At 40.5% G+C, this 72,089-nt stretch overlaps 1 long non-coding RNA gene across 1 annotated transcript; it reads left to right on the top strand.

Moving 5' to 3' along the window:
* The first annotated feature begins 37,796 nt into the window (after positions 1–37,796).
* On the top strand, positions 37,797–41,320 carry LOC138909007 (uncharacterized). Its single transcript, XR_011415501.1, has 2 exons — positions 37,797–37,938; positions 41,010–41,320. It is a non-coding gene; the product is annotated as an uncharacterized lncRNA (long non-coding RNA).
* Positions 41,321–72,089: the final 30,769 nt, after the last annotated feature.

Raw genomic sequence — 72,089 nt, 5'->3', positions numbered from 1 at the left:
AAATAGATAGTATAAAATGAAATACAAATAAAAAATGGGAAGTAAAGAAAGAAAGTAATATGGAACAAGATGATAGCATGATCCAAACGCGGGTAAATCAACAGTAGCAATAGCATGAAAGAAACAACTAAAGTGATACAAAGATCATGTACGGACTACAACTACTAAAATGATAACGAATGGAGCAACAAGAAATATTCCTTCCACGACACTTTGCAACATAAAATAACAACAAGAAACAAAATGAGGTACCGCCTCGTGTATAATGAAATCAAACCGAGGTACCGCCTCGTATAATCAAGAATAACAACCAAGGTACAGTTTCGTATTCACATTTCGCAATTTCAATCACAATCCTTCCTTATGCCGACACGCGAGCCTTACATATGAAAATAAGTTTTTGAAAATAGTTTTCCCGAAATAGCTACACGCACTTTAGCCCACCTTATGACGCCCCCTGGCTTCACGTAGTTCCCCTACAAGCAATCACGCACATAAGTCCCGCCTTATACCGCCGCATGCATATCAACTCAAGCCTTATACCACCACATGCGCATCAATATCATATCACAATAACAACTCGCACCACAAGTGCCCACATATCACAACTTGCCAACAACAACAATATCAATGTTTTCACAACAATAGTCCATGGCTCCACTACAACGTATACAAGAATATCAACAACAATAATGGATGGAAAATGCTCAATAGGATAGATGTTTCAACAATAACCAACATCGCCTCAACGTATTAACAACTTTCACAACCTTAACACCAATTAACTAAACAATAAGAAAATAACGTATAACCACGATATTAGATAAGACTAACTCACAATAAAGGAAATAATCTTCAATAATGAGTATCAAATAATGGAAGTCAACAAATAAAGGGGGCAACATGAACAATTAATTTGATAATGATAATTAATAATGAAGAGATAACATGTGACAATAAAGGGGATGACAAGTTCAACTAAAGCATGGAAGCAATTTAACAAGTAGGATGTAGATCGGATACTAAACAAGTTAACTAAGGCATTTAAGGATGATTTGACTATGAGAATTTAGAATGTAATAAGGCATCACAATTAAAGCATATAAATAGTCTAAGTAACCTAAACCGGTCAAATACTATGTACAACCCGTGTACCCACTCGTCACCTTGCGTACACGGATTTCACTTAGCACAATTGAATCAAACAATACCAATCCTAAGGGGTAGTTGTCTCACACGAAGTTAGGCAAGACACTTACCTCAGTTAGGCCAATTCAACACTCGGAGATAGCTTTTCCCTTAAATTTCACCTCCACACGGCTCAAATCTAACAAAAATCGACTTAATATCATCAAACAATGCTAGGGAGTTCAATTGCAATAGATAAAGTTCAGATTCTTACACTTTTTCCAAAAAGTCAACAAAATTCAATCTGGGACCCATCCGATCAAAACCCGGGTCTAATGGTAGATACCGTCTACCCATGACCCCACGAGTTCATATATGTGGTCAGTTTCAAAATCCGAGTCCAAATCGACTCTCAAAACTCAATTTCTTATTTTTCAAAAACTTGACAAAGTTTCATAAATTTCTACTTCGATTCACATGATTTTGATGTTCAAATCTAAGATAAGTTGATGGAATATGATTAGAATTAGATTAGGATCACTTACCCAAGGATTGTAGGTGAAAATCCCCTCTCCAAATCGTCTCCTACCGAGTCTAGGGTTCAAAAATGAGAGAATGAACTCTAAAATCCCGTCCCTCAGCTATTTGTCCAGTCGCAGATTTCGCATTTGCGACCTGGGGTTCGCAATTGTGAACCCCGCAAATGCGAAGAATCACTCGAAAATGCGAAGTCCTCTCATCTCTCCTGTCATCGTAATTGCGACAAGTTCCTACGAATTGAACTCTAAAATGCATGATTTTCAAAGAGATTTTGAAGAACTTCTATATTTTCAACTAAGCATATGAATCCTATCAAATCAACTCCGAATGATGCCAAATTTTGCAGACAAGTTCTAAATGCCATAACGAACCTATTCTAAGTCCCAAAATCAATTTCTGAGCTCAATAGCTAAAAGTCAACCTACATTCAAAGTTTTCAACTTAAAATTGCCAAATTTATTCAAATTAACCTACAGACTTCCAAAATCAAATTCCGGGCATACGCCCAAGTCTGAATCATGATATGAAGATATCAGAGTCATAAGTCGTTTTCACAAAAGTCAAAGTTTGGTCAACATTTTCAAATTTAAACTTCTATGTCTAGAATCAAGGGTCCAAATCAACCTGAAAGCTTCCCGGAACAAAACTAATCAACCCCGCAAGTCATAAATACATGAACACACAAGTATGAAGCAATAAAAGGGGTAACGAGGTGCAATTACACAAAATAACCAATCAGGTCGTTACATTCTCCCCCTCTTAAAACAAACATTTGTCCTCAAATGTGCATAAGGACATACTTGAGGTGGTGAATAGATGAGGATAGCGACTCCACATGTCGTGCTCGGTCTCCCAGGTCGCCTCCTCAACCGGATGACCCCTCCATTCAACCTTCACTGAAGAAATATCCTCTGACCTCAACTTTCGGACCTTCCGGTCCAAGATGGCCACCGGTTCCTCAACATAAGAGAAACCCTTTTCCAATTGGACTGAGCTGAAGTCTAACACATGGGACGGATCACCGTGATACTTCTGAAGCATAGAAACATGGAATACTGGATGAACTGCAGCTAGACTAGGTGGAAGTGCAAGCTTGTATGCCACATCTCCGATCCTCTCAAGAATATCAAAAGGTCCGATATACCTAGGGCTCAACTTGCCATTCTTCCCAAACCTCATAACATTCTTCATAGGCGAAATTCAGAGCAAGACTCACTCCCCAACCATGAATGCAACATCACGAACCCTCTATTTTGCATAACTCTTCTGTCTAGATTGGTCTGTACGAAGACGATCTTGAATCAATTTGACCTTTTCCAAAACATTCTGAACCAAGTTTGTATCCCAATAGCCTAGCCTCACCCGGCTCAAACCAACCCACCGGAGACCGACACTACCTCCCATACAAGGCCTCATATGGAGCCATCTGAATGCTCTACTGGTAGCTATTGTTGTAGGCAAACTCCGCAAGCGGAAAGAACTGATCCCAAGTACCCCCAAAACTCCATCACACACTCACGAAGCATATCCTCCAATATCTGAATAGTGCGCTTGGACTGTCCATCCATCTGAGGGTGAAATACTGTACTCAACTCCACCTGTGTGCCTATTTCACGTTGTACGGCCATTCATAACCACGATGTAAACTACGTACCCCGGTCAGAGATGATGGATACCGGCATGCCATGAAGTCTGATGATCTCGCGAATATAGACCTGAACCAGCTGCTCTAAAGAGTAAGTAGTCACCACTAGAATGAAATGAGCCGACTTGGTCAACCTATCCATAATCTCCCATATTGCATCAAACTTCCTCTGAGTCCGCGAGAGCCCAACAACAAAATCCATAGTAACCCGCTCCCATTTCCACTCAGGAATCTCTAGCCTTTGAAGCAATCCACCCAGCCGTTGATGCTCTTACTTCACCTACTGACAATTTAGGCACTGAGCTTCACACTCTATAATGTCTTTCTTCATCCACCTCCACCAATAGTGTTGCCTCAAGTCCTGATACATCTTAGCGGTACCCGGATGAATGGAGCACCGTGAACTGTGAGCCTCCTGAAGAATCAACTCATACAACCCATATACATTGGGCACACATAGCCTACCCTGCATCTGTAACACACCTTCATCCTCGAAAGTGGCCTCCTTATCATCACCATGCTGAACCATGTCCTTGAGGACAAGAAAATGGGGGTCGTCATACTGACGCTTTCTGATATGATCATATAAGGAAGACCGAGAAACCACATAAGCCAAAACTCGACTCAGCTCCAAAACATCCAATCTAACAAACAGGTTGGCTAAGGACTGAACCTCCAATGCTAATGGCCTCTCTGCTACCGGTAGATATGCTAAACTACCCAAGCTCTCCGCCTTTCGACTCAAGGCATTGGCCAGCACCTTTGCCTTCCCGAGATGATATAGAATGGTGATATCATTTTCCTTAAGTAAATCTAACCACCTACGCTGCCGCAAGTTAAGATCCTACTATTTGAATAGATGCTGTAAACTCCGGTAGTCGGTAAAAACCTCACAAAGAACACCGTACAAATAATGTTGCGAAATCTTTAATGCATGAACAATGGCTGCCAACTCCAAATCGGGGACTGGGAAATTCTTCTCATGAGTATTCAACTGTCGAGATGCATAGGCAATCACCCTACCATCTTGCATCTCTCCTCACACTCGGTCCATTTGAAAGGAGCACCCTTATGGATCAATCTGGTCATAGGTGAAGCAATAGACGAGAAACCCTATACAAAACGGCGATAATACCTGGTCAAACCAAGGAAACTTTGGATGTCAGTAGCTGAAGACGGTCTGGGACAACTCTACACCACCTTAATCTTCTTCGGATCTACCTTGATCCCCTCACTCGACACCACATGACCTAAAAATGCCATCGAATCGAGCTAGAATTCGCACTTTGAAAAATTTGCATATAAATTCTTCTCCCTCAAGGTCTGGAGCACAATCCTCAAATACGACTCATGATCTTCTCGACTACGTGAGTACACCAAGATGTCGTCAATAAACACAATGACGAATGATTCAAGATAAGGCTGGAATACACTGTTCATCAGGTGCATAAATGCTATTGGGGCATTGGTCAGCCCAAATGACATAACAAGGAACTCGTAGTGACCATACCGAGTCCTAAAGGCAGTCTTCGGAATATTCAGATCCCGAATCTTCAACTGATGATAACCTGACCGCAAATCAATCTCGGAGAACACTCTGGCACCCTGTAGCTGATCTAATAGGTCATTAATATGTGGTAATGTATACCTATTCTTCACTGTAACCTTGTTCAACCGACGATAATCAATACACATGCGCATAGATCCATCCTTCTTCTTCACAAACAAGTCCGGAGCACCCCACGATGACACACTAGTCTGAATGAATCCCTTATCAAGCAATTCCTGTAATTGCTCCTTTAACTCCTTCAGATCAGCTGGGGAAATACAATATGGTAGAATAGAAATGGGATGAGTGCCCAGCAACAAGTTAATACCGAAATCGATATCCCAACCGGGCGGCTTGCCCGGAAGATTTGTTGGAAATACATCTGGAAAGTCTCTCACCACCGGAACTGACTCAATGGTAGGAGTATCAGCACTGACATTCTACACAAAGGTTAGATAAGTATTACACCCATTCTCAATCATCCGCTGAGCCTTTAGAAATGATATAGCCCTGCTAGGAACATAATCTAATGCACCCCTCCACTCTAATCGTGGTAAACCTGGCATATCCAACGTCACAGTCTTAGCATGACAATCAAGAATAACATGATAGGGTGACAACCAGTCTATGCCCAAGATAACATCAAAGTCTACCATACTAAGTAACAACAGATCAACTATGGTCTCAAAACCATGAAGAACAACTAAACACGACCGATACACACGGTCAACAACAATGGAATCTCCCACAGGAGTGGACACATAGACAGGAGAACTCAAAGAACCACGGGATATACCCAGGAGCAAAGTAATATGATACATAGGAATAAGTGGATCTCAGATCAAATAAGACGGATGCATGTCTATGACAAACCGGGACAATACCTGTGATAACTAAGTCAGATACAAATGCCTCCATCCTAGCAAGAAGAGCATAATATTTGGCCTGGCCTTTCCCTCTAGAGCGACCTCTACCTGCCCGACCTCCACCTCTAGCTGGCTGAGTGGATGGAGTGGTAACTGGGGCAGCAATCATGGCCTGAGAAGTCTGCGGACCTGACTGAATCCGTGGAGCCTGAGTAGTCTAGGAAGGTGCACCCCTACTGGGTCTAAAGCAGTTTCTGACCATGTGGCGAGTATCACCACACTCATAACAAGATCTCAATGGGCATGGCAGCTGGGAATGGCTCGGGCCAGGTTGGTTAGACTGACCGCTGAAGGCACCCCGCGCAGGAGGCGCACTAGAAAGTGGTTGAGAAAAGTGTGCAACCTGGGATCTCGATACAACTAGAGCACCACTAGCAGCTGTAAGTGCTGAATAAATCAGGCGGCTCATATAGCCCCAACCATGACGGGCTGAAGCTGTAGCATGACCACCACTAAATCCCCCTGTTCCACCAGACCTCTTGTCCTTCCTATCATCTCTATCACGGTCTCGCATACCCTCCAGTATCCGTGCAATCTCAATCACATGCTGATACAGAGTGTCTGACTCCAAATCCCTGGCCATGATGTATCTAATACTCTGGTTGAGCCCCTCGATAAATCGACGGATTTGCTCCATGACTGTGGAAACTAAGGCTGGTGCATGCCTGGACAAATTACTAAACCGGACAGCATACTCCGACACTGACATAGTACCCTGGCACAGTAGCTCAAACTCCGCGTGCCAAGAATCCTGAAGGGTCTGAGGAACAAACTCTTTTAAGAAAAACTCTTAAAACTGATCCCATGTAAGTGAAGCATCCTCGACCGAGCTACCCACTGATATGCTGCTCCCTTCAACTGGAACATAGTAAAAGCAACTCTACTCGTCTCCACAATTCCCATAGTGGTGAGAATACAGTGGCACTCCTCAAGAAAACCATGTGCATCCTCTGAAGCCAAACCACTGAAAGTAGGAGGGTGGTACTTCTTAAACCTCTCGAGCCTGAGCTGCTCCTCTTCAGATGCTACTGCCCTAACCATGGGCTGAACTAGAGCAACTGGTTGTACCGATATAACCTCTGGGACCTGATCAACCTGGACCCGTTGCTATAGGGTGCGGGCCGCGGGAGTTTGTGCTCCTCCCCCAACCTGAGATATGGCTGATGCAAGTGGAATCAAACACGCTTGAGCTAAGGTACTGAACATGCTCATGAATCGTGTGAGAGTCTCCTGAAGTGCAGGGGTGGCAATAGGCGCCTCGGGTGTCTGATCCCCAACTGGAGCAACTAGTGGCTCCTCTATTGCAGCTCGGGAAGATGCTCTGGTTTCACCCCGTGCCCGTCCTCGGCCTGTGCCCTGGCCCCGGCCTCTTGAGGCTCTAGCAGAGGGAGGGGGTATCTGATCGTCAGATCTTGCGGTGCGTGTCCTCACTATCTGTGAGAGAATAGAAAGTCAAAGATTTAGTTTTCGAAATCAACCAATTCGCACGAGAAGGAATCAAAGAAGTGAAGTTTTCTTAACAATTCCATAGCCTCTCGAAGATAAGTACAGACATCTCTGCACCGATCCGCAAGACTCTACTAAACATGCTTATAACTCGTAACACCTATGAACCTAGAGCTCTGATACCAACTTATCACGACCCCAATTTTCCCTCCGTAGGATGTCGTGATGGCACCTAATCTCTATGACTAGTTAAACCTAGCAATAATGAAAACTTAACAGATTTGAATTAACAAGTTACGGAAAATAACTGAACAATAGACGAAAACCTTTTGAAAACTGGGTCTCACACTACACACTCCAAAACCGGTGGAACCGATTCATAAGCTCTACAGAGTATAACAAGAGTAACTACTACATCACTGTCTGAAAGTAAGTACAACAATAAACGAGGATAAAGGAAGGTGACTTCGAGGCCTGCGAACGCCGAGCAGGCATACCTTGAAGTCTTTGATAAAGCATCTAGGAGAAATCTTTATCTACCGGCACGGGCAGACGTACCAGGATCTGCACAAAACGATGTGCAGAAGCGTAGTGTGAGTACACCACAATGGTAACCAGCAAGTATCAAGCCTAACCTCAGTAGAGTAGTGACGAGGGCAGGTCAAGATACCTACTAGGATATGAAATAGACAATATAAAATGAAATAAAGATATAAAATGGGAAGTAAGAATGCAACTAATACGGAACAAGATGATAGCATGATCCAAAACCGGGAAAATAAATAGTAGCAATAGCATGAAAGAAACAACTAAAGTGATACAAAGATCATGTACGGACTACAACTACTAGAATGATAACGAATGGAGCAACAAGAAATATTCCTTCCACGACACTTTGCAACATAAAATAGCAACAATAAATACAATGAGGTACAACCTCGTGTATAATGAAATCAAACCGAGTACCGCCTCGTATAATCAAGACTAACAACCGAGGTACCACTTCGGATTCATATATCGCAATTTCAATCACAATCCTTCCTTATGCCGACGCGTAAGCCTTACATTTGAAAATAGATTTTTGAAAATAGTTTTCCCGAAATTGCTACACGCACTTTAGCCCACCTTATGACGCCACCTGGCTTCACGTAGTTCCCCTACAAGCAATCACGCACATAAATCTCGCCTTATACCGCCACATGCACATCAACTCAAGCCTTACACCACCGCATGCATATCAATATCATATCACAATAACAAATCGCACCACAAGTGCCCACATATCACAACTTGCCAACAACAACAATATCAATGTTTCCACAACAATAGCCCATGGCTCCACTACAATGTATACAAGAATATCAACAACAATAATGGATGGAAAATGCTCAATAGGATAGATGTTTCAACAATAACCAACATCGCCTCAACGTATTAACAACTTTCACAACCTTAACACCAATTAACTAAACAATGAAAAAATTACGTATAACCACGATATTAGATAAGACTAACTCACAATAAAGGAAATAATCTTCAACAATGAGTATCAAATAACGGAAGTCAACAAATAAAGGGGGCAACATGAACAATTAATTTGATAATGATAATTAATAATGAAGAGATAACATGTGACAATAAAGGGGATGACAAGTTCAACTAAAGCATGGAAGCAATTTAACAAGTAGGATGTAGATCGGATACTAAACAAGTTAACTAAGGCTTTTAAGGATAGTATAACTCAATTAAGGATGATTTGACTATGAGAATTTAGAATGTAATAAGGCATCACAATTAAAGCATAGAATAGTCTAAGTAACCTAAACCGGTCAAATACTATGTACAACTCGTGTACCCACTCGTCACCTTGCGTACATGGATTTTACTTAGCACAATTGAATCAAACAATACCAATCCTAAGGGGTAGTTGTCCCACACGAATTTAGGCAAGAAAATTACCTCAATTAGGCCAGTTCAACACTCGAAAATAGTTTTCCCCTTAAAATTCGCCTCTACATGGCTCAAATCTAACCAAAATCGACTTAATATCATCAAAAACAATGCTAGAGAATTCAACTGCAATAGATAAAGTTAAGATTTTTACACTTTTCCCAAAAAGTCAACAAACATTAACCAGGGGCCCGCCCAGTCAAAACCACGGTCTAATGGTAGAGTCCGTCTACCCATGACCCCACGAGTAGTTAGTTTCAAAATCCGAGTCCAAATCGACTCTCAAAACTGAATTTCTTATTTTTCAAAAACTTGACAAAATTTCATAAATTTCTACTTTGATTCACATGATTTTGATGTTAAAATATAAAATAAGTTGATGGAATATGATAAGAATTATATTAGGATCACTTACCCAAGGTTTGTAGGTGAAAATACCCTCTCTAAATCGTCTCCTACCGAGTCTAGGGTTCACAAATGTGAGAATGAACTCAAAAATCCCATCCCTAAGCTATTTGTCTAGTTGCAGATGTCGCATTTGCGACCTGAGGTTGGTAATTGCGAACCCCGCAAATGCGAAGAATCACTCGCAAATGCGAAGTCCTTCCATCTCTGATGAATTGCGATGAATAGTTCGCAGTTGCAAACAATGGATCTTCGCAAATGCGAACTAGGTCCTTCCCAGCATACTTCGCAAATGCGAACACTGGGTTCGCAAATGCGAACCTAGTTGGCTTGTCTTAACTTCACAAATGCGAACTCAGTCCTTGCAATTGCGAGATCTGAGGCATATGCTTTAACCGACAACTTAAAAATTCCAACAACACTCCGCTAAGCGTCCGTAACTCATCCGAGCCCTCGAAGCTCCAAATCAAACATCAACACTAGTCTAAAACCATCATACAAACTCGCTCGCTTGATCAAAACACAAAAATAATATCTAAAACTACAAATTGAACTCTAAAACGCATGATTTTCAAAGAGATTTTGAAGAACTTCTATATTTTCAACTAAGCGTCCGAATCCTATCAAATCAATTCCGAACGATGCCAAATTTTGCAGACAAGTTCTAAATGCCATAACGGACCTATTCCAAGTCCCAAAATCAATTTTGATCTCAATAGCTAAAAGTCAACCTACGGTCGAACTTTTCAACTTAAAATTGCCAAATTTAAGCAAATCAACAAAAATCAACCTACGGACTTCCAAAATCAAATTCCAAGCATACGCCCAAGCCCTAAATCACGATGTGAAGCTCTCAGAGTCATAAAAACACAATTCCGGTGTCATTTTCACAAAAGTCAAAGTTTGGTCAACATTTTAAAATTTAAACTTTTAAGTCTAGAATCAGGGGCCCAATTGAGCCTGAAAGCTTCCCGGAACGAAACTAATCATCCCCGCAAGTCATAAATAAATGAACGCACAAGTGTGAAGAAATAAAAGGGATAACAGGGCGCAATTACACAAAATAACCGATCGGGTCGTTACATTCAGATTTGAATTGGGACGTTCTTAGAAAATTTTGGCTCTATTACCGAAAGTTGGCATTTTGAAGGTTTGGAGAGTTCATAAGTTTGATCGGGGTTGACTTTAATGTTATTTTATTTTGGTTGTCATTCCAAAATTTCTGTTACATTCATTTAATAGTTGGAACTTGTGTGTAAAGTATGATTGTGATCTGCATGTCTAAGTGTGATTCAGACGAGTTCAGCGGAGTAGGAATGTTTGAAACGTAAAAGAATGATTTTGATCTTCGATTTGTTGTTTTAATGTTATTTGCGCTGTTTCTAGCCTTTGGTAAGTTTAATTATTGGATTTAGACGTGTTGGTATGATTGGACGGTCCCTAGGGGTTCGAGTGTGTTTCAGGGCAGTTTCAGACCATTTCTACATCTTTTGGAGCAACTCAGTGTCTGGTGTTTTGTAGTGCTTCGTCATCGCGGATCTAGGCTCGCGATCACGGAGAAGGATCTTGGCCAGCTGGTATTTGTCCATCGCATTCGCAATTTAGGGTCGCATTTGCGGTGTAGCATTTTGGGATCTAGAGTTGTGTACTTCGCGTTCGCAAAGTGGCTATCACGTTTGCATGGTTGTGGTAAGCTTGGTCATCGCGTTCACGCACCAAAGATCGGATTCGCATAGTGTTGGAGCAGGCTGGGGGCTTGTTGGCTTTTGCATTTGGTAGATGGATCTCGCAATTCACGGGGTGTTGGCTTTCACGATCTCAGGGCTCAGACGCGATCGCGTAGACTATCATTTGGGGAAGCAACATTTGTGCTTCGCGAACTTGAAGCTTGTGCCGCATTCGCGAAGGATACTTATGGGCAGATGTCGATGGAATGCGAATCATATTTGTGATTCATAGTTGATAACAAAATTATCGTATTTCATGTTATGGTAGGATAAATACGGTGAACCATGTGGGATTGAGATTGAATGGACAAGGTTGCAGTTCAGTTTTGAAAGAAATATCATGTGTTCTAGACAACATAGAGGATTTCAAATGTTTAAGAGAATTCTAGCACTATCTTATATCATTTGAGTAGAGTATGTGTTGTGGAAGGCGCATTGTGTTTTGGCTTACGAAGGCTTGACTAGTGCTACAGAAATCGTGTGGGTGGTAACCATGGATGTTCAGATTTATACAACTTGGTGGGAAAAGTTTATGGGGGTATTTCTCATGACGCAATTGTGTATGCGTAATGTATCAGTCATTTTAGTGGAAGAGATAGAGATCATGTATGGAGATTTTTGTGTTCTTGAAAAGATTGGAACTTTGTGGAGGCGGATTATTCCGTTGGTTGCGGACTATCAAAGTATAGACAACTGATTGTATGTGCCATTGATGAGGTCACTATGGATTTTGGGAGGTTATCTACCTACTTTAGGATGATCTGAATAGGTTTGGGGTCCTATTGGTAGGCATAATGAGAATGATTATTCTATATTGGATAGGATTTGCTTACCCAGTGCAGCTTTTTCTATGGGTGTGTCATTGAGCCAAATGGATGTAATTCCTACCCTTGTCTATTTCATATGTTACTCTCTTATGCTATGATGGGTTATGAGATGACTTGATTAGTCACGCGCATGTTGTGGTCCTATTTAGGCTTTATGGCAATATAGGAGCGAGATGTCTCTTGAGATGTTGACTTGTTTATTAGTGCTTGCCTTTTCGTAACACTCTATATTATCAATCTTTCTACGGTTATGTCTATGCACAATATCTGCTTATTGTAGATACACATGTGTTTGGAGAGCATGAGGATTTTGGTTCAATGATTATTCCCGAGTGGAGCGGTATGATGTTGGATCGGATTGCACGCCACAACAGTATTATGTTTGGATATGATTCCTGGTGCATACTCCGTGTTATTTATTTCTACCTAGTGGAATGGATTCATAGCATTATGCTTATGTGATTGTATCTATCAAGCTTATTGGACAGCCCTCTCATTGTATTCTCTCTCCACTATTTGTTACATTTGAGTTGCTGCTTAATTGGTGCACGGATTGCATCACATACAATTTTTAGGTGGCATTTGGTGTGGCCTCTCAGTCAGGAATTTTGTACTGATTGAGACGAGGTTATTAGTCCTAGAACTAGTGCAATCAGATTTGGATAAGGTATGTTGGAGGAAGAATGTCATTAGCCAGCTTAAAGTTTGGTATTAGTTCTTGTTAGGCAAAAGAACTCCATGACTTGTTGATTTGGCGAGTGTTTATGAATTTATACATTTTCCATTCATCATTACCAGCATTGCGAAAGTTTGAAACAAGGTTCTATTTGATATGAGGTGTATTACAGATATTGGTTTGGTAATGAAAAGCTATTATGATCGAAAAATATTGTTATGGGCATATGAGCGAGGGGGTATGTACATTGTGTGATTATATCTTAGGAATATACTCGTGGTTTGATACAATTGTTGATATTGATATAGTATGTATATATAAGAATCGTATCAAAGAGGGAGCTCCAGATATTGGAATTTAGTTCTAAGGATTGTAAGCTAAGGTGGAAGGAAAAATCTTCAGTCGGATTGTGTTAATGGACTTATATAGGTTGAAGTGACATGGGATCACTCATGGATGTGTGTATGATGAGATTATGCAGTTATTTGACGGCTTTGGATTGACTCTTGGTATGTTCGAGGACGAACACATGTTTAAGTAGGGGAGAATGTAACGACCCGACCGGTCGTTTTGAGCTTTAGCTTCCTATTCGTCGGTTTGAGACTTTGAGTAGTTTCATATGATATATTATGACTTGCGTATGTGGTTGGTTTTGATGTTCGAGAGGTTCAGGATTAATTTAGAAGAGTGATTATCAAATTGGAAGCTTTAAGTTGAAAGAGTTGATCAAGGTTTTACTTTTGAGTAAACGGCCTCAGAATCTGGATTTGATCGTTTCAATGGGTTCTCTTGGTGAGATTGGACTTGAGCGTATGTTCGAATATAAATTTGGACGTTCTTAGAAGGTTTTGTCTCTATTTGTTGAAAGTTGGCAATTTGAAGGTTTAGAGAGTTCATACGTTTGATGGAGAGTTAACTTTAATATTATTAGGGTACGGTCAGTATTCCGGGACTTTGATTAGGTTTCATTTGATATATTGGAACTTGTACAACATTTAGTTTTGATTTGAAATGTCTAAGTTTGATTCGGATGAGTTTGGCGAAGTTGGAATTTTTGAAACTTAAAAGAATGATTTTAATCTTTGATTCGTGTTTTTGATGTTATTTGCGGTGCTTTGAGCCTTTGGATTAGTTTGATTATTGTATTTGGATTTGTTGGTATGATTAGTCGGGGTCTCGAGGGGCTCAGATGTGTTTCAAGGTGTTTTTAGACTATTTCTGTATGTTTTGGAGCAGCTGAGTTGCTGGTATTTTGCAGTGCTTCGCAATCACGGATCTAGGCTCGGAACGAGGAGAAGGATCTTGGCGAGCTGGTATTTGTGCATCGCGTTTGCTGCTCAGGGGTCGCGTCCACCGTGTGTGTTTTGGGAGCTGGATCTGTGTACTTTGCATTTACATGGTGGCTATCGTGTTCGCGTGGTTTTGGTAAGCTTGGTCATTGCGTTCATTACCAGAGATCGCATTCGCATAGTGTCGGAGCGGGCTGGGGACTTGTTGGCTTTTGCGTTAGTGAGATGGAGCTCGCGTTCGCAGTGTGTTGGTTTGTTGGCTTTCGCAATCACGGGGCTCAGACGCAATTGCGCATACTGTCTTTTGGGGAAGCAACATTTGTGCTTCGCGAACGCGAGGCTTGTATCACATTTGGTGAAGGGTACTTCTGGGCAGATTATTTAAGATGTCATTTCGGGACTTTTAACCCATTCTTTCATATATTGAGCCGTAGACTTTAAGATGGGCGATGTTTCATGGGGATTTTCATACAAGGCAACTAAATTATTTTTTATCTATTTATGACTATATTTCAAGAACCTACGTGGATTTTTTATGCCTAAAACAAGGAATTTTGAAAGGAAATTTGGGGTTTTTACCTACATTAAGAGAGTAAATTTTAGAGTTTTGACCATCGATTTTGAACCTGGATTTAGAAACTAATTATATATTTGGACTTGACAGATTATGTATCATCAAATTTTGGTATTGGTTTTGGAATTCGGGCACGCGAGCTCGAGTTAAATTTTATTGACTTTTTAAAAATTCATGAAAGATCGAAGCTTTATGGATTCGGATAACTTCCTATAGCATTTTTTGACTTTATTGAATGATGTCTGTTTTGGATTTGCATGATTGGAGGGCTAGAACGAGGTTTTGACATGATTTGTGGTTGAAGCTACCCCAGGAAGAGGTAAGTCTCTTGGCTAACCTTGTTAAGAGGGAAACCCCTAGGATTTGACTTGATTGCTATGTGTTTAAGGTATTGGGGGTGGTGTATATACAAGGTGGAGAGCGTACATGGACGTACCACGTTTATATCATGTCTGGGCTAGAATTGAGATACTTTATGCCTTGTTTTGATTATGTGCTCATCTTAATTCGTAATTTATTTGGCTTATATGACTATACTCACTCTCTTATCCATCCTAGAGATCATGCCTAGGTTTTTGATTATGTATGAATGCATGGGAGTGTATTCTTAATATATAGAATTGCTTGAATAATCCGTAATCATATAGAAATTCCATGAGCACATATCTGCATGATTATTATTAAGTCTTATGCATATTTTATCTATTAGCTCTTGGGCACATGCATATATATTATACTTAGATACTTGATTTGAACTGAAATTGTGGCCCGAAAGACAAGGTCATGCGATTGAAATACACTTATGGCTTAGGATATGATGAGCGTATATTTGATTATAAGTGAGTTATCAAGCTCTTTTTTACGTTTGGATAAGGATCATATCTCTCCAAAATCAGGTGATTATCCATGTTACTTTGGGCCCTGTGAGTATGGACGTTACATAGATTGTGTATCGGATAGATACATAGATTTTGTATCGGTTTCAGTGATACATAAATTTTGTATCGGATTTCCGTGATACATAGATTTTGCATCAGGTTTTAGTGATACATGAATTTTGTATTGGGGTACATGGATCTAGTATCGGTTAAGATAAGAGGCAGTGTCTTGAGCATGCATAGAAATCCTTGACTTATTTAGAAACATTCATTTAAATGCTAATTGTTGCTTGCCACCTATATATGCAAGTTGGGAGCCTCGACTCCGTTGATTGAACCATGCCATCTTTCAATATCATATCTGAGCAGCGTTATGATTATATTTGAATTGAAAAAGCATGCTCTATATATCGATTGTTGATATCTTTGATATTTTTTATTCATGAGATTATTTACTGTTTAAGTTCTAGGCTTTGTTATCTATATTTGTGTTGTAAGTATCATGAGGTTTATAGCCTCGACACTAATTCATCGAGGTTAGACTTGATACTTACTGGATACCAATTGAGGTGTACTCATACTATACTTCTGCACATCTTTTTGTGCAGATTCTCAGGTAGGTTCTAGCAGAACCTCTTGTTTAGCCTAGGCATTCGCTCAGAGACTTAGGGTGAGCTGCATCTCATGGATTCACATCGCAGTACCCAAGTCCCTGTCCTTATTTATCTCCTGTCTATTTTCTTTCTCTCAGACAATTTCAATTATGTATTCAAACTTGTACTTATTCAGTAGCTGCTTGTGTACTTGTGTCACCTAGTTCTTGGGGGTCGTACTGTTTTTCTCATGACCTAATTTCTCCTATAGGTCGTGATGGCGCCCAACGCCGCCGCTAGGCAAGCCAACGGTGAACTAGTCTTGTGTTTATTCTTTTAATAATTTCAAAGTAGTTGATTTTTATTTATTAAGTTGATGAGAAGTGAAAAATTATAGTAAAGTAAGGCATAAACTAATGAAAGAGCAAATACAATGAAATAAGTACTTAAAACCATAAAGTGTCTACTAGCATGTTTCCAAGATCCGGTGTCACAAGTGTATGAGCAACTAGTAGAATATACAAAACACCTATGCTACTGTCTGAAATAAGATAGACAAAAAAAATACAAAAGAGAGACTGCGGGTACTGCAGAACGGACTCAGAGAGCAGTTTACAACTATGCCTCAGGGTAACGGGGGTGCGCGCCTGAATGAATGCCAGATGTGCCTGCTTCAGATCCTGCACGATTAGTGCATAAGTGTAGTGTGAGTACATAAACAACATGTACCCAGTAAGTTTTCAGCCTAACCTCGAATAAGTAGTGATGAGGGGTTGACATTAACACTTACTATGGGATAACAATTAAAATACATAAATACTAAATAGGCATGGAATAGGTGAATAATAATAATAACACAATAGCAAGCAGTGAATAAATGATTCCTTAAGTAATAATCAATTTAAAAATCTCCAACTCACATATACTAACTCCAACAAATTTGGGGCAATAAATAAATTATAACCTCTCAAGTCATAAATATAATATCAAGTGTAATCGGGTTCCGAGCATTATCACGCACGATTTATGGCGAGGTCGTACGACCCGATCCAGAATAATGTGTACACTGCTGAGGGTCAAACGTCATGAACCATAGATGCATCTATTATACTGCTAAGTCGTTCGGCCCGCTCCACAAGAAGAGAGAATACTCTACGAACATCCGATTTAAAAGCCATCACAAGACTAATACACAAGGAAGCACAATTTTCATTGACGGTCAAGTAACCCACCAAATCTCAAAGTATGTGAAATGCGGTCTTTACGAATCCTTTATCAAGTTTCAATATAATTTAAGCACTTAAATTAACAAGTAGAGTGCAAACAATACAAGTATTTCATGATTGGGTCCTAAAACTGCCCGGATTTAAGCATGATTTGTAGCTACGCACGGACTCTCGTCACCTCGTGCGTACGTAGCCCTAATAATTAGAAGAAAATAGTAATTTAAAACACATATGGGGTAAATTCCCTCTTACAAGGTTAGGCAAGAAATTACCTCGTCCCAAAGCTCACTTTCCGGCCCACAAATTCACTCTAAAGCCTCAACTTGGTGCCGAACAATCCGAAGCTAACCAAATATTATATAAATTAATCAATGTACATTCAACTTCATAATTTAGCTATTAGAGTAATTACCTAAACCAAATTGGAAGATTCCTAAAATTCACCCCCAAGCCCACGTGCCCGGATTCCAGAAATATTTGAAGATAAATGTTACCCATAACCTCACGAACTCAAATATATAATTTCTACTCAATTCCATAATCATTTTTGTGGTTAAATCTCATTTTTATCAAAACCCTAGGTTCTTCATGAATACTACAAGTTTTCACAATCTTTCCGTATTTAATCTACCTAAAACCCATACAATTAGCTTGGAAATGGGTGGAAGTTACTTACCTTAGGATATTGATGGAAATCCCCCTCCAATGAGCTCTCAAAATCTCCCAAGACTAAGTGAAATTGTGAGGAAAAAGGTCCAAGTCCCGGATTAAAAACCCCACTGCCTCCAGCGATTTTGGCTTCTGCGGATCTTGGATCACACCTACGATGCCGCACCTGCGGAAAAACAATCGCAAGTTTGGTCCTAGCCCATGCTACCTCCCTTCGCTTCTGCGGATGGGTTTTCACTTCTGCGAACTCGCTTCTGCGGAAAGCCTGTCGCACCTGTGACCCACGCCTGGCTAGCCTTGCTTCACATCTACGGCCCCATCATCGCAGAAGCGAGTTCGCTTTTGCGGAACGTTTTCGCTTCTGCGGACCACTGGCCACTCACCCCAGGCCACTTCTGTGATCATAGGCTCGCTTCTGCGAGCTTGCACCTGCGGCCAAAATCACAGAGGTGCGAACGCACCAGAATAGGAGCATCAGCAGTCCCTCATGCAAAATTTTTGAGTCCGATTCCAATCCGTTTCGCATCCAGGGACCCCATCCAATCACACTAACACATCCAACAACATAATACGGACCCACTCGCACGATCGAAACTTCTAAATAACATCTAGAAATATGAATCGGACGCCCAAATGCATGAATCAAATTATGAAACTCAAAAACTTCTAAAAACACTTCTGCACATCTCGTTCCTCTCAAATCAACTCAAAATGATGCCAAATTGTGCGTGTAGGTCTTCAATCATCATACGGAACTATTCCTAGGCTCAGAATCCCAAACATACCTCGATATCACAAAAACTAACTTCAACCCAAACTTAAAGAACTTAAAAACCTTCAATGCGCCAACTTTCAACATTTAGTGCCGAAATACTCACGGGTCATCTGAAACCCGATCCGAACGCGTGCCCAAGTCCAAAATCGTCATACAAACCTATTAGAACCTTTGAATCCCGATTTCGGGGTCGTTTACTCAAAATGTTGACTCAAGTTAAACTTATCCATTTAAGCCATTAATAAGGAACTAAGTGTTCTGATTTTAACCCGAACCCTTCCAAACCCAAACTAACCATCCCCGCAAGTCATAAAATAGTAAAATCACATACGGGAAGTCTTAATTAGGGGAACGAGGATCTAGAAAGCAAAACAACTGGTCGGGTCGTTACATTTTCTACCTCATAAACAAACGTTTATCCTCGAACGAGTCTAGAATCATACCTGGAGTGCTGAATATGTGTGGATATATGCTCCTCATGTCCTCCTCGACCTCCCAAGTCGCTTCCTTGACTAGTTGAACCCTCCACTGGACCTTCACTGCAGCAATTTCCTTGGACCTCAACTGGAAAACCTGTGTGTCAATAATAGCAACTAGCTCCTCCTCATAACCCAAACTCTCATCTAGCTGAACCGTGTTGTAATCTAGCACGTGCGACCTATCGGTGTGATACCTCCGGAGCATAGACACATGGAAGATCCGATGAACTCCCGATAGATTGGGAGGCAAAGCAAGCTCATAAGCAACCTTCCCAACTCGCCACAACACCTCAAATGGGCCAATAAACCTTGGGCTCAGCTTCCTCTTCTTCCCGAACCTCATGATCCCCTTCATCAGCAAAACTTTCAAGAGAACCTTCTCGCCCACCATAAATGATAGATCATGCGCCTTCTGTTCCGTGTAACTCTTTTGTCTGGACAGTGCTGTGCGAAGTCGCTCCTAATTCACTTTTACCTTCTCCAAGGCATCCTTCACCAAATCAGTACCATATAACTTAGCCTCGTTTGGCTCAAACCATCCAATGGGTGAACGACATCTCTGACCATATAAAGCCTAAAATGGAGCCATCTCGATACTGGACTGATAACTATTATTGTAAGCAAACTCGGCCAAGGGCAAAAATCTATCCCACTGACCTCCGAAGTCAATGACACATGCTCTGAGCATATCCTCCAGAATCTGAATTGTCCGCTCCGACGTCTGCGGATGAAAAGTTATGTTGAGCTCTACTCGGGTACCCAACTTGCTCTAACTGCTCTCCAGAAGTGCGAAGTGAGTAGAGGGCCTCTATCTGATATGATTAAAACAGGCACACGATGCAACCAGACAATCTCCTAAATGTAAATCTGGGCCAATCTCTCGAAAGACTATGTAGTCACAACAGGAATAAAGTGTGCCGGCTTAGTCAACCTGTCGACAATGACCCAAATTGTATCACACTTTCTCAAAGTCCGCGGAAACCCAACTACGAAATCCATAGTAATGCGCTCTCATTTCCACTCAGGTATAACCATCTGCTAAAGTAGGCCACCTGGCCTCTGGTACTCATACTTGACCTGTTGGCAATTTAGACATCTCGCCACATACTCAACTATGTCCTACTTCATCCGCCGCCACCAATAATGCTGCCTCAGGTCGCGATACATCTTCGTAGCCCCTGGATGAATAGAATACCGAGAACTGTGCACCTTCTCTAGAACCATCTCCCTCAAACCATCAATATTAGGAACACATAGGCGACCCTGGAATCGCAGAACACCATCCTCATCGATAGTAACCTCTTTGGCACCACCCTGTAATATCATCTCTATGAGAACCAGCAATTGCGGATCATCGTACTGACAAGCCTTGATCTGCTCGAGTAAGGAAGACTGAGCCACCACGCACTCAAGAACTCGATTGGGCTCAGAAATATCCAACCTCACAAGTTTGTTAGCTAAGGACTGAATGTCCAAAGCCAATGGCCTCTCCTCTGCTAAAATGAATGCCAAACTGCCCATACTATTAGCCTTTCTGCTCAAGGCATCCGCAACCACATTTGCCTTGCCCGGATGATAAAGGATGGTAATATCATAGTCCTTTAGTAACTCAAGCCACCTATGCTGCCTCAAATTAGGATCTCTCTGTTTGAACAAATGCTGAAAGCTGCGATGATTGGTGTAAACCTCACAGGAAACCCCATAAAATGCCTCCAGATCTTAAGAGGATGAACTATCGCAGCCAATCCCAAATCATGTACGGGATAATTCTTCTCATGGGGCTTCGGCTGACGTAAAGCATATGCAAGAACTCGCCCCTCGTGCATCAATACACAATCCAGGCCAACGCGCGAAGCATCATAACATACCGTATAGATACCTAAACCGGAAGGCAACACTAACACCAGTACTATAGTCAATGAGGTCTTGAGCTTCTAAAAGCTTGCCTTGCAATCTTCGGACCATCAGAACGGAGCACCCTTCTCGGTCAATCTAGTCAAAGGTGCTGCAATAGATGAGAAGCCCCCCACAAACCTACGATAATAACTTGCTAACCCCAAGAAGCTCCGGATCTCGGTCGCTGTGGTGGGACAAGGCCAACTCTAAACTACCTCGATCTTCCTGGGATCTACCTTAATACCCTCGCCTGATATAACATGCCCCAAGAATGCCACAAAATCTAACCAAAACTCGTAACTTGGAGAACTTAGCATATAGCTTATGTTCCCGCAAGGTCTGAAGCACCACCCCCAAATGCTGCTCGTGCTCCTCCATGCTACGGGAGTAGATCAATATGTCATCAATGAAGAAAATGATAAACGAGTCAATATATGGCCTGAACACCCAGTTCATCAAATCCATAAATGCCGCCGGGGAGTTGGTTAAGACGAAGGACATCACTAGAAACTCATAGTTGCCATATCTAGTCCGGAAAGTCGTCTTCGAAACATCCGAATCATGAATCTTCAACTTATGATACCCCGATCTCAAGTCAATCTTAGAGAACACCCTAGCACCCTACAACTGGTCAAACAAATCATCAATACGCAGTAACAGGTATTTGTTCTTAATTGGTAACTTTGTTCAACTGGCGGTAATCAATGCACATCTGTATAGTCCAATCCTTCTTCTTCACGAACAACACCGGTGCACCCCAAGGCGACACACTCGGTCTGACGAACCCATTTGCTCGTAACTACTCAAGCTATTCTTTTAACTCCTTTAACTCTGTCGTAGCCATGCGGTATGGTGGAATGTAGATAGGTTGGGTACCTGGAGCCAAATCAATACAGAAATCGATATCATGATCTAGTGGCATACCTGGTAGATCAGAAGGAAACACATCGGAGAACTCCCGAAACACGAGCACTGAATTAATCGATGGAGTCTCTGCAACCGTATGCCAAACATAAGCTAGATAAGCCAAACAGTCCTTCTCGACCATGTGTTGAGCCTTCAAAAAAGAGATAACTCGACTAGATGCACTAACATAAGAACCCTTCCACTCCAATCTAGGCAACTCTAGCATCGCCAAGGTAACAGTCTTGGAATGGAAATTAAGGACGTCATGATATGGAGACAACCAGTCCATGCCCAGGATGACCTCAAAGTTAGTCATATCGAGCAACAGAAGATCCGGTCTAGTCTCATAACCACATAAATCACGATACATGGCCAATAGTTCCGATCCACAACAACTTAATCGCCTACTAGCGTGGACACATATACAAAAGTACCCAAGGACTCGCGGGGAACACCCAAGAAATGAGCAAACATAGATGAAACTTATGAATATGTAGACCCTGGATCAAATAGTACCGAAGCATCCCTACCGCAGACAGAAAGATCATGGCATCTAAGGATACTGCATCTAGTATGGCTGGAAAATCATAAAACCTAGCTGGAGCGCCACCTGACTGGACTCCACCTCTAGGATTGCCCCTACCCTCCATCTCTGGGTGGCCGGGCAGTTGGTGCTGTAATCATAGGCTGATGTTGTACTGCCTTGTCCCGGAGCCTGAGGTAGACTCTCCTCACATGACCAAGATCCCTGCACTTGAAATAACCCCTCGGTACAGAGAATGACTGACCCTGAGTCTGACTTTTGGGACCTGAACTCCCACTAGAGGAATCCTGAATGGCCGGTGGATGGTAGGAGCTCTCTGGGATGGCATTAAAATAGGGCCACACTAGAGCAACCCGAGAAGACGGCGGTGCTGAATATGAAGGCATGCTAGACTGACCCCTCACAAACTGACCTCTTCCCCCAGACGGAGCACCACTGAACCCTTCAGAGTATCGAAATCATTTGTCTCTTGGAATCTGCTCTTAGTCCCGCTGACAAACACCCTCAATCCTCCGAGCTATCTCCACAACCTACCCATAAGAAGTCCCCATATCAACCTCTCGAGCCACATTAGCCTGGATATCAGAGTGCAAACCCGCAACAAACCTCCGCACTCTCCCTGCATCGGTGGGGAGTATCTCGCCTCATAGTTAGTCACTGACATCTGACCCTGCTGGAGCTGGTCGAACTGACCCCGTAACTCTTCTCTCTGAGAGGGTGGAATATATCTATCTATAAAGAGACGTATGAACTGGTACCAAGTCAAGGGAGGAAAACTCGCCGATCTGTTGAGAAGATAGGGCTTCCACCATCTACGGGCCCACCCTATGGGACTCCAATATTCTCATGTTGTGCAGTCTGACTTAACAGTGATCAAAAACGTCCTGGGGGTCATCATGTTGCTCACCTCCAAAGGCAGGAGGATGTAGCCGGGTCTATCTATCCAATAGCTTCTGCGGCTCGCCGGCCGCAGATGGTCTAGGCTCTGGTATAGATGCTGCAACTGGCTGAGCTCTGCCCACGAGTAGTACACCCAGGGTCTGATATATGGTAGATGCATGCCTTGGAGCATGAGCGGTAGGGGTCAGTGCTCCCCCTCCCGCCTGAGATGTGGTTGGGTCAGCTGGAAATAAACCATCCTGCATCATAGAATCCATGAACCGCAACATACGGCCCATCACCTCTTGGAATCCTAGTGCAGACATGAAATCCACTGGGGCCGGCTCCGTTGCAGGCACCTTGCCCTGCTCGTCAATAAAAGGATCCTCTACTAGATCCACTGGTGGCACCACTGGAGCAACTCTAGGATGCCCTCGTCCTCTAACACGACCTGGAGCCCTCCCTTGGCCTCTGTTTCGGACTCTAGAACCAGGGAGAGCAGCTCCTCCACGGTCGGGTACATCTGTCGCGCGCGTTCTCACCATTTGTAAGAGAATAAGAGAAAGATACTTAGCACAACATCAACTGCCTGATAGGAGATGAAGAAAGAGTTGTTTCCTAATACCCTATAGCCTCTCAAAGATAAGTACAAACGTCTCCGCACCGATCCGCAAGACTCTATTAGGCCTGCTCATGACTTGTGAGGCCTACGTGAACCTAGTGCTCTGATACCACATTGTCACGACCCCATTTCTCCTATAGGTCGTGATGGCGCCCAACGTTGCAGCTAGGAAACCAACAATGAACTAGTCATGTGTTTATTCTTTTAATAATTTAAAAGTAGTTGATTTTTGTTTATTAAGTAGATGAGAAGTGGAAAATTATAGTAAAGTAAGGCGTAAACTAATAAAAGAGCAAATACGGTGAAATAAGTACTCAAAACCATAAAGTGTCTACTAGCATGTTTTCAAGACCCAGTGTCACAAGTGTATGAGCAACTAGTAGAATATATAAAACACCTATGCTACTGTCTGAAATAAGATAGACAGAAAGTAAATACAAAATAGAGACTGTGGGTGCTGTAGAACGGACTCAGAGAGCAGCTCACCACTATGCCTCAAGGTAACGGGGGTGTACGCCTGAATGAATGCCAGATGCACCTGCCTCAAATCTTAAACGATAAGTGCAGAAGTGTAGCGTGAGTACTATCATGACCCCAATTTTCCTCCATACGATGTCATGACGGCGCCTAGTCTCTTAGACTAGGTAAGCCTAACAAGCATGCAGAACAACTGAAATAATAATCTAAGAACTCAAAACATTAACAATTGTATAAAGTAAAAACTGCAACTCAAATTAACTACAACTCCCAAAACCAAGTGAGGTATAAGACGCAAGCTCTAGATAGAATATTGCAAATATCCTATACATCATTCTCTATCAAAACATAACGAAACAAGGAAATGATGGGATAAAAGGGGACTCTGAGGCCTGAAAACGCGGGCAGGTGTACCTTGTAGTCTCCAAGCAGCAACACAACTCTAATATCGAGGCTGATAGGATGTGCCTGGATCTGTACAAAATATGTGCAGAAGCGTAGTATGAGTACACCACAATGGTACCCAGTAAGTGCCAAGCCTAAACTCGGTAGAGTAGTGACGAGGCCAGGTCAGGGTCCTACTGGAAATAATAAGAAACAAGGCAGAACATATAATGATATAATAAAATGACAGGGAAGTGAAACAATAAGAATTTACGGAAGGTAACAACACGGAATCAAAGAAGACAAATACAACATGAAAGGAAGCAAGAATCTTACAAGTTAAGGAACAACAACAACAAATAATACAACAAATAGAGGAAATAAACATGGGCACTCCCGAGGTACCGCCTCGTAGTCCCAAAAGGAAATATCTCACAGTCTTTCCTTATATCACCGCGGAAGCCTTTATATTTTGTTTTGAAAAATCATTTTCCCGAAATAGCATCCCGTATTTTAGCCCACCTTATCACACCGCATGAATTCTAGTAGTTCCCCTACTAGTCGTACGTATCAAGCCCACCTTATCTCACCACATGCATTTCAACACCCAGGCCTCATACGACCCTATTTGTATCAACAATAACAACGGCACGGTAGAAACCTCATGCAATAATAACAATCGCACGACAGAAACCTCGTGCAATAATAACAACCGCACGGTAGAAACCTCGTGCAACAATAACAATAGTCACCTCAACAATAACCACGAAAACCAAACATAACAAATGAAATAATGATATTTCAAGGATAGTAATTTCAAGTAAGGACTTCCATAGTTAAATAATGTATACGAAATCAAGAAAGCAGGTAATTCAACTAAGCATGTACTACAAGTTGCAAATAATATATAAGACAAGTGGGCATGTGAAACTAGGCTAAACATGATGACTATAACGTGTTAAGTACTCAATTAAGGCATGAAAAGGAAACTATGTAGAAAAAACCAAAATTTTAATATTTGGCCCGTGTACGCACTCGTCACCTCGCATACACAGCCTTCACATATCACAAATTATCACCACAATACGAAGTCCTAAGGGGAATTTCTCCCACACAAGGTTAGACAAGTCACTTACCTCAAACCACACTCAATCAATCAATAAGAAGGCATTTCCCTCTATTTTCCGACTCTGAACGGCTCAAATCTAGCTAAAAGAAATTACATACTATAAATATAACTATAAGAAATTAATCAAAATAATGAAATTATGATTTTTGCAAAGAATTACAAAATCGCCCCAAAAGGTCGACCCGGGCCCACGTCTCGGAACCCGACCAAAATTATAAAATCCGAACACCCATTTGATATCGAGTCCAACCATACAAGAATTATTTAAATACGATCCCATTTGACCTTTCAAAACTCAAGAACTCGGTCTAAGAACTTTACACCTTTTTTCCCAAATGTTTCAACCCAAATCCTTAATTAAATGAAGAAATCGAAGATAGATCAGTGAAAATTAATCAAAAACGAGTTAGGAAATCTTACGCCAACAATCCTTCTGAAAATCTCCCAAAATATCACCTTAATCCGAACTCTCAAGTCCAAATGGTGAAAAACGACATAAACCCTCGATTTTGGATTTTTAATCTACTGCCCAGTTAAATCCTTCTTCGCGAACGCGGAAATTGCCTCGTGTTTGCGAAGAACAAAATACTTCAAGCCCAAATATCCTCTCATGCGAATGCGAGGGTCCACTCGCGAACGCGATGACCAGGTTTCTCAAGCTTCGCTTCTCGCGAATGCGTAGACCACGCGTGAGGTCCACCCCAGTCTGCCACTTTTCTTCACAAACGTGTGGGCTTCTTCGCGAACACGAAGAACAAGATCCCACCTACCTCCCAGGTACCCTTCGCGAACATGGTGATGGAAACCAGACATTAGCTTTAGCAGTTTGTACATGATCCGAAAAGTGCCGAACAAGGTCCTAATCACGCCCGAGGCCCCCGGGACCCCAACAAATTATACCAAAGAGTCCTAAAATATTGTACGAACTTAATCGAGCCTTCAAATCACATCAAACAATGCTAAAATCACGAAGTGCACATCGATTCAAGCCTACTGAACATTTGAACTTCTAACTTCCACATCTGATGCCGAACCTTATCAAAGCAAGTCCGATTGACCTCAAATTTTGCACACAAGTCATAATTGACATTACATACCTATTCCAACTTCCAGAATCGGAATCCGACCCCGATATCAAAAGTCCACTCCCGGTCAAACTTCCCGAAATTTCACCAATTTCCAACTTTCACCAATTAATGCCGAAACGACCTACGGACCTCCAAATCAACATTTGGACAAGCTCCTAAGACCCAAATCACCATACGGAGCCACTGGAACCATTGAAAATCTATTCCAGAGTTGTCTTCACACAAGTCAAACTATGGTCAACTCCTACGACTTAAACTTCTATTTTCACTCCTATTTCACTCTGAAACTCACCCGAACCCGACACCAAGCGCCCCGGCAAGTCACATAACCACAAAATGAATTAGAGGGAGAAATAAATAAGGTATCGAGGCTAATACTCCCAAAATGACTGGCCGGATCATTACAAGTACATAAACAACATGTACCTAGTATGTATCCAGTCTAACCTCGAAGAAGTAGTGAAGAGGAGTCGACATCGACACTTATTATGGGCCAACAATTAATATATAGAAATTCTAAATAGGCATAGAATATGTGAATAATAATAATAACACAATAGCAAGTAGTGAATAAATGATTCCTTAATTGATAATCAATTTAAAAATCTCCAACTGACACGTACTAACTCTAACAAATTTCGGGCTAATAAATAAATTATAACCTCTCAAGTCATAAATATAATATCAAGTGTAATCGGGCTCCGAGCATTATCACGCACGATTTATGCCGAGGTCGTACGGCCCGATCCAGAATAATGTGTACACTGCCGAGGGTCGAACGGCACGAACCATAGATGCATCTATTATACTGTCCATTCATTTGGCCTACTCCATAAGAAGAGAGAATATTCTACGAATATATGATTTAAAAGCTATCTCAAGACTAATACACAAGGAAGCACAATTTCTATTGATGGTCAAGTAACCAGCCAAAACTCAAATGTAACGACCTGACCAGTTGTTTTGAGCTCTAGCACATCGTTCGGAATTTTGAGGCCTTGAGTAGCTTCACTTTAGGTATTATGACTTGTACGTGTGGTCAGAATTGAACTTTGGGAAGTTCGGAGTTGATTTGGAATGAAAATTCTAATTTCAGAAGCTTTAAGTTAGAAGAATTGGCTAAGGTTTGACTTTTGAGTAAACGACCTCAGAATCGGGATTTGAAGGTTCCAATAGGTTTATATGATGATTTCGAACTTGGGCGTATATTTGGGTTGAGTATCGAGTGGTCTGGAAGCATTTCAGCGCTTATTATGGAAAGTTGGCATTTTTGAAAGTTTTAGAATTTCATAAGTGTGGTGTGATGTGGAGTTTTATGTTATCAATGTCCATTTGGAGTTCCAAGCTTTGAAATAGGTTTGTATCGTGATTTGTGACTTGGACGTCATTCCGGGATGTTTAAGTGTAATTCGGACGTATTTATCGAAATTTGAAGGTTGGTAAGTTGAAAGAAAGGTTTTGGCCGACGATTCGTAGTTTTGATATTGTTTAACATGATTCAAGATTCCAACTAAGTCCGTATCATGTTGTGGGATGTGCTGGTATATTTGGATGGGGTCCCGGGGGCCTCGGGTTTGAATCAGATTGAAATTAGATCGAAATTTGAAATTGAGGCAAAGCTGGTGAATTCTGGTTGCTACAGGTTGTTCATCATTGTAGTTCATGTAAATATTATCATTCACCCTGTAAATTCTATTTCATACTATTTAACTAATGAAAATTTTGATTTCAAATTACTAAAATCAGTAAGTAAGTTGATAGATTACCGTTGGCTTTCCTGACGGCGGCATTAGGCGCCATCATGACCTTTAGCGGATTTTGGGTCATGACAGCTTGGTATCGGATCCTTAGGTTCACTTAGGTCTCATGAGTCATGAGAAAGTTTAGTAGAGTCTTGCGAATCGGTACGGAGACGTCTATACTTATCTTCGAGAGGCTACAGGGTTGTTAGGAGCACTTCCTTTCTTAATTTCTTCACCGTGCGGTTTGATTCCATTGAGGCTTGTGCCTTTATTTCCTTCCTACTCAATTTTATGCAACGTGGGGTGATTGTTGTCAATTGGGCTTTGAGGAGTTGTATTGGTACTGCAGACATGGTGCAGGATATTTTTCCCTGCGTGTTCGGGCAGGCAATTATCGTCGCCTTGAGAAAGGATATTCTTTTGTTCCAGCTCAGTATCTATATTCACTATGGTTTCGAGACTGAGCACAGATGGCTATGATGTTTATGTGTGGTTATCACACAATTCTGGTGTGATGGTAGGGTGCTTGTTTATGTGTCGAGGCAGTAAATGACTTGAAAGGAGGATTTCTCATTGCATGATTTAGAGGTTCAGCATTCAACTCCAGCAAAGGAAAGGCAATTAGACTATAGATGTTCAGGCTTTGGTTGATAGAGTAACGAGACTTGATATTTTCGAGAGCGGTGGAATTCTCATTAGCGATGTGGTGTCATCGTCCTTGTTGAACGCATTAAGGTTCGCCGGTATTATGGTCTTCTTGATTTGCCTTTGGGGCAGGGTGTTGTGAAATGGTGCCTGAGAAGCGGTTGTCAAAGATGGCGGTATGTAGCGGTTTCAGAATTGAATTGGTGTTTCTAGTGTTGATGGTTCGAGAAAGATGATCTTCTAGGAGGTTTAGAGTTGGTAGCAATTCATTTGTTCTGGTCCTACAAGTATGGATGTAATTTGAGGCAACATTTGTGTAGCGGAGTATGAGGAAGGACATGGCGGGAGGTTGTCTTGTGGTGGTTGGATTGCTAGTAGGTCAAGTTGGAAAAGCAGAGGTCGAGAATTTGCTTAAAGGAAATGATTTAACTGAAGCAAGAGTGGCAGATTAGAATATGGATTCTGTGGTAGGATAGTCGCGTGCCTTGAGAAAGTTTAGAGCGGTTTGGGAATCATGGTAGAAAGGTGACTAGGCCTACGGATTTTATTTGGGGTGGTGGCTACTGTATTGAGGAACATTGAATATGGCAGAAAGGAGTTTGCTTGAAATGAAGAGGGGTGTGAAAACTCGATTATCGTTGGGATGCAACATGACTTCGAGTTTGGAATGTGTTGTCGCACTTTTAGTTGATATCAATGGGGAATGAATAGACTTGTACAGCTGGTGGGCGAGCATGGGCTAAGGAGGGTTTACTGATTTTGTAGTAGTTGTACCCAGTGCAGCACCGTTGGAAGATGTCGGTATAGAATTCCACAGGTGGGTTATCTCTTGTGAACAGGTTAGCGGTTGTGTGATCTTGATGAGGTTTCTACGAAGAGTTATACTTACTACCAAATAGAAGGTCGAGTATGTGATCGTGGCCGATAATTAAGAATGTTTCATGAAAAGTTTAACAAAAGATTTTGAAAAATTTGGCGAGTTAATGGTGCGAGATCATGGTAATTGATAAGGAGGAATCATTGTGGGCTCTACATTATGTTATGGTAGCTTAAAGCTAAGTGGGGAGCCTACTGTCTACGATCGGATCTCGTGGTTGTCTGCTTGTGCAGTTTCTGGTTATCGATGTGTTGGTGGATTATTTATGACTAAGAAAAGAAAAATATCAGGGGTAATTCGAGCAAGGAACTTGATGAATGTGTGCTATACTTCGCCTTATCGATTCAGGTGCAGGTTTTGGGAAGACTCAGAGTTTATGCTTCTTGTGGGTGTAATATACAAGGAAAAGAATTCGGCCAGCTGCTTTTTTGAGAGGGTGTTCATGTGCTAGCAGAGCATTGGATTTTGGTTATATTCGGGACCAGGACAGAGTGGAGGACTCTCGACAATGATCCTAGTGGGTTCAAGAATTAAAGTGTAGTGCCTAAGGATTTCGGGTCCGTTGTGTGGTTAAGGACCCCGTTTACGCAGTGGATTGCGAACGGAACTTGGAATGTTCTATGTTATCATCGGGTATGCGGTGCAGTATTGGAGTAAAGGAAGAAATAGCTTCGAATTTGCGGAAGGTCTTGCGGAATGGGTATACCAGTTAAAGATGCTATTGTGCGCATAGGGAGAGTGTGAGGTGGCTCATGAGTATTGAGACGATGTGGTCTCGTGATGCGGTTACTCGGAATGATTGCGGATTTAGTTCATTACATTTTTGCGCGGTGCTATTATTATTTCTAAGGTGGGTCGAGAGTAAATTGGAAGAAGTTGGGTCTGATAGTAATGGTTGAATCAGCATGATTGTGGCAATGATCAGTTCCTTCAGCGCGTGAAGTTATACATGTGGTTTGTGGTTGTGCGCGTGGGCTTGAAAGACACCACAACTTGATTAATTTGGGAGGTATTTTATTCAAATGGCCTTGCGGTGTAAATGGATTCCGAAGGAGTCATGGTGGTTTAGATAGCGACTTGAGGTTTGTATTTTTCTGCGGTTTGGGAATTCAGTTGCGTATTGCATTGGCTCTTCTGAAATGAGCTGAGTGAAAGGTTTATAGCCAATGAAGTGTTTATTCTACTGGCAATTCAGGAGTTATGATGAATTCTTATATTCTCAAGTAGCGACAAGATATGTCCAGTGAGCGGCATAGGAATTTGAAATTTGAGGATCAAGGTTGCGGTTCGGTGTTGACAAGAATGTCACGAGCTCGGATGAGCAGGGGAGAATTCAGGTGTTCAGAGTAAGATGGCATTTTCTTTAGTGTCACTTGAGAACGGTGTCCTGTGTAAGAGGCTTTGTGTATTGATTTGCGAATTCTTGTTGGTGGTATGGAGGTACAGACTTTGCTACCTGGTGTGAAAGGTCGTGGGAGCGTACCCCACTGGGAGATTTGTATAAGTGTGACATGTTAGTCACTCGATTATTAAAGATTGAAACTAAGTACGGGGATTTTTGGTAATATCGTTGATGTGAGAGTTTATGCCTGGAAGGCTCTCTATTCCTTTGGTTGTGAATTGTGGGAGTTGTTCCGGATTGAGACAGCTTGATTATTCTCACATCTGTTGTGGTCCCGTGTAGCTTGTGGTATTAAGTGAGAAGGATGGCTCTCGAGATGCAGGTCATTTATTGCACCTTAGCCATGATTGAATTTTGTGGCGTTTGGCGCTATCCGTCTCCCCAGGGTAATATTTTCACACTTGGCGTGTTTGTGGTCGATATTCGTTATTTTGTAGGTATATGCATTGTGGCTTGATGGTAATTTCCTTATTTATTGTCATGTTTGGACCGGGTTGCACGCCGCAACGGTATCATGTTTGGATCGGGTTGCACGACGCAATGGTATCATGTGTGGATCGGGTTGCACGACGCAACGGTATCATGTGTGGATTGGGATGCAAGCCGAAATAGTGAGATGTTGAGTATGGTTCCCTATATCTATTCTTATGTATTTTGTTTCTCATTCTCTGAGAAGGGTTCATAGAGTTTGTTCGGCCGTCTTATTCGTTACGCAGGCTGGATAGTTCCTTTTCCAAAGTTTGTTTTTCCTTATGTATTGCATTCGGGTTTGTAGCTTGTTGGTGCATTGTTGGCATCATATGAGATTTTTTGCAGTGTTTGAGATGGCTTATTGCCTGAGCAGCTTGTACTGGGTGTGACGAGGTTATTGGGATCAGTGCAATCGGAGTTATGAATGGTATATTAAGGAGTAAATATTGTTATTCTGTTCAGAATGAGGTAAGGGTCCTTGCCAGGAGAGGAGACTCCATGATTTGTTGATTCTCCAAGTGATTATTAGTTTCTACACATCTCTGCCATCGTGGTAGTATTTCGAGAGTTGAAAAAGGACTCATATGCATCATGAGGCATATTACAGGCATCAGATTCGTGAAATTCCAGCTATTGTGGTCGGAGGATGTCATTATGGGCAACCGACTTATGTGGTGCATGGTGTGATTTCAGCATAGGTGCATAATCATGTCTTGGTACAGTGTGTGGTGATTGATACGGTGTTCGTATGTTAGAATTGGGTCTTGTAGAGAAATACAGAGGCTGGAATTTGGTTCTAAGGCTTATTGACTAAATAGAATGGGAGGATCTTCAGTCTGACTCGAGCTAATATGGTCAACTAGGTTGTGGTGGCACGGGTAGGTGCACGAGGTGTTAAAATATAATTTTGGACAACTCCGGAAGAATTCGTAGCACGTTCGAGGACGAACGTATATTTATGTAGGGGAGAATGTAACGACCCGACCGATCATTTTGAGCTCTAGCATGTCGTTCGATGGTTTGAGGCCTTGAGTAGCTTCACTTAAAGTATTATGACTTGTATGTGTGGTCGGAATTGAACTTCGGGAAGTTCGGAGTTGATTGCGAAAGAAAATTCTAATTTCGAAAGCTTTAAGTTGGAAGAATTGGCTAGGGTTTGACTTTTGAGTAAACGACCTTTGAGTCGAGATTTGAAGGTTCCAATAGGTTCGTATGGTGATTTCGGACTTGGGCGTATGTTTGGGTTGAGTATCGGGTAGTCTAGAAGCATTTCGACACTTATTATGGAAAATTAGCATTTTTGAAAGTTTTAGAATTTCATATGTTTGGTGTGAAGTGGATTTTTATGTTATAGATGTCCGTTTGGAGTTTCGAGCCTTGGAATAGGTCCATATCGTGATTTGTGACTTGCACGTAAAGTTTGGCATCATTCCGGGATGTTTAAGTGTAATTCGGATGCGTTCAACAAAATTTGAAGGTTAGAAAGTTAAAAGAAAGGTTTTGGCTGACGTTTCATAGTTTCGATGTTGTTTAACGTGATTTGAGGCTCAGACTAAGTCTGTATCGTGTTGTGGGATGTGTTGGTATGTTTGGACGGGGTCCCGGGGGCCTCGGGTTTGAAACGGATCGAAATTTGTAATTGAGGCAAAGCTGGAGAATTCCGGTTACTGGTGCAACCGCTTCTGTGGAAGCTTCACTGCAGAAGTGACCTCGCAGAAGCGAGGCAGTGAACCGCAGAAGCGGATAGGAGTGAGCTGGGCAGAGATTGCAGGTGCGAAGAAATTCCCACACCTATGTGATCGCAGATGCGACCACTGAAGCATAGAAGCAGATTTTGCTGGGGAAGGTTGGGACCGCAGATGTGGTCGGATTCTGCAGAAGTGGAACCGCAACTGCTGATGAGGCATCGCAGACGCGAGGGCGCAGAAGCGCTGGAGGATTCTCAGATGTGGTAGGCGACCTGGCCTGGGTTTTCACAGATGCGAGATTGAAGTTGCATAAGCGACTGTTGTAGAAGCGACCAGTGGACCGCAGATGTGAAAAGGTCGCTGGGTAGTGTTGTTTTAAGAACAGAATTTGGCTATTTTTCTTGCATTCTCTCTTGGTTTGGGCGATTGTTGGAGAGCTTCAAGTGAAGGTTTTCGTCATCTACGGTTAGGTAAGTTATTCCCACCTATTGTAAGTTAAATACATGGATTCTATAAGGATTTAAACATGGAAATTAGTAGAAATTATGGGATAGCTCGAGTTTATTGTTAAGAGGAGGATTGTACCACGTATTATACTTGTTATTTCGTGTATTTTCTCTGCCTCACATCTGTTTACTTCTACTGTATCTATCTTATTGGGCCACTAGTAAGTGTCGATGTCGACCCCTCGTCCCTACTTCTCTGGGGTTAGGCTAAATACTTACTGGGTACGTGTTGATTTACATACTCATGCTACACTTGCCGCACTTATTGTGCAGGTACATATATGTCTGGTGGTCTTTTGGGCGCAGAGGCACGGCTATTGCGGGGACTTTATCGTGAGTTGCATTTCATGTTACGATCCGCAGCCTGCAGAGTCTCCATCAGAGTTATTTATATTTTCCTGTCTAATTTGTATTCCAGAAAGATATTGTATTTTATTATATTTCCTAGTTTATGCTCATGCACTTGTGACACTGGATTTTGGGGGTTCCTACAGGTTGTTCATCATTATAGTTCGTGTAAATATTATCATTCACCCTGTTAATTCTATTTCATACTATTTAACTAATGAAAATTTTGATTTCAAATTACTAAAATCAGTAAGTAAGTTGATAGATTATCGTTGGCTTGCCTGATGACGGTGTTAGGTGCCATCACTACCTTTAGTGGATTTTGGGTCGTGACATCAAAGTAAGTGAAATTCGGTCTTTACGAATTTTTTATCAAGTTTCAATATAATTTAAGCACTTAAATTAATAAGTAGAGTGCAAACAATACAAGTATTTCATGATTGGGTCCTAAAACTACCCGGACTTAAGCATGATTTGTAGCTACACACGGACTCTCGTCACCTCGTAAGTACGTAGCCTCCATAATTGGAAGCAAATAGTAATTTAATATATCTATGGGGTAAATTCCCTCTTACAAGGTTAGGCAAGAGACTTAACTCGTCCTAAAGCTCACTTTCTGGCCCCACAAATCCACTCTAAAGCCTCTACTTGGTGCCAAACAATCCAAAACTAATTAAATATTATATAAATTAATCAATTTACATTCACAAGTTCATAATTTAGCTATTAGAGTAATTAACCAACCCAAATTGGAAGATTCTTGAAATTCACCCCCGGGCCCACGTGCCCGGATTCCAGAAATATTCAAAGATAAATGTTACCCATAACCTCACGAACTCAAATATATAATTTCTACCCAATTCCATAATCATTTTTGTGGTTAAATCTCATTTTTATCAAAACCCTAGGTTCTTCATGAATCCTACAAGTTTTTACAATCTTTCCGTGTTTAATCTACCTAAAAACCGTACAAAATGGGTAAAAGTTACTTACCTTAGGATATTGATGGAAATCCCCCTCCAATGAGCTCTCAAAATCTCCCAAGACTAAGTGAAATTGTGAGAAAAAGGTCCAAGTCTCGGATTAAAAACCTTACTACCTCTAGCGATTTTCGTTTCTGTGGATCTTGGGTTGCACCTGCGACGCCGCACCTGCCGAAAAACAACCTCAGGTGCGGTACTAGCCCAGGCTGCCTCCCTTCGCTTCTACGGAAAGCCTGTTGCACCTGCGACCCACGCCTGGCTGACCTTGCTTCGCATCTGCGGCCCCATCATCGTAGAAGTGAGTTCGCTTCTGCGGAACTTCTCCGCTTCTAAGGACAACTGGCCACTCACCCCAGGCTCCTTTTGTGATCACAAGCTCTCTTCTGCTAGCTTGTACCTGCGGCCAAAATCACGCAGGTGAGATTGCACCAGAACTAGAGCACCAACAGTCCCCCATGAAAAATTTTCGAGTCTGATTCCAATCTGTTTCGCACCTGGGGCCGCCGGGACCCCATCCAATCACACTCACACCTCCAAAAACATAATACGGACCCACTCGCGCGATCAAAACTCTGAAATAACATCTAGAAATACAAATCGGATGCCCAAATGCATGAATCAAATTATGAAACTCAAAAACTTCTAAAAACACTTCCGCACGTCCGATTCCTATCAAAGCAACTCGGAATGACGCCAAATTTTGCGTGCAAGTCTTAAATCATCATACGGAACTATTCCCAGGCTCGGAATCCAAAACGGACCTCGATATCACCAAAACCTACTACAAACTAAACTTAAGGAACTTAAAAACCTTCAATGAGCCAACTTTCAACATTAAGCGGTAAAATGCTCACGAATCATCTGAAACCCGATCTGAACACGTGCCCAAGTCCAAAATCATCATACGAACCTATTGGAACCTTCGAATCCTGATTCCGATGTTGTTTACTCAAAATGTTGACTCAAGTCAAACTTATCCATTTAAGCCATTATTAAGGAACTAAGTGTTCCGATTTCAACCCGAACCCTTCTAAACCCGAACTAACCATCCCCGCAAGTCATAAAACAGTAAAATCACATATGGAGAGTCTTAATTATGGGAACAGGGATCTAGAAAGTAAAACGACCGGTCGTGTCATTACAGTTTTGGTCATGTTCGGACCATGTTGTGATTGTATCAGATATTATACTGTTATGAGATTATCTTTGTCTTGATTTATGATATAACTCTGTTAATTAAAGGAATCAGGGCTATATTCTGTTGATTGTGAGTTAACTTGTATAACAAGTACGGCTAGGCGCCATCACGCGCTAAGGTGGGATTTTGGGTCGTGACAGATTTATTAATTATTTATTAGCCTAAATATTGCTAATAACACTAAGTAAAAGTGTATTAGTAATATCCTTAAGAAAGGACGTTGATTGATTAGTTTATAAATTGATAATTACCTAAATATAAGTGTATTAGTGGTACTCTTAAGTAATGTTAGTGATTGATAAGCCTATAAATTAATAATTACACTACGTAGAAGTGTATTAGTGATAATTAGCTTATAAATTGACAATTATACTAAGTATATATGGATTAGTTGATGATTTGTTCTAAATTGATAATCACACTAACTAGATGTGTGTGTCATAGAAATATTCCTAAGATATGTTAGTGATTGACCATTAGCTTGTGAATTCTTATAGATTCATTTTCTTTGTTTTTTAAAATTTATCATTAGGCTCCATTGGTATTGAAATAAATGAAAACTTAAATTATTTATCAAGATTGTCTCTCAGTAATAATTTAATTTTATTATTTAAAATAATATTTATTAACCAAGAGACTTTCCGATGGAATCTCTTGATCCATTTAAAATAAGATTTATTTACCCAAAGACTTTCGGATAGGGTCTCTCGGTCCGTTTATGTTATGTCGGGCAGAAGCCCTAATTTAGTTATTTTCTCTCTCTTTTAATCCTCTCTTAGACCTAACTTACCTCTACGCTGCCGACTCCTCCAACCAGCCACCACCGATGTCCAAGCGGTTCTACCTCTGAGGTAAGTTTTTTTTTCTTTTCCCAATTTCGATTTAGGGTTATAAAATATTAAGCGGATCCTCCGCATAATACTCTCCAAAAATCCACAAAAGCAATTCCTATCGGTAAAGCATTGTTACCGGGAGACATCCCTCGATAGTCCGCATCAATGAAAGGAGAATTTATAGAGATATGGAGAAGTATAAATAATATTACTAAAGCATATTATATTATCATTACCTAAATAATGTTACATTGTGACTACTGGACCTTTATTTATTGAGTGGTATTTTCTTTAAAATCCAATGTGCGAGGAAGAGTTAGATTTATTAGAGGTGAAATCACAAAGATCCTTCACCACTCTTGTGGCAATGGATGCCTTTTTGCCCATGCTTCTCACATTCAATGTATATGGAAGCCTTTGCTTACTGAAGTGATCCCTTTCTATATGAATGGACTTCTCTCTCTTGCAGCACACTAATTCTACGACCATCATGGTTAATTATCACCATCACTATTCGCCATAAACAATTTAATATTTTATTGATATAGTTTTGAAATTTAAATTTATTAATTAATAAATAAATATATGCTTTATATATTCAAATATTGAGAAACAAAAAACCCTAATTATTTAGTATTAAGATCTTAATGTAACATCTTAAATTCTTAATATTAATTCAAATATAAATTCAAATTCAGACATCTTATAATCTTAATTGAACATCTTAATATTCAAATGTGTATTCAAATTCAGACGTATCAATCTTAATACAAGCAAATATATAGGAATTATTGTGTCAATGGTACTCAACTAGTATTAGTAATTATTTTTCTAGAGAAAATCTACATCTATATTATATTACAAATGTAACGACCCGACCGGTCGTTTTGATTTCTAGAACCCCGTTCCCCTAAATAAGACTTCTCATACATACTTTTACTGCTTTATGACTTATGGGAATGGTTAGTTCGGGATTTGGAAGGGTTCGGGTTGAAATCAGAACACTTGGTTCCTTAAGGTTGGCCTAAAAGGCCAAGTTTGACTTCGGTCAACATTTTGAGTAGACGACCTCAGAATCGGAATTTGACGGTTCTAATAGGTTCGTATGATGATGATTTCGGACTTGGGTGTATGTTCGGATCGAGTTTTATGACCCCAGAGCTTTTTGGTGCCTAATAGTGAGAGTTGGTTCTTGAAGGTTTTAGAAATTCTTTAAATTTGGTTGGGAGCGGGTTTTGGTGATATCAAGGTCCACATGGAATTCCGAGACCGAGAATAGTTCCAAAATATCATTTAAGACTTGCACGCAAAATTTGGTATCATTCCGAGTACTGTAAAAACGTTTCGGTGCATTGGAAATGAATTGAAGAACTTGAAGTTCTTAAGTTTGGTTCAATTGGTTTTGGGGTTCGATTCTTAGTTTTGATGTTGTTTTGGGTATTCCGAGAATTTGAGCGAGTCCGTTTTAAGATTCCAAACTTGTTGGTATGTTCGGGCGGGGCCCCGGGGGCCCCGAGCGTCAATCGGACGCGGATCGGACCAAGATGAGAATTTGGAACAACAGCTGAAGCAGGTCTGTCATAATCGCACGTGCGCTTGATCAGCCGCAGGTGCGAGCCAAGCCTCGCAGAAGCGGCCAAGGAAGGGAAGCAGGTTCCGCAGGTGCGGCCCATCCTCCGCAGAAGCGGAAACCCGTCCGCAGAAGCGACACCAGTCGGCCCAGGGGAGTTCCGCAGAAGTGGACGTTTGTCCACAGAAGTGAGGGCGCAAGTGCGACCCTATGACCGCAGGTGCGGAAATCGCTGAATGCAGTGAACTTCATTTAATACGGGACTTAGGCATTTTTCTCCCATTCTTCACACACTTGGGCGATTTTAGAGCTTCAAAAAGGGAGACTTCAACCTAGCTATTGAGGGTAAGTAATTCCTACCTTAATGTCAGTTTAATACATAGATTATGAGTAAATTTCAACATGAAAATTGGTAGAAATCATAGGTTTAGATAAAATACCTAGGGTTTAATAAAAATGATATTTTACCACGAAAATGATTATGAAACTTAGTGAAAACCATGGATAACAACTTTCTTAAAAAATTTTCGGAATTCTGGTATGTGGGCCCGGGGGTAAATTTTAGGAATCTTGCAATTTGGGTTGGGTAATCACTCTTATACTGGAGATTTGAACTTTTGAGCATAGATTGATTGATTTATATAATGTTTGACTAGTTCCGAGTTATTTGGCATCAAATTTGGAGGTTTGAGCGCATTCTTGAATTGGGAAGTAGGCCTTGAGATGAGGTAAGTCTCTTTTCTAACCTTGTAAGAGGGAATTTACCCCATAGGTGAACTTAATTAATTTGTGTTGTTATTTGTGAGGGGCTACGTACGCATGAAGTGACGAGAGTCCGTACGTAGCTACTATTATTTTTATGTTCGGGTAGGTTTTAGGTTTATACCATGCTTTGTGGATACCGTTATTGATTATATTTGTTAATTGTATCAAATGGAACTAAGTCGAGGATTTTAAGGATTTAAAAGCTTCAAGTTCAATTGTCTTTATTTTGAAAAGAATCAAGAGAGAGTTATGATCTATTGATAATTTATATTTGACCGCGTAGTAAGTATATTTCGCGAGCGGCGTAATTCTTTCTACTACTCTCATGGGAGCAGGTATTTCGCCTCGGCAGGTTAATAGATGCATCTATGGTTCGTACCGTTCGATCCTCGGCAGTGCACAATTTGTATTTATGTTAGATCGGGCCGAACGTCCTCGGTGGAATTTTGTGTGTGATAATAGAACTGGAAGTCCCTTTTATAATTGGTATAAATTCATTATTTGAAAGATTATTTGTTTTAAATGAAGTGATTTGAGTTCTTAAACATGGTGATGAATTGTTCAGTTATTTCTTGTTCTGAGTTTTATTGTTATATATATCATGCTTAATTAGAATTTCATATTATCATATTGTTGGCCCTTAGTAAGTGTTGGAGTCGACCCATCATCACTACCTCTTCGAGGTTAGACTAGATACTTACTGGGTACATATTGTTTATGTACTCACGCTATACTTCTATACTTAATTGTACAGGATCTGAGGTAGGTGCATCTAGTTACCAGTCTGGTGTGCAGATTTGATCCCCATCTCGAGACTTCACGGTGAGCTACCTTCTGAGCCGTTCTGCAGCAGTTGGAGTCTCCCTTATATTTTATTTTTCTGTCTATTTCCTTTCAGACAGTAGGCTAGTGTTCTTTTGTATATTCTACTAGATTGCCCACATACTTGTGACACCAGGTCTTAGCACACACACTAGTAGACTTATGATTTTGGATTTGTTTACATGCTTACGATTTGTACTCGGTTGCTTCCGTTTAATTATGTCACATTTGAAAATTTCTAAATCTTTTTAACAAATGAGAAAATATTATCCACTTATTAATTTATTTAAACGGGAAACCATTAGGTAGATTAGTGTTGGCTTGCCTAACAATGGTGTTGGGCGCCATCACGGCCTATGATGTAATTGGGTCGTGATAAAAAAAAGGGTAGTATGCATTATGGTTAAGCCAAGTGGCAAGCTAAAAAGAAGCCACTTAAAAATTTTAGGACAACATTAATAATTAGGAATTATAAATAAAACATAATTAATAGAAGTAGTTGAATGAAATAGACCTTAGACATATAATCTAAATAAATCTTAGACAAACCTAATCTATATATCTATATCTATATCTATCTATATTTTGATCCACTCATAGATTTTCTTCTATATTAGCTAGAAATATGGAGGTAAAGAATTAATTAAAAACTATAATAGAAAAAAATAAAAAAAATATAGAAATACGTAAATTGGGAAACATATGACTATTTATACTTTGGAGTAAGTTAAAATATAAAATAAAACTAAAATTTAATTAATATATTAAAGATTTGATGATTTTAAAAATGAAAAAATTTTAAGCACCAAAATAAGATCTTACATAAAATATACAAATTATTTATAAGGTAAGAAAAAAATTAAATAATCATTAAATAAATTTTAATAACAAGAATAATAAAGTCATATTAAGATTGACAAATTGGACAAATGAATATTTTATAAGTAAATAAATATCTCTTATATAATTAAAATTGTAAACTTAATAAGAACAAATTTTAAACAAGCTAATGAATAATTCAATAGCAAAACTAAGGAGCAAATAGAGAAAAAAATCAAAAATTTCATCATACAAAAGTAGAAGGATAAAACTTATTCAAATTTGAGATGAGAAAGTTTTGTTTAAATATGATAAGAAATGTCATGCATGTGGATAAGGCCACATAACTAAAGTCTAATAGATAAACGAAAAAATTAAAAATATTGAATAATAAAAATAAATTTGTTATAAAACAATAAAAGAAGAAGAAGAGTATTACAGAGAAAAGTAGAGAGATAATTGTTATTGATTTGGGATGAATTACAATGGAAGAGAACCTGTCATGACCCAATTCCCTCTATAGGCCATTATGACGCCCAACGTCACTGCTAGGCAAGTCAACGGTGAACTATCCATATAATTGTTTATTTTAATGTTTTTAGTCATTTATTTCATTTAATAAGAGAGCGATTAATAGGTGATTGTAGTAATGTAAAGCATGAAATAAACGAAAGAGTGAAGTAGTGAATTTAATAATCAAAACCATAAGATATCTACTAGAATCTCCCAAAATCGGTGTCACAAATGCATGAGAAAACTAGTAGAATATACAAAAATCTCTTATACTATTGTCTAGAGTAAGGTAGACAGAAAAAGAGATACAACAAGAAGAGACTTTGGGCACTGCAGAACGGGCATAGAAAGCATCTCACCACTAAGTCTTCGGGTAGCGGGAGTACGCGCCTGAATAGCCGCCAGATGCGCTACCTAAGATCATGTACAATTAGTGCAGAAGTGTAGCATGAGTACATAAACAACATGTACCCAATAAGTATCTAGTCTAACCTCGAAAAAGTAGTGACGAGGGGTCGACTTCGACACTTACTAGTGGGCAATATACATAATGTACAAGATTATTTAATAGGCATGAAATACAACATCAATGATAGAATAAGAGGCAATAATTAAATGACCATTTATCAAAATAACAATTAAAAGTCCCCAAATATCACATACTAATTTCAACAAGTAAGGACTCAACATGTATTTATGAATCCTCAAGTCATGAAAGACATATCAAGTATAATCGGACTGCGAGTGACAACACACATGAGTTATGCCGAGGTCGTACGGCCCGATAGATAATAATAGTGTACATACACTACTGAGGTCATACGGCCCGATCTATGGATGCATCAAATAATATATATATATATATATATATATATATATATATATATATATATATATATATATATATATTAAGGACTCAACATGTATTTATGAATCCTCAAGTCATGAAAGACATATCAAGTATAATCGGACTGCGAGTGACAACACACATGAGTTATGCCGAGGTCGTACGGCCCGATAGATAATAATAGTGTACATACACTACTGAGGTCATACGGCCCGATCTATGGATGCATCAAATAATATATATATATATATATATATATATATATATATATATATATATATATTTCCAAGGCGTTCGGCCTGATCCACGGGAATAGAGAAACTCTTCGGATTTCGAATTGCATATTTACAACTCCAAGGTAAGCCCATGAAAGAACATAATTTCCATAAACAATTAAACATTCCGCCAATTCTCTAAGTAATGAAGCTCGATTTAACATAATCTTTAACCAAATTTTACTTATTAATACATTCAATTAAACTAGCAAGTTGAGCCCAGATAGTGCAAGTAATAGTATAATAAAGGCTTATGTCTACCCAGACATAACATGAGTTTTAGCTACGCACGGACTCTCGTCACTTCGTGCGTACGTAGCACCCATAATTAGTAGGAAATAACAATTTAAACACCTATGGGGTTAATTCCCTCTTACAAGATTAGGCAAGAGACTTACCTCGTTCCCAAATCCACTTTTCGGTCCACAAATCACTCTAAAAGCTTCAAGTCGTTGTCGAACAATCCGAAACTAGCCAAAGGTTGTAAAAACTAATCAATAGTTGTTCAAAAGTTTATAATTTAACTATTAAAGTGATTACCCAATCCAATTTGAAAGATTCCTAAAATTCACCCCCGGTCCCACGTGCCCGGATTCTAGATTTTTTTGTAAATAATTGTTACCCAGTACCTCACGAACACAAATATATAATTTCTACTCAATTCCATAACCATTTTCGTGGTCTAATCCCATTTTTATCAAAACCTAGGTTTTTCAACAAACTACTAAAATTTCTACAATTTTCATGTTAAGAACTACCCGTAATCTAGGTATTAAACTCACATTGTGTAGAATACACTTACCTCCAGATGCTAGGTGAAAATCCCTCTCTACAAAGCTCCAAAATCGGCTAACAAATGAGAGAAATGAACAAAAAGACCAAAATCCTGATTTTTATTAAGTCACTGCCCAAGTTTGCCTCCTTCGCGATCGCGAACAAGCCCTCTTGATCGCGAAGGCAAAACTCACAAACCCAGGAAAAGTCTTTTATGCGATCACGAGAAGGCACTCGTGAACACGATGCACTGAGACAGCCTCTCATCGCGAATGCGTGCCTCCATTTGTGAATGTGAAAGGCAACTGAGTTGCCCAGGCCCATGTCTTCTACGTGAACGTGATGAGTCAACGGCGAACGCAAAGGCCACTGGTCCCAAGCCTCCACGAACATGACCCCTGCTTTGCGAACGCTAAGAACAACATCACCCAGTCCCCAAATCCTTCTTCGCGATCGCGAGGGTCCTTCCGTGTTCGCGAAGGAAACCAGAACAGCACACCAGTAGTTTTGAACTTAGCTCCGAGCAGTCCGAAACACGCCTGAGCCCCTCGGGACCCCATCCAAATGCACCAACAAGTCTATAACCATAATACGGACCTGATCGAACTCTCAGAACACATAAAACAAAATCAAAACTACGAATCGCACCCCAAACCAAATTGAATCAACCTATGAACTTCAACTTTCTAACTAGCTCCGAACGCGCCGAATCATACTTAGACTACTCGGAATGACACCAAATTTTGCGTAAAAGTCATAAATTACCATAAGAACTTATTCCCAGGCTCGTAATCCCAAACGGACCTCGATAACACCAAAGTCTACTCCAAACCAAATTTAAAGAACTAGAAAACCTTCAATGAACCAACTTTCAATATTAAGCGCTGAAATGCTCCCGGATTACCTGAAACCCAATCTGAGCACCCACCCAAGTCCAAAATCATCATACGGACCTATTGGAACCATCAAATTCCGGTTCCGACATCGTTTACTCAAAACGTTAACTCAAGTCAAACTTGGCCATCATAGGCAACTAATAAGGAACTAAGTGTTTTGATTTCAACCCGAACCCTTCCAAACCTAAACCAACCATCCCCGCAAGTCATAAAACAGTAAAAGCACATACAGAAAATCTTAATTTAGGTGAACGAGGATCTAGAAAGAAAAACAATCGGTCGGGTCATTACATTCTCCACCTATTAAACAAACGTTCGTCCCCGAATGGGTCTAGAATCATACCTGGAGTGCTGAATAAATACAGATATCTGCTCTGCATGTCCTCCTCGGTCTCCCAAGTCGCTTCCTCAACTAGTTGACCCCTCCACTGGACCTTTACCGAGGGAATCTTCTTGGACCTCAACTGGCGAACTTGCATGTCAACAATAGCAATTGGCTCCTCCTTATAACCCAAGCTCTTATCTAGTTAAACTGTACTGTAATCTAACACATGCGACCTGTCGACATGGTACCTCCGGAGCATAGACACATGGAAGACTGGATGAACTCCTGATAGACTGGGAGGCAAAGAAAGCTCATAAGAAACCTCCCCAACTCGCCTCAACACCTCAAATGGGCCAGTAAACCTTGGGCTCAGCTTGCCCTTCTTCCCAAACCTCATGATACCCTTCATCGGTGAGACTTTCAAGAGAACCTTCTCGCCCACCATAAATGATAAATCACGTGCCTTCTGATACGCGTAACTCTTCTGTCTGGACTGTGCTATGCGAAGTGGCTCTTGAATCAACTTTACCTTTTCCAAGGCATCCTTCACTAAATCAGTGCCATATAACATAGCCTCGCCGGGCTCAAACCATCCGTTGGGCAAACATCATCGCCGACCATATAAAGCCTCAAATGGAGCTATCTCGATGTTGGACTGATAATTGTTGTTATAAACAAACTCGACCAAAGGCAAGAATCGGTCCCACTGCCCTCTGAAGTCAATCACACACGCTCTGAGCATATCCTCTAGAATCTGAACTGACGGCTTTGAATGCAGGTCGGTCTGCGGATGAAAGGCTGTGTTGAGATCTACTCGGATTCCCAACTTGCTTTGTACTACTCTCCAAAAATGCAAAGTGAACTGAGGGCCTCTATCTGAAATGATGGAAACATGCACACCATGCAACTGTCTCCTGAATGTAAATCTGGGCCAATCTCTCTGAAGAGTACGTAGTCATAACCGGAACAAAGTGTGATGACTTGGTCAGCCTGTTGACAATGTCCCAAACAACATCAAACTTCCTCAGCGTCCGCGGTAACCCAACTACAAAGTCCATAGTGATCCGCTCCCATTTCCACTCCGGTATAACCATCTGCTGGAGTAGGCCACCTAGCCTCTGGTGCTTATACTTAACTTGCTGACAATTTAGACACCTCGCTACATACTCAACTATGTCCTTCTTCATCCGCCACATCAATAATGCTGCCTCAGGTCGTGATAAATCTTTGTAGCACCTGGATGAATAGAATACCGAGAACTGTGTGCCTCTTCTAGAATCTTCTCCCTCAAGCCATCAATATTAGGAACACATAGGCGACCCTAGAGTCGCAGAACACCATCCTTGCCGATAGTAACCTCCTTGGAATCACCCCATAGTACCGTCTCTGTAAGAACCAGAAGGTGCCGATCATCTCACCGACGAGCCTTGATCTGCTCAAATAATGAAGATTGAGTCACAACACATGCAAGAACTCGATTGGGCTCTGAAATATCCAACCTCACAAGCTGGTTAACTAAGGACTGAATGTCTGAAGCGAATGGCCTCTCATCTGCTGAAATAAATGCCAAACTACTCATACTCTCGGCCTTACTGCTCAAGACATCTGCAACCACATTTGCCTTGCCCGGATGGTAAAGGATGGTAATATCATAGTCCTTCAGTAACTCAAGCCACCTGCGATGCCTCAGATTAAGATCCCTCTGCTTAAACAAATACTTCAAGCTACGATGATTGGTGTAAACTTCACAGGACACCCCATAAAGATAATGTCTCCAGATCTTGAGAGCATGAACTATTTCGGCCAACTCCAACTCATGTACAGGGTAATTATTCTTGTGGGGCTACAGCTGACGTGAAGCATATGCAATAACTCGCCACTCCTGCATCAATACACAAACCAGTCCAACGCGTGAAGCGTAGCAATACACAATATACATCCCTAAATTGGAAGGCAACACTAAAATCGGTGTTGTAGTAAAAGTTGTCTTGAACTTATGAAAGCTCGCCTTGCAATCATCGGACCATTGTAACAGAGCACCCTTCTGGGTCAAGCTAGTCAAAGGTGCTGCAATAGATGTGAAGCCCTCCACAAACCGACGATAATAACCTGCTAACCCCAAGAAACTCTTGATTTCGGTCGCTGTGGTAGGATGAGGCCAAATCTGGACTGCCTCGATCTTCCTGGGATCCACCTTAATACCCTCACCTGATATAACATGCCCCAAGAATGCCACAGAATCTAACCAGAACTCGCACTAGGAGAACTTAGCATATAACTTCTGTTCCCGCAAGGTCTGAAGAACAACTCTCAAATATTGCTCGTTCTCCTCCACACTACACGAGTAGATCAATAGGTCATCAATGAAGACAATGACGAATGAGTCAAGATATGTCCTGAACACCCGGTTCATCAAATCCATAAACGTCGTCGGGGCATTGGTCAAGCCGAAAGACATCACTAGAAACTCATAGTGGCCATACCTAGTCCAGAAAGCTGTCTACGGAACATCCGAAGCACGAATCTTCAGCTGATGATACCCAGATCTCAAGTCGATCATAGAGAACACCCTGGCACCCTGCAACCGGTCAAACAAATCATCAATACGCGGCAATGGGTACTTGTTCTTAATGGTAACTTTATTCAACTGGCAGTAATCAATGCACATCCGCATACTCCTATCCTTCTTTTTCACAAAGAACACCGGTGCACCCGACACAGCTCGGCCTGGCGAACCCCTTTGCTAGCAACTCCTCAAGCTGCTCTTTCAAGTCTTTCGGAGCTATGCGGTACGGTGGAATAGAGATAGGCTGGGTACCTGGTACGGTACCAAGTCAATACTGAAATCGATATCACGATCTGGTGGCATGCCTGGTAAATTAGAAGGAAACACATCAGGGAACTCCTGCACCATGGGCACTAAATCAATCGTAGGAGTCTCTGCAGCAGTATCCCGAACATAAGTTAGATAAGCCAAACAACCCTTCTCGACCATGTGTCGAGCCTTCAGAAAAGAGATAACCCAACTAGATGCACTGATAGATGAACCTCTCGACTCCAATCTAGGCAATTCTGGCATCGCCAAGGTAACAGTCTTGGCATGGCAATCAAGAATGGCATGATATGGAGACAAATAGTCCATGCCCAAGATGAGCTCAAAGTCGGTCATGTCGAGCAATAGAAGATTCGCTTTGGTCTCATTACCACAAAAAGTCATAATATAGGACCGGTAGACCCGATCCACAACAACATAATCACCCACGGGCATGGACACATATATAGGAGCACCCAAGGACTAACGAGAGACATCTAGATAATGAGAAAATAGAGAAGAAACATATGAATATATAGACCTTGGATCGAATAATGCTAAAGCATCCCTACCGCAGACAGAAATAATACATATGATCACGGCATCTGAGGCTACTACATCTGGTCTGGATGGAAAAGAATAGAACCTAGCTAGAGTGCCACCTGCCTAGCCTCCACCTCTAGGGTGACCCTTACCCACCTGTCCTCCACCTCTAGAAGGTCGGACGACTGGTGCAGTAGTTGGTGCGGTAATTATGGGCCGATGGCCCTGTTGGCCCTGCTGCACTGCCTTACCCCTAAACCTAGGGTAAGATCTCCTCATGTGACCAAGTGCCCCCGCAGTCATAGCAACCTCTCGGTGCAGAAGATGACTGACCCTGAGTCTGACCCTAGGGACCTGAACACCCACTGGAAGGGCCCTGACTAGCCAGTCGGTGGACGGTAGGAGCTCTCTGGAATGGCACTGAAATAGGGCCGCACAGGTGCACCCTGAGAAGACGGCGGTGCTGAATAAGTAGGTCTGCTGGATTGACCCCTCACAAACTAACCTCTTCCCCCAGATGGGTTGCCGCTGAAACCTCCATAATGCCTAGGCCTCTTCTCCCCTATTGTATACAATCGGCCCTAGGTGTGGATACCCTTAATCCACCGAGCTATCTCCACCACCTGCTCGTAAGGAGTCCCCATCTCCACCTCTCGGGCTATAGTAACCTGAATACCATAACGCAAGCCCGCAATAAACCTCTGAACTCTCTTTGCATTGGTGGGGGGTATCATAAGTGCATGGCGGGACAACTAAGAGAATCTCGCCTCATAATCTGTCAGAAACATCTAACCCTGTTGGAGCTGCTCGAACTGACCCCCTAGCTATTCCCTCTTAGAGGGTGGAATATATCTCTCCAGAAAGAGACGTGTGAATTGATCCTAAGTCAAAGGAGGCGAACCCATTGGCCTGCTAAGAAGATAGGACTATTACCATCTACGGGTCCTGCCCTCCAACTGAAATGAGGTGAAGTCCACCCCGTTGGACTCCAATATTCTCATGTTATGCCGCATGTCCCTGCAACGGTGAATAAACTTCTGAGGGTCCTCATGTCGCTCACCGCCAAAGGCAGGAGGATCCAGTCTAGTCCATCTATCCAATAGCTTATGCGGCTCGACGGTCGCATCTGGTTTGGGCTTTGGTACAACCGCTGTAATTGGCTGGGCTCCACCCACAGGTGATACACATGGGGACTGATATACAGCAGCAGCGTGCCCCGGAGCCTGAGTGGTAGGGGTTTGTACTCCCCCTCCTGCCTGAGATGTGGCTGGGTCCGCTGGAAATAAACCATCCTACTTCATAGAATCCATGCACAGGAGTATACGGCCTATGACCTCCTGAAATCCCCGCGCAGAAGTAAAATCTATCGGGGCCGGCTCAACTGCAAGCACCTCACCCTTCTCCTCAATGACAGAATCCTTCACTGGATCTGCTGGTGGCATGACGGGAGCAAATCTAGGACGCCCTCGTCGTCTAGCAGGAGCTGGAGCTCTCCCTCGGCCTCTGCCTCTGCCTTTAGCAATAGGGGGAGAAGCTCCTCCACCACCAGGTACATGTTTCGCGCGCGTTCTCACCATCTGTGAGAGAATAAGAGAAAGATACTTAGCACAACATCAAATGCACCATAAAAGATGAAGAAAGAGAAGTTTCCTAACACCCTATAGCCTCTCGAAGATAAGTACGAACGTCTCCACACCGATCCGCAAGGCTCTATTAGGACCATTCATGACTTGTGAAACCTCTATGAACCTAGAGCTCTGATACCAAGTTGTCATGACCCAATTCTTACTATAGACCGTGATGGCGCCCAACGTCACCGATAGGCAAGCCATCGGTGAACTATCTATGTAATTGTTCATTTTAATATTTTTAAAGTCATTTATTTTATTTAGGCAAAACACATAAGTTGGTTCCTGAACTATGGGCCAAATCCCTATTACACATTTTCTGACCACAAAAATTATCTTACACACTCAATCTTTTCAGAGTGTATCTAATACACACCTTTTATGATATGTGGCTCGCTCGTGCTTAACAAAACCAATGAGCGCTTAATATTTTGTCAAAATAAGAATATTTCCTTTATTTTTCATTTTTATCAAATAAAAAAAGATGCCAAACTTCTCTGTCTCTGGTCTTTCCAAACTATCAGGACCCTCATCCCCCCTCCTTCCTCTCCGATCTTCATGATAAAGAATTTAAAGGAAGTGCTGCAAATTTTCTTTGAAATTGTCGTTCCAAAATTCTCCTGCTTCTTTTTCTATCATTAAAACTCACAAACAATTTAATCTTTACATAAATAAAAAATATATATTTCATGAGAATGGCTGAAATTATAATCAGTTTTCTTCATATAAGGGTAGGTTTGAGATTGACTTTGATTTGCTTTGTTTGGTTGTGGTATGAGATCTGAAAAATGGAGGAGAAAAATGAAAAACAAAGGAGTTGCAATTTCAATTTTCATCTCTTCCATTCTCGGTTATGGAGGAATCATTGCAAAATTGAATATGCTTGAAGTTAAGAAGCGATGGTTAAGGCTTTTTTTCTGGTGGTGTCAGCGACGACACTCGGCAATAGAAAATGGAGAAGTTGGAGGATTTTTCAAATTGGAGGTATAAGAGTAATTTTAAATATCTTCTTTTTAAAAAATATTAATGACACGTGTCATGACCTTATTGGTGTGTGACATTACACATATTTTGGTAAACTGGTCAAGAAAAAAGAGGTGTGTATTAGACACACTCTCGAAAGGTTGAGTGTGTAAGATGATTTTCGTGGTCAGAAAGTGTGTAGCAGAGATTTGGTCTATAGTTCAGGGGGCAACTTATGTATTTTTCCTTTTATTTAATAAGAGAGCAATTAATAGGTGAATTGTAGTAATGTAAAGCATGAAATAAACAAAAGAATGAAGTAGTGAATTTAATAATCAAAACCATAAGATATCTACTAGAATCTCCCAAAACTCGGTGTCACAAATGCATGAGAAAACTAGTAGAATATGCAAAAACCTCTTATACTATTGTCTAGAGTAAGGTAGACAAAAAAAGAGATACAACAAGAAGAGACTTTGGGCACTGCAGAACGGTCATAGAAAGCATCTCACCACTAAGTCTCCGGGTAGCGGGGGTACGCGCCTGAATAGCCGCCAGATGCACTACTTAAGATCATGTACAATTAGTGCAGAAGTGTAGCATGAGTACATAAACAACATGTACCCGGTAAGTATCTAGTCTAACCTCGAAAAAGTAGTGACGAGGGGTCGACTTCGACACTTACTAGTGGGCAATATACATAATGTACAAAATTAGTTAATAGGCATGAAATACAACATCAATGATAGAATAAGAGGCAATAATTAAATGACCATTTATCAAAATAACAATAAGAAGTCCCCAAATATCACATACTAATCTCATCAAGTGAGGGCTCAACATGTATTTATGAATCCTCAAGTCATGAAAGGCATATCAAGTATAATCGGACTCCGACTAACAACACGCACGAGTTATGCCGAGGTCGTACGACCCAATCCGTAATAATCGTGTACATACACTACCGAGGTCGTACGGCCCGATCCATGGATGCATCCTATATATATATATATATATATATATATATCGACCCGACCGGTCATTTTGAGCTCTAGCACGTCATTCAGCGGTTTGAGATCCTGAGCAGATTCACTGTAGGTATTATGACTTGTGCGTATGGTCAGAATTGAATTTCGGGAAGTTCGGAGCAAGTTTGGGAAGAAAATCCTAAATTCGGAAGCTCTAAGTTAGAAGAATTGACTAAAGTGTGATTGTGAGTAAACGACCTCGGAATCGGGATTTGAAGGTTCCAACAGGTTCGTATGATGATTTTGGATTTGGGCGTATGTCCGGATCGGGTTTTGGATGGCCCGGGAGCGTTTCGGCGCTTATTATGGAAGGTTGGCATTTTGAGAGAATTTCGTAAATTTGGGTTGAAGTGTATTTCAATGTTATCGATGTCCGTTTGGGATTCTGAGTCTAGAAATAGCTCTGTATAGTGATTCTAGTATTGGGAGAGCGTACGGAAGTAGATTCGGAGGTCCGTAGGTCATTTTGGGGTCATTTGGCGGAAGTTAGAAATTTGAAGGTTTTTGAGAAGTTTGACCGGGAGTGAAAGTTTTGGTATAGGGGTCGGATTTCGATTTCGGAAGTTGGAATAGGTTCGTAATGTCAATTATGACTTGTGTACAAAATTGGAAGTCAATCAGACGTGATTTGTTAGGTTTCAGCGTCGAATGTAGAAGTTTGAAGTTCTAAAGTTCTAAAGTTCATTAAGCTTGGAATGGGATGCGATTCATGAATTCGACGTTATTTGATGTGATTTGAGGCCTCGAACAAGTTTGTGTTATATTTTTAGACTTGTGTGGGTGCTTGGTTTGGAGCCCTGGGGGCTCGGGTGAGTTTCGGAGTGGCTTCGGAATGTTTTGTTAAGTAATTTGATTGTTGATTCTGGTATGATTGCAATTGCGATGTGTTGGTCGAAAATGCGAACATCGCATTTGCGAGGCAGTGTTCGCATTTGCGAACCTGGGCTGCTGAGGGAATGGATCGCATTTGCGACAATATGGTCGCTCTTGCGAAGCCTGAAGAGTTCACATTTGCAAACACTATATCGCATTTGCGATGAAGGCCAGCTCTGTCATGGGTCGAATTTGTGATGCTTTCTTCGCATTTGCGAAGATCGCATTTGCGAACCCCCTATCTCAAATGTGACATCTGCGATTGGAGCCAAGGGCTTTTTATTCCGAGACTTAGCTCATTTCCCTCATTTCCCACTTGGACCTAGGCGATTTTTGAGTGTATTTTGAGAGGGGGTTCCATCATCATCAAGAGGTAAGTGATTTCTTCTAGTTGTGAGTTAAATACAAGGTTTATATATGGATTTAGACATGAAAATTTGTAGAAAATGGGATTTTGAAGAAAAACCTAGAAATTGGTATTCTTGGATTTTGATCACGAATTTGGGTATGAAATTGAGAATAAATTATATATCGTGCTATGGGTAAAGTTTGTCTTCGAAAATTTTCAGAATCCGGGCAAGTGTGCCCGAGGGTGATTTTTATCGACTTTTCGAACGGAGTTGGAAATTATTGTAAATAGGATTATAATGAGTATTAGAGTATATATTTATGGAATTGCTCATTTATTGACTAGTTTTGGAGCGACGGACATCGGTTTGAGGTGTTAGAGAGGCTTTGGAGCCGGTTATAGAATTTCGGAGCGAGGTAAGTCTTTTATTTAACCTTGTAAGAGGGAATTTACCCCATAGGTGGAGTTAATTAATATGTGTTGTTAATTGTGGGAGGCTATGTACACACGAGGTGACGAGAGTCCGTACGTAGCTACTATTCATGTTTATGTCCGAGTAGTTTTAGGTTTACACCATGCTTTGTGGACACCGTTATTTGATTATATTTGTTAAGGGTATCAAATGAAACTAAGTCGAGGATTTTAAAGATTTAAAAGCTTCAAGTTGAATTGTCTTTATTTTGAAAAGAATCAAGAAAGAGTTATGATTTATTGATAATTTATATTTGACTGCGTTGCATGTATGATCCGCGAGCGGGGTATCAAATGAAACTAAGTTGAGGATTTTAAAGATTTAAAAGCTTCAAGTTGAACTGTCTTTATTTTGAAAAGAATCAAAAAGAGTTATGATTTATTGGTAATTTATATTTGACCGTGTCGCATGTATGATCCGCGAGCGGGGTAATAGATGCATCTATGGTTCGCGCCGTTCGACCCTCGACAGTGTACAGTTTACATTTATGTTGGATCGGGCCGAACGTCCTTGGTTATATTCGTGTGTGATAATAGAACTGAAAGTTCCTTTTATAATTGGTATACATTCATTATTTGAAAGATTATTTGTTTTAAATGAAGAAAGTGATTTGGGTCCTTAAATAGGGCGATGAATTGTTCAGTTATTTCTTATTCTGAGTTTTATTATTATATATAACATGCTTAATTAGAAGTTCATATCATCATATTGTTGGCCCTTAGTAAGTGTCGAAGTCGACCCCTCGTCACTACTTCTTCGGGGTTAGGCGGGATACTTATTGGGTACGCGTTGATTTACGTACTCATGCTATACTTACTGCACGTTTTTGTACAGGTGCATATATGTCTAGTGGCCTCGTGGGCACAAAGGCGCGATTATTGCGGGGACTTAGGTGAGCTGCACTCCACGTTACGAGTCCGCAGCCAGCAGAGTATCCTTCAGAGTATTTATATTTTCCTGTCCAATTTATATTTTGGACAGATGTTGTATTTTATTTTATATTCCTAGTTGATGTGCATGCACTTGTGACTCCGAGTTTTGGGCGATTATGGGTTGCACTGTATTGGAATTTTTAAAGATATTATTATGTATTTTGTAAACTCCATCTTTTACTATTTAATTGAAGGAAATATGCTTTCAGAAATATTAAAAATGAGAACCAAATTAAGTATTTATTTTTGGCTTGCTTGACAGCGGTGTCCGGCGCCATCACGACCTTTAATGGATTTTGGGTCGTGACAACATTATATCATAGCACTAGGTTAACTATATATATATATATATATATATATATTGACGAGGCGTTCAGCCTGAACCACATGAATAGGGAAACTCTTCGGATTTTGAATTGCATATTTACAACTCCAAGGTAAGCCCATGAAAGTATATAATTTCCATCAACAATTAAACATTCCGCCAACTTTCTAACTAATGAAGCTCGATTTAACATAATCTTTAACCAAGTTTTACTTATTTATACAAGCAATTAAACTAGCAAGTTGAGTCCAAATAGTGCAAGTAATAGCATACTAAAGGCCTATGTCTACCCGGACATAACATGAATTTTAGCTATGCACGGACTCTAGTCACTTTGTGCATATGTAGCACCCACAATTAGTAGCAAATACAATTTAAATACCTATGGGGTTAATTTCCTCTTACAAGGTTAGGCAAGAGACTTGCATCGTTCCCAAGTCCACTTTCCAATCCACAAATCACTCTAAAAGCCTCAAGTCATTGCCGAACAATCTGAAACTAGCCAAAGGTTGTACAAACTAATCAATAGTTATTCAAAAGTTCATAATTTAACTATTAAAGTGATTACCCAACCCAATTTGGAAGATTCCTAAAATTCACCCCACGGACCCGGATTTAAGAAATTATTGTAAATAATTGTTACTCAGCACCTTACGAACACAAATATATAATTTTTACTCAATTCCATAATCATTTTCGTGGTCTAATCCCATTTTTTATCAAAACATAGATTTTTCAGCAAAATACTAAAATTTCTACAATTTTCATATTAAGATCTACCCATAATCCAGGTATTAAACTCACAATGTGTAGAATATACTTACCTCAAAATGTTAGGTGAAAATTCTTCTCTACAAAGCTCCAAAATCGGCTAACAAATGAGAGAAATGAACAAAAAGGCCAAAATCCCGATTTTTATTAAGTCACTGCCCAGGTCTGCCTCCTTCGTGATCGCAGACAAGCCCTCGCGATCACGAAGGCAAAACTCATGAACCCAGGAAAAGCATTCTACGCGATCGCGAGAAGGCACTCACGAACGCGATGCACTGAGCCGCCCTCTCATGGCGAACGCGTGCCTTCATTCACGAATACGAAAGGCAACTGAATTACCCAGGCCCATGCACAGGTCTTCTACGTGAACGCGATGAGTCAACCGCGAATGCGAAGGCCACCGGTCATAAGCCTCCGTGAACATGACCCCCGCTTTATGAACGTGAAGAAAAACATCACCCATTCCCCAAATCCTTCTTCGCGATCGCGCGGGTCCTTCTGCGTCCGCGAATAAGGAAACCAGAACATCACACCAGCAGTTTTGGACTTAGCTCCGAGTGGTCCGAAATGCACCCGATCCCCCCGGGACCCCATCCAAATGCACCAAAAAGTCTATAACCATAATGCGGACCTGCTCGAACCCTCGGAACACATAAAAAAACATCGAAACTACAAATCGCATCCCAAAACCAAATTGAATCAACTTATGCACTTGAAACTTCTTAACTAGCTATGAACGCGCCGAATCATTCTTAGACTACTCGGAATGATACCAAATTTTGCGTACGAGTCATGAATCACCATACGGACCTATTCCCAGGCTCAAAATCCCAAACGGGTCTCGATAACACCAAAGTCTACTCCAAACCAAATTTAAAGAACTAGAAAACCTTCAATGAACCAACTTTCAACATTAAGCGTTGAAATGCTCCTGGATAACCCGAAATCCGATCTGAATACATGCCTAAGTCCAAAATCATTATATAAACCCATTGGAACCATCAAATCCCGTTTCTGAGATTGTTTACTCAAAACGTTGACTCAAGTCAAACTTGGCCATCATAGGCCACTATTAAGAAACTAAGTGTTCTGATTTTAACTCGAAATCTTCTAAACCTAAACCAACCATACCCGCAAGTCATAAAACAGTAAAATCACATACTGGAAGTCTTAATTTAGGGGAATGGAGATCTAGAAAGCAAAACAACATGTCGAGTCGTTATAGAACCCCTCTATTTATAGGGAAAAAATGATTTTGCCACCAAGTAACAAACCCTAAAATCTCTTTAAAATATAGACATTCACCTTAAATATAATTCTATTTATAACACTCCCCCTTCAATGTATTCAACAGATAATGTGCTTCATTAAAATGTTAACTAAAATAAAACCCAGGTGGGAAAATATTCTAACCATTTGGCCAATATTTTTGTGTCTGTATTCGATAGGCTTGAGATCCTCATCTACACTTAGCGCTACCATAGATGCCATCGACGAACATTTTATATCGGTTCCAGCCTCTTTTTTCTTTATAAATACATAGCATAGAGATGTCTTCATTCATATCTTCAGGTACTTGAACTTCTCCTGAAATTTTATGAAGTATTATGTCATGTGATCTTCTAGATAACTTGCCTCCTTATTATAATCATTTTGATCATTTGTTCATCTTCTCTATCAAGAATTTTATTTGAAACTGATTTGTCTATACGCTTTAAGCATACAATAGACTTTGTCCTTCTAGGACTTATTCTAATAGGAGCATTTGCAGTGAGAATATAGTTACTTTCTTTGGGCTAGCATATGCGTATGGCATGCTTTGCAATATATTGCAGATGAATTATCTTTTTATAAACTTCACGTTCATATTATCTTATTCGAGGATCGAGATGTACAAATGATAATTCATTTTATGTAACATTTTCTCAACTGTTTATCCTGTCTTCCCCTCATGTTAGAAAAACTAACTTGCTTCCTCAACTTGGGAAATTCACTTTTGTGCGTTATGGTGTTAATCACAATACACATCGCACATCAATAATAATAAGATGAAATTATTTACTTCCTGACCCTGAACCACTTGTGAGGGAAGAATGTAATTTATTTTTGTATATAACTATATCAAACTGATATAGATAACTTTGTTCTCATGAGCAATAGTTTAGCTATTAAGTGGAGGCACTCAATAAAATATTTGGCTAAACTAACTGTGATATAAATCAATTTATCAAGATGAAATATCTTGAATAGAAAATCTGAAAATTATGCTCTAAATTAAATTATTGAGCATGTTACCTCGCAAACACCAGGTTGCGGGTTAATAATAATCGCACATGAAACCATCTCATAGATGCATCTTATATGATGTACATGGCAGGTGAATGGGCCTATATTCACCTTGATATTTATAGCATTCATGGGATTCAATCCCAATTTTAGTTGGTCTATTAATTAATGAGAACAAGAAACATAAGAGAATTCGTAAAGAACTTTCTAGTTCTTTAATATTTACCCATGTGAATTCTCTTTTATTTTTGCACATCGTACTTAAATTAATATGGCTAAACCAATTATACAAACTGCATAAATTATCAGTATTGATAAACTTCAGGTTTACACCATGACATGTGCAATTATCAATAAACTCCAAGTTTATTGTGATATAGGGTTTTACATCAATAAACTTCTACTTTATTGTGGCATTCTTTTATTTGTGTAGTAAGAACTTATAAAGACCCGATCGGTCGTTTTGAGCATTTGCACTTTGCTCGGTAGTTTGAGGGAATGAGTAGCTCCGTATGATGTATTATGACTAGTGTGAATCGTCGATTTTGGTTTTCAGGTTATTCGGAATCGATTTGGAAGAATGAATTTCATTATTGAAGCTTTAAGTTGGAAGAGTTGACCAAGTTTTAGTTTTGTGAATTTGACCTCGGAACGGAGTTTTGATGGTTCCATTAGGTCCGGATAGTGATTTTGTACTTGGGCGTATGCCCGGATTTGCATTTGGATTGAAGGATTTGGCACTAATTGGCGAAAGTGCGAAATTTGAAGGGTTGGAAAGTTCACAAATATGTCCAGGAGTTGACTTTGATGGTATCGGATTTGGATTATGGTTCTGGGAATTGGAAAAGCTTTGTTATGTCATTTGGGACTTGTGTGCAAAATTTGAGTTCATTTCGGTGCGAGTTTTGGAAGTTGAAAGTTCAAAGCTCATTAATTTTGATTTGAGGTGTGATTCGTTGTATCGAAGTTGTTATGCATGATTTGAGGCCTCGATTAGGTTCGCGTTATGTTATTGGACTAGTTGGTATATTTGGATGGGGTACCAGGGGCCTCGGGTGAGTTTCGGGTATTATCGGATCATTTTGGACTACTTTGGATATTGGTTTTCTGATGTTTGGTTTTGTTCTTCGCGCTCGCGAAGAAGGATTTGGCTGCTGGGATTTTGTTGACTCTTGCGTTCGCGAAGAAGGAATTTCTGCTCTCCGTTGTCTGACATTTGAAGCTTATATCTTGCAATATATAACGAATTTGGAGATGATCCAAAAATAAAAGTTGTAGCCCTTGATGTCTAGTTTTCAGAAAATCAAACCATTTGTCATTTGGAGTTCTATACAAAATGTTATGACCATTATACTTGAGGCTATTTGGGAAGAGTTTGGAAATGGCTATTGAGAAATTTGTTCATTGCGAACGCGAGGGGAAGGTCGCGAACGCGAAGAAGGAAGTCTGGGCATTGTTATAAGTCCTCTATTTCGGACCTTTGAGCTATTATTTCATATTTTGAGGCTTGGGGCTCAGTTTTGAGAGACTTTGAAGAGGAATTTCACCACACTAATTGGGGTAAGTATCCTTAGCTCAGTTTTGTCTATATTTCATGAATCTATCCTTGTTTTGACTTTTGGTTGATGATTTCAAAGAGAAATTGGGGGGTTTTGTCTAAAGTTTCATAGAGTCTATTTTTGAGTTGTGAACGTCGATTTGGAGTCAGATTTGAGTGAAACTAGTATGGTTGGACTCGTAATTGAATGGGTTGTCAGATTTTGTGAGTTTTGTTGGGTTCTGAGGTGCGGGTCTGGGTTTTACTTTTTGGTTGATTTTGGACTTTTGATTAAAGATTCGACCTTTATCGATTGGGTTTGTTTCCTTTGGCATTATTTGATGTATCTGAGTTGCTTTTGGCTAGTTTCGAGTCGTTCATAGGTTGGTACGCACAGGATGGTATTTTTGGAGCATCGTTTGGCTTGTTCGAGGTAAGTAACACTTCTAAACTTGGTGCTGAGGGTATGAACCCCTGAATATACATGTTATGTGCTTAGTGTTAAGGTGACGCACATGCTAGGTGACGGGCGTGTGGGCGTGTGGGCGTGCACCGCGTGAACTATGACTCGGTTGATTCAGTGATACTGTGTAGTTAATTAATCTTGTTTCTATCCATGAAATTTCCACGTGTTAGAGAAATTGAGCTTTGAACCATATTAGAAATCATGTTTAGGCTATATGCTTATTCTGTTGGTACCTACTGAGGTCATCTCTGCTGTTGAGTTATTTTCTTAAATTGCATCTACATACTCAGTCATGTTCATTCATTTACATATCATATCTCAGTCTCTATTAAAATTTATTGTCACATCATATTGTTGCCATTATTTGGGCTGATTGGCATGAGATTTGTGAGCCCGAGAGACTAGAGAGATCGATGACTGAGTTGGGGCCTGAGGGACAGATTGTGAGTGATATTGATGGGGTCGGGTTGCACGCCGCAGCAGGTATTATGTGGATCGGGTTGCACGCCGCAACAAGCCTTATGGCTATATATGGATCGGGTTGCGCACTGCAACAGGCCTTCGGGCAATATGTGGATCGGGTTGCACACCGCAGCAGGCTATATTAGTGCTTGGGCAGGATCCGCCCCTCTGGAGTCTGTACACCGACAGTGAGCGCAGGTTCTATTGGTTCATGATAGGTTCGGACTGCGAGCCGCAACAGGTACCGTACAATGCTGAGTGATCGAGTGTGTTGAATGATTGAGCGTGATGAGTGGGAGTGTGAGACAATGAGGTTGAGTACTCTGAGAGTGTGGGTACATGAGTTCATCACTGTGGTGCATTGCATTGACATGTATACTTGGCACATAGGCTTAGAGATGCATTCCCTCATGTTACACGGTTCTGTGACATTTATGACATTCACATGCACATTAACATGTAGGCATAGAGATGTACTTTCCTCATGCCATCTGATAATGAGCCTTGTTAACTGTTTGTCGAAAGTTGTTTTTTTGGAAAAATCACAGTTTTCAAACCTACTCCTATTTTTTGGTGTTTTCGATGAAAGATTTGAGATTTACTGTTATACTTGAAAAGCATGCCTATTTTTCGTTACTGTGAATGACCTGAGCTATTTCTTGTATCATCATTATTATATTGTTATGAACTATTGCTGGTTATTGGAGTTGGACTCTGACCGTTGTCCCAGCTCGCCACTACTTTCAACCTAAGGTTAGGTTTGTTACTTATTAAGTACATAGGATCGGTTGTACTCATACTACACTTCTGCACCTTGCGTGCAGATGTTGGATGTTGAGATTGTTGCGTACGGCGGGAGCTATATTTGAAGATGTACCTGCGCTCCAGTTATGGCTAGCACTTGTCCTTGGTAGCATTAGATTTGAATTCTGTTCATTTACATTTCAAACAGATGTTGTAATTATTTCAATTCAGTTTTGTAAAAATCTAAATCTTAGAAGCTCGTGATTTATACTTCCAGTCCTTGGGAAATACTTTGTATAATATTTCAGTTGTATTATCATTAATTCTCTTAATAAACCTCATTAAATTAGATAGTTAGTTGCTCGCTTACCTAGCAGATTGGGTTACTTGGAGAATAAAACGGGTAGTTTTTCACATATATGTTACCCCGCTACAAGTTGTAGTAATAGAAGATATTAAATCTTATACTTTATCTATAGTCTCAATATAACCAACCATTTTTGCAAATACTAGAAACTCAATAAGTTTCTTTGAGACTCACTACAACACAATGCCTTCTTTATAATCAATTTTATCCCTCCAAAATAGTAATAATTGGTTGTTCCATGCTCTTAATTAATTTTGTACTACCACATATTCATCAACATCCATATGGTGAATATCTCTTTCAAGGGGAAAGTTATACCATAATGGTCATGGTCAAAATCATTATAGGCAAGATAAGTTCACATTGCCATAATATTTTGGCATAATCACAATAGGTACATGTCAGGACCTGAAATTCCCACCATCGGGACCGTGATGGCGCCTAACATTTCACTTGCTAGGAAAACCAACGTTAGATATAGTTATTAACCATTTTTAACAATTCAAAGAAAATGAATACTAATAAGCTGAATAGACTGGAATGGAGTAAATAAACTAATAAGCGGCGAAATCCAAATGCAATCCCAGAACTAGTGTCACAAATACATAACCGTCTAGAATACTACAAATAATGGTCTGAAATAAACATAACTATCTGAATCAAAATAAACAGCTAAAAAGTAGAAGGGGAATTCAGGGCTGCAAACGTTGTGCACATGTACCTCAAGTATCTGTCAAGTATTAGATCCGAGTAAATCTACTGGACGTCGCTAGGACCCACTCCGAAATATGTACAAGAAGTGTAGATTATAGTATGAGTACAGCCCACCCCATGTACTCTGTAAGTGACGAGCCTAACCTCGATGAAGTAGTGGCGAGACTAAGGCGGGTAACTTACAATAACATGTACACGGTAATAATAATAACAACAGGGAAGGAAAAACAGGAAATGAAAGTAAGGCAGTTAATCTATAAAAATGAACTCAATCCTCGCAATCAGTGAACCCAGAATTACATATCTCATAATTTCATGTAACAATGCTGGAAAACAACACAATAACAACAACGAACACAACATACATAATCTGTTGCGGTACGCAACCCGATCCCACCGTGCACGCACAATCCTCTATTATTTCACCATAGCATCATTTATCAATATCAAGAATCACATAAAAAGTCTGTTGCAGCGCGCAACCCGATCCCACCATATCATCATAATCAATGTCATAATCCTCCCTTATCTCACCATGTCATAATTTATCAATATCAAGTATTACGTACACAATTATTGCACCGCATAACCCGATCTCACTATATTATTTATAATCAATATCAAAATCCTCCCTTATTCCTCCATATCACAACCGTTGCGGCGTGCAACCCGATCCTTAAACAATTTCAATAAATGTAATCAATCCAATAGCTCAATTTACAAGAATCTCTATAATTAAAGAATATGAAAACAAAGCAATAAAGGAACCACGTACTAATCAAAGGAATGCTACAAATAATACAAAAGCAACAAGACAAGTCAAGTATGTGACAATTAAGGTGTGCAAGTAAGACAATTAACGCAAGTAGCAATTAATCACGGAGTCATGGAAGGAACGAACAATTCAATACAAGAATAATTAATGACAAGTAACAAATTACAACACAAAAAGTAATTAAGCCATGTAACAATTAAGGCATAGAATGAGATAATTCATGAAATACGAAAAGGCATGGGAACAATTATTTTAACAGCGTATATATACTCGTCACCTCGCATATACGTTGTTTCACATGTAATTCACATAACATATAGTTCAAGGGTTCCTAATTCCCTCAAATCAAGGTTAGACCCAATACTTACCTTGCTCTGCAACCAAATCAAAGCTCAACTGGGGCCTTTCCTCTAAAATTCGCCTCCAAACCAATCGAATCTAACCAAAATTGACTTAATATCATCAAACAATGCTCGAAAAATCAATTACAATAGATAAAACAAAGATCTTTACACTTTTCCAAAAAAGTCAGCAAAAGTCAACCCGGGGCCCGCCCGGTCAAAACCCGGGTCCAATGGTAGATTCTGACTACCCATGATCCCACGAGTTCATATATGTGATTAGTTTCAAAATTCGAGTCCAAATCGACTCTCAAAACTCAATTTCTTATTTTTCAAAAACTTGACAAGGTTTCACAAATTTTCACTTTGACTCACATGAGTTTGATGTTAAAATCTAAGATAAATTAATGGAATAGGATTAGAATCACTCACCCAAAGTTTGTAGATAAATTTCCCTCTTCAAAATCATCTCCTATCGAGCCTAGGGTTCCAACATATGAATATGAGGCTAAATATCCCGTCCCTCAGCTTTTATCCAGTCACAGATGTCGCAATTGCGACCGGGGGTTCGCAAATGCGATGAATCCATCATAAATGCAAAGAATATCACACCCCTGCTGTCATCGCAAATGCGATGATTTGTTCGCAAATGCAAACATGGACGATTTGCAAAAGCGATCCCTATGATCGCAAATGCGTCCAATGCCCAGTATCGCAAATGCGATTGGGAGTTCGCAAATGCGAACTCTTCAAGCCAATATGCTCTTCACAAATGCAATGATGAAGCTCGCAAATGCGACTGTCACAAATGCGACCTATTTCTCGCAAATGCAAGATCTGAGAACCAACAAAAATTTGAACTCCTATGAAATCTCTGAAACGCGTCTCTAACTCACTTGAGCTCTCGGGGCTCCAAACCAAACTTTCACACAAGTCTAAAAATATCATACAAACTAGCTCACGCGATCAAAATACCAAAATAATACCTAGAACTATGAATCAGACATCAAAATGTATGAAATATTTCAAAGAATCTCAAGAACTTGCAAATTTACAACCGGACGTCCAAATCAGGTCAAGGTCAAGGTCTTGGAATACTAAAGGGAGCTAGTCAAGGTCTTGGAATACGAAAATAAAGGCTAAAACTCAAAATAACCTATAGGGTCATCACATTCTCTACCTCTAAAAGAAACATTCGTCCTCGAACGGACATAGAAAGGTACTTGAACTGGTAAAAAGGTGTGGGTATCTACTCCGTATGTCAGACTCGGACTCCCACGAGGCTTCCTCAATCGACTGACCTCTGCACTGCACTAGAACTGAAGGATAACTCTTAGACCTCAACTTTCGAACTAGAATGGCCACCGGCTCCTCCTAGTAAGTCAAATCCTTGTCCAATTGGACTGAGCTGAAATCTAACATATGGGACGGATCATTGTGATACTTTCGGAGCATGGAGGCATCGAACACCGGATGAACTGCTGATAAACTAGGTGGAATTTCAAGCTTGTAGGCCACCTCACCCACTCTCTCCAGAATCTCAAAGGGTCTGGTATACCTAGGGCCCAACTTGCCCTTCTTTCTGAACCTCATCACACCCTTCATGGGTGAAACCCATAGCAATACCCTCTCCCCAACCATGAATACAACATCATTAACTCTCTGATCGTGTTACGTCTCATGTTTTCATACGTTAAAGTTTTATCGTAAGTTAATCGACATAAGTTCGGGAATGAGGTTATTTTGGGATTATAAGCATTATGTTATTTCAAACACGTGATGAGTAAATTCTTGAAGGAGAGAGGGTAAGAAAATAGAAGGAAATGAGTTTTGTCGAAGTTTGGCAATTTGGGATAAAATACGGTCCAAGCTATGATACCCCGTATTTATGGACTAGTGCCATACAAGGTACCATATGACCATGATAGTATGATATATAAAGTGTATTAAAAATGAGTAGTATTTTAAGTAATTTGAGATAACTCTTAATTATGTGGATAATTGGTTAATTATTGGTTTAATGGGAGATTAACCATGTAATTAAGGATTTATGGATAATTATAGGTGGGGACAAAGCCCCATCTCACGTGGCAGCAAGTGGAGGAATATTGGATAAGTGACTCTTGACTTTAGACCATTGAATTAAGAGGACACATGGATAATATCCTAATCCACTCCTTGCAAACACGTAGAAAGAGAAGTCACAATACTCATCCCTACACTTATCTTGAATTAATACCAAACTTCATTTGGTAAGGAAGTTATACAGAATGCAAAGCCAAGAACAATACTCATCCCTACACTTATCTTGAATTAATACCAAACTTCATTTGGTAAGGGAGTTATACAGAATGCAAAGCCAAGAACGATAATCATCCCTACACTTATCTTGAATTAATATCAAACTCCATTTGGTAAGGGAGTTATACAGAAAGGCAAAGCCACGAACTAAGGAGAGGGGATTTGGAAATTCATACGAGACTCCATATTATAATAGCAACGGGATATTTTGATTCAAAGGGAGTACGGTGTAATCCTTCTCAAGAATATTATACGGATTTTTCCCTACTCCAGGTATGTTAAGGCTAATCCCTTCCTTCATTTTGGTATAATCTCGTAATTACATACATTTGATAACGAGGTATAAAGAGAAGTTGTATTCCTGAACTTATGTACATTATCCTAGTATCATAAATTACAGTATTCTCCCTTATCGGGACTTTATATTCAATTGAGTATTGTCTTCTTCCAGTCAAGAGAGAAGAGGTTCTATATATATATATATACAGTATTACAGTATTTTCACCACCATCAAGCTATAATCTGTGGGCAGGCCCTTATTGGGCAACCTCTGATCAGATGGTAAGTTATATACCGAGCCTATTGTGGCCGAGCGCCTATGAGCGAGCCCGGAATGGCCGAGATACAGAGCCTAGTATGGCCGAGTGCCTATGAGCGAGCCTACTACGGCGGAGCAGTTACACATTCCGAGCCTTATAGGGCTGGACACTTATTTTACTTACTATATTGAGAGAGTTGATTCAGTATCAGCAGGTAAGTATATCTCCAGATCATCTTTGACTCCCAGTTACTTTCAGTTATTATATTATTAGTTCAGTTTCATCTTTTAGTTATTTTATTGCCTTGCATACTCGGTACATTATTTCGTACTAACGTCCCTTTCTCTGGGGATGCTGCATTTCATGCGTGCAGGTTCAGACAGACATGCGGGTAGATCTCCTCAATAGGTGTTGCCCGAGTTCAGTTTTATCGGTAAGCTCCACGTCCTTCAGAGTTGTCGGGTCTAGAAGTTTTGTGTACATCTTGTGTATATATGTCTATAGGTTATGGGTAGGTCGGGGCCCTATTCCGATCATGGTACATCCATCAGTAGAGGCTTGTAGACATAACATGTCAGTTAGTGCAGTATGTTGGGCTTGTAGGCCTTGTATGTATATTTTGTTGGTTTGTCAGCTGTAGCAGTTATGACGGCCTTGCCGGCTCAGCTTTATATTGATGTTTAGTCGGCGTTGGTTTCCATTCAGTTTTATATTTTGCTTCGCAAATTGTCTTGCAATGTGGCCCATGGCCAAAGTATGACATTATATGTTCAGAGGCCCGGGTGCCGATCTCGCCCCACCCCCCACCCCATCCCCAGGCTCGGGGCGTGATAGATCGGCATAAATCTTTTGCCTAGACGGAGCTGTGCGAAGTTGATTCTGAATCATCTTGACCTTTTCCAAGACATCCTGAACCAAATCGGTACCCAACAACCGAGCCTCCCCCGGCTCAAACCAACCAACTGGTGAACAACACCGCCTACCGTATAATGCCTCATAGGGAGCCATCTGAATAGTCGATTGGTAGTTGTTGTTGTGGGAAAACTCCGCAAGCGGCAAGAACTAATCCCAAGAACCCTCAAAATCCATAATGCAAGAGCGAAGCATATCCTCTAATATCTTAATGATGCGCTCGAACTGTCCGTCCATCTAGGGGTAAAATGTTGTACTCAACTCAACCTGTCTGCCTAACTCACGTTGTACGGCCCTCCAAAAGTGCGAGGTGAACTGCATACCTAGATCAAAAATGATGGAAATCGGCACACCGTGAAGACGGACGATCTTGCGGATATAGATCTCAGCCAACCGCTCTGAAGAATAGGTAACTACTACTGGAATGAAATGTGTCGACTTGGTCAACCTGTCCACAATGACCTATACCACATCGAACTTCTTCTGAGTCTGTGGGAACCCAACAACAAAATACATGGTAATACGCTCCCACTTCCACTCAGGAATCTCCAGCCTCTGAAGAAAACCACCAGGCCTCTGATGCTCATACTTTACTTGCTGACAATTCAGACACCGATCCACATATGCAACTAAATCCTTCTTCATTTTCTTTCACCAATAATGATGCCGCAAGTCCTGATACATCTTGGCGGCACCCGGATGAATGGAATACCGGGAACTGTGGGCCTCCTCAAGAATCAACTCACGAAACCCATCCATATTGGGCACACAAATCCGACCATGCAGTCACAACACCCCCATCATCTCCAATAGTAACCTTCTTGGCACCATCGTGTCGCACCGTGTCCTTAAGGACAAGCAAATGGGGTCATCATACCGATGCTCTCTGATGCACTCATACAAAGAAGTCCAAGAGACTGTGCAAGCTAGAATACGACTGGGCTCCAAAATATCTAACCTCATGAACCGATTGGTCAAAGCGTGAACATCTGATGCAACCAGCCTCTCACCAACTGGAATATACGCAGGGCTACCCATACTCACAAACTTTCTACTCAAGGCATCGGCCACCACATTGGCCTTCTGGGGATGATACAAAATGGTGATATCATAGTCTTTCAACAACTCCAACCACCTCCGCTACCTCAAGTTGAGATCCTTTTGCTTGAACAAATACTGTAGACTCCGATGATCTGTGAACACCTCACATCACACGCCATAGAGGTAATGCCTCCAAATCTTCAGTGCATGAATAACGGTTTCCAACTCTAAGTCATGAACAGGGTAATTCTTCTCATGCACCTTCAACTACCGTGACATGTATGCAATCACCCTGCCATCCTGCATCAATACTACAATGAGCCCAATACGTGATGCATCACAATACACCGTGTAGTCCTGAACCTGTGGGCAGCACCAACACTGGCGTTGTAGTCAAGGCAGTCTTGAGCTTCTGAAAGCTCAACTCACACTCATCCGACCACCTGAATGGAGCACCCTTCTGGGTCAATCTATTCAATGGGGCTGCTATGGATAAAAACCCCTTCACAAACCGGTGATAATACCCCGCCAAACCCATGAAGCTTTGAATCTCTGTAGCTGAAGTAGGACTAGGCCAGTTCTGAACCGCCTCTATCATCTTAGGATCCACTTTTATGCCCTCGGCCGATACAACATGTCCCAAAAAGGTGACTGAGTCCAACCAAAACTCACACTTTGAAAATTCGGCATATAACTGACTATCTCTCAGAGTCTGAAGTACAACTCTAAGATGTTGCTCATGATCCTCTCGACTGCAGGAGTAGATCAAGATATCATCAATGAATACGGTCACAAAAAATCCAAATAGGGCTTGAATACTCGGTTCATCAAACCCATAAATGTTGATGGGTCCATTTGTCAACCCAAATGACATCACTAGGGACTCATAATGCCCATACTGAGTCCGAAAAGTGTCTTAGGGACATCCGATTCCCTAATCTTCAACATATGGTAGCCAGACCTCAAACCAATCTTCGAAAATACCTTGGCACCCTGAAACTGATCAAATAAGTCATCACTCCTCGGCAACAGATATTTATTCTTGATAGTGACTTTGTTCAACTACCGATAGTTTATACACATCCTCATCGAGCCATCCTTCTTCTTCACAAACAACACTGGCGCACCCCAAGGTGAGACACTAGGTCTAATGAATCCCTTATCAAGCAAATCTTGCAATTGCTCCTTCAATTCTTTCAACACCGGTGGGGCCATACGGTATGGTGGAATAGAAATAGGCTGAGTGCCCAGAGACAAATCAATACATAAGTAAATATCTCTGTCGGGTGGCATCCCTGGCAGATCTGCAGGAAACACCTCTGGAAACTCACGCACAACTGGTACCGAATCCATGGAAGGAACCTCCGCACTAAAATCGTGAATATAGGCCAAATAAGCTAGACATCCCTTCTTGACCATACATCTAGCCTTGACATAAGAAATAACCCTGCTTGTAGAATGGCTAGGAGTCCCTCTCCACTCTAATCAAGGTAATCCCGGCATGGCTAAGGTCACCGTCTTGGTGTGATAATCCAATATAGCATGATAAGGTGACAGCCAATCCATACCCAAAATCACATCAAAGTCTACTATATCAAGAAGTAGGAGATCTACACTAGTCTCAAGGCTCCCAATACTAATCACACACGAGCAATAGACACGGTCTACAACAATAGAATATCCCACGGGCGTGGACACATACACAGAAGCACTCAAAGAATCACGAGGCACAACCAAATATGCAGCAAAATAGGATGACACGTAGGAATAAGTAGAGCCCAGATCAAATAGAACTGAAGCATCTCTATGGCAAACTGGAACAATACTTGTGATAACGGCGTCAGATGAAGCTCGCAAATGCGACCTATTTCTAGCAAATGCGAGATCTGAGCACCAGCAAAAATCTGAACTCCTATGAACTTTCCGAAACGCGTCCGAAACTCACCCGAGCCCTCGGGACTGCAAACCAAATATCCACACAAGTCTAAAAACATCATATAAAATCGCTCGCGCGATCAAAATAACACCTAGAACTACGAATCGAACATCAAAATATATGAAATTTTTCAAAGAAACTCAAGAACTTGCAAATTTACAACCAGGCGTCTGAATCACGTCAAATCAATTCTGTTTTGCACCAAATTTTGCAGACAAGTCATAAATAGTGAAATGAACCCATTCCAAGTTCCAGAACTGAAATCTGAACCCGGTAGCAACAAAGGCAACCTACGGTCAAACTTAGGAATTCTTTAAGCCTTCAAATTACTAGCTTTCAATAAATCACGCTAAATCAAGTTAGGGACTTCTAAATTTGATTACGGGCTTACGCCCAAGTCCCAAATCACGATACGGACCCATCGAGACAGTCAAAACACAAATCCGAGTCCGCTTACATAAAATTTTGACCGTAGTTAACTTAAATTATTTTTAAGGTAAAATTTCACATTTTCTTCAATTTTAAATAAAAACTTTCCGAAACAAGACCCGAACTGTGCACGCAAATTGAGGACACTTACTGGTGCTAGTCGAGGTCTCAAAACACGAAAATAAAGGTTAAAACTCAAAATGACCTATCGGGTCATTACAATATGTGATCAATGACAATTCATGCCATAATAATAAAATTATTTGCTTATTTCATCTCAACCCTCCTTCTAGAGGTGAGTGATATATTCACTACCACTAGTACGTTCATATTCTTCCAAAAATGAATATGTATTCATAAATCACATATTGTCACATTCACATCATGAATGGACCATAATCATCTATATGTGCTTTACAAAATCTCATGTCAAATATATGACAAATATTACTTTCACAGTGTGAAGGATTATTTTGAGAATCTTTATTATTCTCATTACCACAATGATGACGATTATAATTTTGTCTATTGTCACGTCCACATCCATTGATATCTTCACGGTAATAATTTTGTCTTCTTTCAGACTTATCACATATTGCTACCATATTCTCTTATGGGAACGAGAATAAAGCAAATTCAATGGGACGGATTTTCACTTCTTGTGCTCACAATCATACATGAATTTGATCATGACAAGACATAAAAAATTTTACCACTGTGATTAATTTCTTACAAACTCTATTAGAGTTATAATAAAAATTTATTTACATGTATAAGTTATTTACTTTTGTATTTACCAAAAAATGTATTTCACATATATGACCTGTTAGTTCAACATAAACAGTATATAATTAAAATAATGACTGTACACAGTTTTTCTGTCGTCATTAGACAATTCATGCCATAATAATGAAATTATTTGCTTATTTCATCTCAACCCTCCTTCTAGAGGTGAGTGATATATTCACTACCACTAGCACGTTCATATTCTTCCAAGAATGAATATGTATTCATAAA

This window comes from Nicotiana tomentosiformis, chromosome 4 (genome assembly GCF_000390325.3).
Source record: "Nicotiana tomentosiformis chromosome 4, ASM39032v3, whole genome shotgun sequence".
Lineage (NCBI taxonomy): Eukaryota > Viridiplantae > Streptophyta > Magnoliopsida > Solanales > Solanaceae > Nicotiana > Nicotiana tomentosiformis.
The sequence above is the reverse complement of the archived record's forward strand: the minus strand, read 5'-3'. Positions and strand labels throughout refer to the sequence as shown.